The following is a 50,474-nucleotide window of genomic DNA, read 5'->3' as shown; positions in this document are numbered from 1 at the left end:
CATTCAACTTCAGTACCCCATTCCTGCTTTCTCACCATACCCCTTGATCCCCCTAGTAGTAAGGACTTCATCTAACTCCTTTTTGAATATATTTAGTGAATTGGCCTCAACAACTTTCTGTGGTAGAGAATTCCACAGGTTCACCACTCTCTGGGTGAAGAAGTTCCTCCGCATCTCGGTCCTAAATGGCTTACCCCTTATCCTTAGACTGTGACCTCTGGTTCTGGACTTCCCCAACATTGGGAACATTCTTCCTGCATCTAACCTGTCTAACCCCGTCAGAATTTTAAACGTTTCTATGAGATCCTCTCTCATTCTTCTGAACTCCAGTGAATACAAGCCCAGTTGATCCAGTCTTTCTTGATATGTCAGTCCCGCCATCCCGGGAATCAGTCTGGTGAACCTTCGCTGCACTCCCTCAATAGCAAGAATGTCCTTCCTCAGGTTAGGAGACCAAAACTGTACACAATACTCCAGGTGTGGCCTCACCAATGCCTTGTACAACTGTAGCAACACCTCCCTGCCCCTGTACTCAAATCCCCTCGCTATGAAGGCCAACATGCCATTTGCTTTCTTAACCGCCTGCTGCACCTGCATGCCAACCTTCAATGACTGATGTACCATGACACCCAGGTCTCTTTGCACCTCCCCTTTTCCTAATCTGTCACCATTCAGATAATAGTCTGTCTCTCTGTTTTTACCACCAAAGTGGATAACCTCACATTTATCCACATTATACTTCATCTGCCATGCATTTGCCCACTCACCTAACCTATCCAAGTCGCTCTGCAGCCTCATAGCATCCTCCTCGCAGCTCACACTGCCACCCAACTTAGTGTCATCCGCAAATTTGGAGATACTACATTTAATCCCCTCATCTAAATCATTAATGTACAGTGTAAACAGCTGGGGCCCCAGCACAGAACCTTGCGGTACCCCACTAGTCACTGCCTGCCATTCTGAAAAGTACCCATTTACTCCTACTCTTTGCTTCCTGTCTGACAACCTGTTCTCAATCCATGTCAGTACACTACCCCCAATCCCATGTGCTCTAACTTTGCACATCAATCTCTTGTGTGGGACCTTGTCGAACGCCTTCTGAAAGTCCAAATATACCACATCAACTGGTTCTCCCTTGTCCACTCTACTGGAAACATCCTCAAAAAATTCCAGAAGATTTGTCAAGCATGATTTCCCTTTCACAAATCCATGCTGACTTGGACCTATCATGTCACCTCTTTCCAAATGCACTGCTATGACATCCTTAATAATTGATTCCATCATTTTACCCACTACCGATGTCAGGCTGACCGGTCTATAATTCCCTGTTTTCTCTCTCCCTCCTTTTTTAAAAAGTGGGGTTACATTGGCTACCCTCCACTCCATAGGAACTGATCCAGAGTCAATGGAATGTTGGAAAATGACTGTCAACGCATCCACTATTTCCAAGGCCACCTCCTTGAGTACTCTGGGATGCAGTCCATCAGGCCCTGGGGATTTATCGGCCTTCAATCCCATCAATTTCCCCAACACAATTTCCCGGCTAATAAGGATTTCCCTCAGTTCCTCCTCCTTACTAGACCCCCCGACCCCTTTTATAACCGGAAGGTTGTTCGTGTCCTCCTTCGTGAATACCGAACCAAAGTACTTGTTCAATTGGTCCGCCATTTCTTTGTTCCCCGTTATGACTTCCCCTGATTCTGACTGCAGGGGACCTACGTTTGTCTTTACTAACCTTTTTCTCTTTACATATCTATAGAAACTTTTGCAATCCGCCTTAATGTTCCCTGCAAGCTTCCTCTCGTACTCTATTTTCCCTGCCCTAATCAAACCCTTTGTCCTCCTCTGCTGAGTTCTAAATTTCTCCCAGTCCCCAGGTTCGCTGCTATTTCTGGCCAATTTGTATGCCACTTCCTTGGCTTTAATACTATCCCTGATTTCCCTTGATAGCCACAGTTGAGCCATCTTCCCTTTTTTATTTTTATGCCAGACAGGAATGTACAATTGTTGTAGTTCATCCATGCGGTCTCTAAATGTCTGCCATTGCCCATCCACAGTCAACCCCTTAAGTATCATTTGCCAATCCATCCCAGCCAATTCACGCCTCATACCTTCAAAGTTAGCCTTCTTTATGTTCTGGACCATGGTCTCTGAATTAACTGCTTCATTCTCCATCCCAATGCAGAATTCCACCATATTATGGTCACTCTTCCCCAAGAGGCCTCGCACAACGAGATTGCTAATTAATCCTCTCTCATTACATAACACCCAGTCTAAGATGGCCTCCCCCCTAGTTGGTTCCTCGACATATTGGTCTAAAAAACCATCCCTTATGCACTCCAGAAAATCCTCCTCCACCGTATTGCTTCCAGTTTGGTTAGCCCAATCTATGTGCATATTAAAGTCACCCATTATAACTGCTGCACCTTTATTGCACGGGTATATAACCAGACTGGGAGGTTATGGGGTATATAACCAGACCGGGGGGGGGGGGGGGTGTTTTGGGGTATATAACCAGACTGGGGGGGGTTATGGGGTATATAACCAGACTGGGGGGGTTATGGGGTATATAACCAGACTGGGGGGAATGGGGTATATAACCAGACTGGGGGGGGGGGTTATGGGGTATATAACCAGACTGGGGGGGTTATGGGGTATATAACCAGACAGGGGGGGTTATGGGGTATATAACCAGACTGGGGGGGTTATGGGGTATATAACCAGACTGGGGGGTTATGGGGTATATAACCAGACGGGGGGTTATGGGGTATATAACCAGACGGGGGGTTATGGGGTATATAACCAGACGGGGGGGGGGGGGTTATGGGGTATATAACCAGACGGGGGGGGGGGGTTATGGGGTATATAACCAGACAGGGGGGAATGGGATATATAACCAGACCGGGGGGGGGGGGTTATGGGGTATATAACCAGACGGGGGGAATGGGGGTGGAGAACGTGACATTAAACATTCTCCTGCTTCTGTTACAGAATACAGATGGAGTGAACTTTTACAACATAATGAAGAAGGAGCCAGTGCATATGATCCCACAGTTCAGCTCAACAATGAGGACCTCCTCACTGGGTCTGTGTCCTTCATGTGTTGGTTTGTATAAAGTACACTCAGTCTCTGGGGAACATGTGGTGCAGTAATGTGGGCTGGGCAGGGTGGTGGTCACAGTTCAATTCCCACTCCGTGACTTTGACACGTAATCCAGACCGACACTCCCAGTTCAGTACTGGGGGAGTGCCGCACTGTCGGAGGGGCAGTACTGAGGGAGTGCCGCACTGTCGGAGGGGCAGTACTGAGGGAGTGCCGTACTGTCGGAGGGGCAGTACTGAGGGAGTGCCGCACTGTCGGAGGGGCAGTACTGAGAGAGCGCCGCACTGTCGGAGGGGCAGTACTGAGGGAGTGCCGTACTGTCGGAGGGGCAGTACTGAGGGAGTGCCGTACTGTCGGAGGGGCAGTACTGAGGGAGTGCCGCACTGTCGGAGGGGCAGTACTGAGGGAGCGCCGCACTGTCGGAGGGGCAGTACTGAGGGAGCGCCGCACTGTCGGAGGGGCAGTACTGAGGGAGCGCCGCACTGTCGGAGGGGCAGTACTGATGGAGCGCCGCACTGTCGGAGGGGCAGTACTGAGGGAGCGCCGCACTGTCGGAGGGGCAGTACTGAGGGAGTGCCGTACTGTCGGAGGGGCAGTACTGAGGGAGTGCCGTACTGTCGGAGGGGCAGTACTGAGGGAGTGCCGCACTGTCGGAGGGGCAGTACTGAGGGAGCGCCGCACTGTCGGAGGGGCAGTACTGAGGGAGCGCCGCACTGTCGGAGGGGCAGTACTGAGGGAGCGCCGCACTGTCGGAGGGGCAGTACTGATGGAGCGCCGCACTGTCGGAGGGGCAGTACTGAGGGAGCGCCGCACTGTCGGAGGGGCAGTACTGAGGGAGCCCCGCACTGTCGGAGGGGCAGTACTGAGGGAGTGCCGCACTGTCGGAGGGGCGGTACTGAGGGAGCGCCGCACTGTCGGAGGGGCAGTACTGAGGGAGCGCCGCACTGTCGGAGGGGCAGTACTGAGGGAGCGCCGCACTGTCGGAGGGGCAGTACTGAGGGAGCCCCGCACTGTCGGAGGGGCAGTACTGAGGGAGTGCCGCACTGTCGGAGGGGCAGTACTGAGGGAGCGCCGCACTGTCGGAGGTTGTGTTTCAAATGAGAAATTCATTTAATCCGCCTGCCTCTTTTGCTGGGTGAAGTGATGGATGAGCCACAGCACCACTTGTAGAGCCGAGAGGGACCCCGGTGTCCTTGGGCTGACCATCCTCCCCCTCCTGGGGGGCCGGCCTTGCTCCCTCAGCCAATACCATCAGAAAGAGTCACGGGCCGTTCATCAGTTTGTGGGATCTTGCTGTGTTCCAAATGGCTGCTGCATTTACCTCCAAAATAACGACTATCACAAGGTACTGTCCAGCTCTTTCAGATGTTTGAGACCAGTCGTGCTTTAAAATCCCATATTTTAATAAGCAGGTTTGTTTAATAAAACCCACTCGGACATTGAGTGGCTGTCTGTCGCTCGCGGTTACTGCAGCCCGCGCGCTGTCTGTGGCTCGCGGTTACTGCAGCCCACGCGCTGTCTGTGGCTCGCGGTTACTGCAGCCCGCGCGCTGTCTGTGGCTCGCGGTTACTGCAGCCCACGCGCTGTCTGTGGCTCGCGGTTACTGCAGCCCGCGCGCTGTCTGTGGCTCGCGGTTACTGCAGCCCACGCGCTGTCTGTGGCTCGCGGTTACTGCAGCCCACGCGCTGTCTGTGGCTCGCGGTTACTGCAGCCCACGCGCTGTCTGTGGCTCGCGGTTACTGCAGCCCGCGCGCTGTCTGTCGCTCGCGGTTACTGCAGCCCACGCGCTGTCTGTGGCTCGCGGTTACTGCAGCCCGCGCGCTGTCTGTGGCTCGCGGTTACTGCAGCCCGCGCGCTGTCTGTGGCTCGCGGTTACTGCAGCCCACGCGCTGTCTGTGGCTCGCGGTTACTGCAGCCCACGCGCTGTCTGTCGCTCGCGGTTACTGCAGCCCACGCGCTGTCTGTCGCTCGCGGTTACTGCAGCCCACGCGCTGTCTGTGGCTCGCGGTTACTGCAGCCCACGCGCTGTCTGTCGCTCGCGGTTACTGCAGCCCGCGCGCTGTCTGTGGCTCGCGGTTACTGCAGCCCGCGCGCTGTCTGTGGCTCGCGGTTACTGCAGCCCGCGCGCTGTCTGTGGCTCGCGGTTACTGCAGCCCGCGCGCTGTCTGTGGCTCGCGGTTACTGCAGCCCACGCGCTGTCTGTCGCTCGCGGTTACTGCAGCCCACGCGCTGTCTGTGGCTCGCGGTTACTGCAGCCCACGCGCTGTCTGTCGCTCGCGGTTACTGCAGCCCACGCGCTGTCTGTGGCTCGCGGTTACTGCAGCCCACGCGCTGTCTGTGGCTCGCGGTTACTGCAGCCCACGCGCTGTCTGTGGCTCGCGGTTACTGCAGCCCACGCGCTGTCTGTGGCTCGCGGTTACTGCAGCCCGCGCGCTGTCTGTGGCTCGCGGTTACTGCAGCCCACGCGCTGTCTGTGGCTCGCGGTTACTGCAGCCCACGCGCTGTCTGTCGCTCGCGGTTACTGCAGCCCACGCGCTGTCTGTCGCTCGCGGTTACTGCAGCCCACGCGCTGTCTGTGGCTCGCGGTTACTGCAGCCCACGCGCTGTCTGTCGCTCGCGGTTACTGCAGCCCGCGCGCTGTCTGTGGCTCGCGGTTACTGCAGCCCGCGCGCTGTCTGTGGCTCGCGGTTACTGCAGCCCGCGCGCTGTCTGTGGCTCGCGGTTACTGCAGCCCGCGCGCTGTCTGTGGCTCGCGGTTACTGCAGCCCGCGCGCTGTCTGTGGCTCGCGGTTACTGCAGCCCACGCGCTGTCTGTCGCTCGCGGTTACTCTCTTGGTTTTGTTTGTGTGGCAGTCAGTCTGTACCAGCGTCACGTCGGCCCCATGCAGAGAACCACCCTGGACATGTTGATGAATGGGCCCATCAGGAAGAAGCTGAAAATCATCCCAGACTTCGTCAAGTGGGGAGGTAACTGTCCGCGAGGGGAGGGGATGAATGTGAAAGCCTGTTAGTGACTTCCCACGCCCCCCCGCCCCCCCCCATGCCCCGCTCCCGGCCCCGCTCCAGCCTGCTCCCTGCACTCCCCCCCCGCCCCCTCCCCTGCTCCCGGCTCCCTTCCCTCGCTCCCAGGAGTTCTCTGTTTGATTTGTTCCTTATTGTGGTTAGAACTAGTTATCATGCTTATCTTGACTTGCCAAGCTTGGAACTAGTTACATTTAACCTGTCTCTGATCTTAAACCACACAGGTCAGTCTAACGATGTGTTTGTAAATATGGAGGGCGACTTCATGAAGCCGGTAACCAACCTCATTGACCAGCTGCTAGCCGCGGGGGTGAACGTCACGGTTTATAATGGGCAGCTGGACCTCATTGTGGACACGTTGGGTAAGGGTCTCCGTGCTCACACTGCCTGGACAGGAAGCTGTCCTGGTCGTGCTCTGGGGGGAGAGGGAGACCCCGGCAGGTGCTCCCTCCACCTGTTGGATCGTGAAGGTTTTAGTTCCATGTCGGGATCTGCAGTGGCAGCTGTGTGCCTCGTGATACTTCTGTGGTTTGTGTTTAAAGGTGGTTTCGGTTCCTGTACCAGTAACTTCAGCTAGTTAGAGGAACTTGCAGTGTCTCTATCACCGAGTGTCAACTGTGGCTCAGTGGGTAGCTCCCATCTCTGAGTCAGAAGGTCGTGGGTTAAAGCCCCACTCCAGAGACTTGAGCACACAATCCAGGGGGAGGCTCCCAATTGTAGAGTGTAATGAACTGTATGGGGAGGAAGTTGGTTGACAAACAACAACTTGCGTCTATATAGCACCTTTAACGATCACAAAAACGTTAACAAACTAAATTTGACATCGAGCCACATGAGATATTAGGATAGATGATCAAAAGCTTGGTCAAAAAGGTAGGTTTGAAGGAGTGTATGAAAGGAGAGGCAAATTGTATGTTGGCATTTATTACAAAAGGAGTTGAGTATGAGAGTAAAGAAGCCTGACTGCAATTAAGGTGAGACCACAGCTGGGTGCACTGTGCACAGTTTTGGTTTCCTTACCTAAGGAAGGATATACTTGTCTTAGCAGAAGTGTAACAAAGGTTTACTAGACTGATGGGATGAGTTTAAATGATAGGTCCTTCCTATCCACTCTATTTCCTTTGGCAGAGGGGTCAACAACCAGGGGTCATAGATTTAAAGTAGTTGGTAGAGGGTTTAGAGGCGATTTGAGGGGAAGAAATTCACCCAGAGGGTGGTGGGGGTCTGGAACTCACGGCCTGAAAGGGTGGTAGAGGCAGAAACCCTCACCACATTTAAAAAGTATTTGGAAATGCACTTGAAGTGCCGTAACCTACAGGGCCACGGACCGAGAGCTGGAAAGTGGGATTAGACTGGATAGCTCTTGGTCGGCCGGCACGGACACGATGAGCCGAATAGCCTCCTGTGCTGTAAATTTCTATGAGAGGATTGACCTATGAGGAGAGATTGAGTAGTCTTGGCCTATATTCCCTCGAGTTGAGAAGAATGAGAGGTGATCTCATTAAATCATCTAAAATTCTTAGGGGGCTTGACAGTTTATGCTGGGAGTTGTTTCCCCCGGGCTGGGGAGTCTGGAACCAGGGGTCATAGTCTCAGAATAAGGGGTCAGCCATTTAGGACTGAGATGAGGAGAAATTTCTTCACTCAAAGGGTTATGAATCTTTGGAATTCTCTGCCCCAGAGTACTGTGGATGCTCAGTCGTTGAGTATAGTCAAGACAGAGACCGATAGATCTTTGGATATTATGGGGATCGGGCGGGAAAGTGGAGTTGAGGTAGAAGATCAATCACACTCTTGAATAGCGAAACAGGCTCAAATGGGCGAATGGCCTCCTGGTTCTCCAAGGCAGCTGAAGTCATGGCCGCCAATGGTGGAGTGATAGAAATCAGGATGCACAAAAGGCCAGAAACAGAGGAGTGCAGAGATCTCAGAAGGTTGTAGAGCTGGAGGAAGTTCGAGATAGGGAGGGACGAGGCCATGAAGGGATTTGAAAACGGGAACAAAGATTTTGGCAGGGCCAGATTAGCGGGTGGACAGACATGGCAGATACAATTTAATGTGGTGAAGTGAGAGGTTAATAGGTTCTGGTGGAAAAATAAGATGCAAGTTGGAGTGACCACTTAATGGAAAGACACTGTAGGGTGTGGGTGAAGAGGGAAATTTAGGGAATCAAATACAGATGAAGCCAAGAAAAGACCAATAGAATTTAGGGGTTCAAGAGTCAAGAACTAATACATTTGGGGCATTGGGATTAGTTTGGGTATTGATACAGGGCTGTGGGGAGAGAGCGGGGCAGTGGGATTAGTTTGGGTATTGATACAGGGCTATGGGGAGAGAGCGGGATTAGTTTGGGTATTGATACAGGGCTATGGGGAGAGAGCGGGATTAGTTTGGGTATTGATACAGGGCTATGGGGAGAGACTGGGGCAGTGGGAGTAGTTTGGGATTAATACAGGGTTATGGGGAGAGAGCGGGGCAGTGGGATTAGTTTGGGGATTGATACAGGGCTGTGGGGAGAGAGCGGGGCAGTGGGGTTAGTGTGGACTTGATGCAGGGCTGTATAAACATAGGTTCTCTCTCTCCCCACTCGCCGATCCAGGGCAGGAAGCCTGGGTGAAGAAGCTGAAATGGCCAGGCCTGTCTGCGTTCTCCAGCCTGCGATGGAAACCAGTGTACACTTCGTCCAGACCTGGAGACACTGCTGCCTTCTACAAACAGTACCACAACTTCGCCTTCTTCTGGATCCTGAAGGCTGGGCACATGGTGAGTTGTTCCTCAGCCAGCCCCCCCACCGTCTGAGACCGCTCAACATTTCACGACCCGTTGGGCGGGGGGTGGAGGGATTTGGGAACAGAGCGGGGACATGGGATTAGGATACTGCTCGTGAAGGGTAAACACCAGCAGTGACTGAATGGCCTGATTCAGTGCTTTAATTTCTGTACAAGTCTCTCTCCTCTCCCATGCTATCACTATCACTAGAGAAAACGTACTCGGCAAACTAATGGGACTAAAGGCGGACAAGTCCCCTGGATCTAATGGCTTACATCCTAGAGTCTTAAAAGAAGTGGCTGCAGAGATAGTGGATACATTGGTTGTAATCTACCAAAATTCCCTGAATTCTGGGGAGGTCCCAGCAGATTGGAAAACTGCAAATGTAACATCCCTATTTAAAAAAAAAAAAAGGAGGCAGACAGAAAGCAGGAAACTATAGCCCAGTTAGCCTAACATCTGTCGTTGGGAAAATGCTGGAGTCCATTATTAAGGAAGCAGTAGTGGGACATTTAGAAATGATAATGCAGTCAAACAGAGTCAGCATGGTTTTATGAAAGGGAAACCATGTTTGACAAATTTGCTGGAGTTCTTTGAGGATGTAACGAGCAGGGTGGATAAGGGGGAACCAGGGTATGTGGTGTATTTGGATTTGCACCATAAAAGGTTACTGCACAAGATAAAAGTTCACGGGGTTGGGGGTAATATATTAGCATGGACAGAGAATTGGTTAACTAACAGAGAACAGTAGAGTCAGGATAAATGGATCATTTTCAGATTGGCAAACAGTAACTAGTGGGGTACCACAGGGATCAGTGCTGGGTTCTCAACTATTTACAATCTATATTAATGACTTGGATGAAGGGACTGAGTGTAATGCAGCCAGGTTTGCTGATGATACAAAGATGGGTGGGAAAGCAAATTGTGAGGAGGACACAAAAAATCTGCAAAGGGATATAGACAGGCTAAGTGAGTGGTCAAACATTGGCAGATGGAGTATGTGGGAAAATGTGAGGTTATCCGCTTTGGCAGAAAAAATAAAAAAAGCAAATTATAATTTAAATGGAGAGAGATTACAAAATGCTGAGGTACAGAGAGACCTGGGGGTCCTTGTGCATGAAACACAAAAATTTAGTATGCATTTTCAGCAAGTAATCAGGAAGGCAAATGGAATGTTGGCCTTTATTGCAAGGGGGATAGAGTATAAAAGCAGAGAAGTCCTGCTACAACTGTACAGGGTATTGGTGAGGCCACACCTGGAGTACTGCGTACAGTTTTGGTCTCTGTATTTAAGGAAGGATATACTTGCATTGGAGGCTGTTCGGAGAAGGTTCACTAGGTCGATTCCTGAGATGAGGGAGTTGACTTATGAAGAAAGTTTGAGCAGGTTGGGTCTATACTCATTGGAGTTTAGAAAAATAAGAGGTGATCTTATTGAAACATCTAAGATTCTGAGGAGGCTTGACAAGGTGGATACAGAGAGGATGTTTCCCCTTGTGGGGGAATCTAGTCTCAGAATAAGGAAGGGGTCGCCCATTTAAAACTGAGATGAGGAGGAATTTCTTCTCTGAGGTTCGTGAATCTTTGGAATTCTCTGCCCGAGAGAGCTGTGAAGGCTGGGTCATTGAATATATTTAAGGTGGAGATAGACAGATTTTTGCAAGGGTTGTGGGGAACAGGCGGGGAAGTGGAGTTGAAGCCAGGATCAGATCAGCCATGATCTTATTTAATGGCGGAGCAGGCTCGAGGGGCCGAATGGCCAACTCCTCCTATTTCTTATGTTCTTATGCCCCTACATATTATAATTCTGTAAAAGTCCCCTTAATAAAGCTGACGGTTTTGGTCAGTTTTAAAGTATTCTTTAGTGCGATGAATAATTATTACACTCTGCAGCCTCGAGACATCCATTAGTGCTGTGAGCGTATGAACCACAGACGTACCACATTGCCCAGTGAGTAGCAGGCAAGGCCCAGGCTCCATCCCCGGCCTGTGCCGAGTTGGGCAGGTCCTGGTGCCAGGATTGGATTGCACGCTGTGTTGGGGAGGGAAGCGATCAGCCAGGGTTGCTGCTGTTGACCTCGCTGTAGTGAACCCTCTGTGTTGGTTGTCCTGTGTGTATGGTGTTTGGGTGAGATGGTACTGGCTCTGCTCTGCTTCCATGTTTCAATGTCCTGTTAATCTCACGGTCTAGATTGTGAGAGTGGGTGGCGAATGAGGAGTCAGTATCAGCAGCATTGCACGGTGTGAGGGGCTGTGCTGAACACGGAGGTGCTCCGTTGCCCGGTCTCAGGTCTGTTGTGTTCTTCCAGGTTCCAGCTGACCAGGGAGAGATGGCGATGAAGCTGTTACGGATGGTGACGGGTCAGGATTAGTTCTGTGACTCTGGCCAGCAGGAATGGCCCAGAGCAGGGATCGCTTTGTGGAATCACCCCTTCAATATCAGGAGTTGGAGTTACTCCCAGAGCAAAGGCCTCTCGGAGTGGGGAACGACCTCGCGAACAGCACTGTCCAGAGCCAGCTTCTGCTGCTCCCAGTGCTCGGAGCAGGACAGCCAGCTGCCTCCCCTCCTTTCTTGATTAAAATCTACTCTGCTTTTCTCCCTGTGTCCGTCTGATTGTTCCGTGGCTGTGCAATGCATGGGTTCCATGCTGAATCCCGGGGGTGTGCCCACCTCCCCCGTACCCCGGGGAAAGTTGTTTTTTCCCCTACACTGAGTGCCACTTGGTGTCTGAAGGCTCTGGGGAGTGGGCGTGGCTCTGGAGGCGGGCTGTGTGAGGCCGCGCCCTGGGGAGTGGGTGGGGCTCTGGAGGTGGGCCCCGGGGGGTGGGTGGGTCTGTGGCCACGCCCTGGGAAGTGGGTGTGGCCACAACTGAAGGCCGAGGTCCAACAAAAAACTCGTGACCTAAAGAACAGATGGTAGGTGGACAAAGCACAGGAGATCCAGCAACTAGCCGACAATCACGATGTGCGTGGATTTTTTTAGCGCAGGTACGGCCCAAGCACCCAAGGTCCTACCCCACTGAGAGCCAAGAATGGAGAGATACTCATCAAGGACAGAGAGGCAGTCAGTGCCCGTTGGAAGGAGCACTTTGAAGATTTCCTCAACCAAGACTCTGATGTGAGTGTCCTTGTTACCATCCCGCAGCATGCTACCCACCACCATCTCAGCACAATCACAGCCCGGAATGAGGTTGTGAAGGCCATCCAACAACTGAAGGAACAACAAAGCCTCGGGAGCAGATGGAATCCCCGCCGAGTACTTCTTCGCCATGATCTCATCTCTCTGATCTGGAAGGAAGAGCATGCCAGGGGATTTCAGAGAGGCCATAATCGTAACCATCTTCAAGAAAGGTGACCAGTCTGATTGCGATAATTACAGAGGAGTTTCTCTGCTGTCTGCCACAGGGAAAATCAGCGCAAGAATCCTCCTCAATCGTCTCCTCCCTGTGGCTGAAGAGCTCCTCCCAGAGTCGCAATGCGGATTCCGCCCACTAAGGGGCGCAATGGATATGATCGTCACCGCGCGGCAAATCCAAGGAAATGTAGGGAGCAGCACCAACCTCTACATGGCCTTTGACCTCACAAAGGCCTTCGACTTGGAACATTTGTCACCATCCTCCGCCTGCTTCACGCTAACACGCCGGCCGTGATTCTTACTAATGCATCCACCACAAACCCAACACAAGTGCAGACCGGGGTCAAGCAAGGCTGTGATCGCACCAACGCTCTTCTCAATCTTACTCGCTGCAAAGCTTCATCTCACCTTTAACAAGCTCCCCACTGGAGTGGAGTTAATCTGCAGGACGTGGGAAATCATTCAACCTGAGTCGCCTCAGTCCAGATCCAAGGTTGTCCCAACCTCTGTCAGTGAATTACAATGTGCAGACGATGCCTGCGTTTGTGCACAATCAGAGGCCGAACTCCAAACCATCGTTGACACCTTCACTGAGAATCTGGGCCTTGCATTAAACATCAGTAAGACAAAGGTTCTCTACCAACCTGGCCCCGCCACACAGTACTGCCCCCCCACCCACCCCCGGGTTATCGAGATCCACGACAAGACCTTGGGACAGCGTGGACCACTTTCCATACCTTGAAAGCCTCCTGTCAATGAGGGCAGACATCGACGACCAAGTCCAACACCGAGTGCAGCCTTCGGTCGCCTGAGGAAGACAATGTTCGAAGACCAGGATCTCGACAGCAAACTCATGGTCTACAGAGCAGTAGTGATACCCGCCCTATATGCTTCAGAAACATGGACTACGTACAGTAGGCACCTCAAAGCACTGGGGATCATCATACAAAATTTACAGCATGGAAGGAGACCTTTTTGACCCATCGTGTCCGCGCCGGCCAAACAAGAGCTATCCAGCCTAATCCCACTTCCCAGCTCTTGGTCCGTAGCCCTGTAGGTTACGGCACTTTAAATGCACATCTAAGTATTTTTTTTAATGTGGTGAGGGTTTCTGCCTCTACTCCCCTTTCAGGCAGAGAGTTCCAGACCCCCATCACCCTCTGGATGAAGAAATTTCCCCTAATATCCCCTCTAAACTACCCCCCCCCCCCACAATTACTTTAAATCTATGCCCCCTGATTGTTGACCCTGCTGCCAAGGGAAACAGGTCCTTCCTATCAACTCTATCCGGGCCCCTCATAATTTTATACACCTCAATAAGGTCTCCCCTCAGCCTCCTCTGTTCCAAAGAAAACAGACCCAGCATCTCCAATCTTTCCTCATGGCCAAAATTCTCCAGTCCAGGCACCATTCTTGTAAATCTCCTCTGCACCCTTTCTAGTGCAATCACATCTTTCCTGTAATGTGGTGACCAGATCAGAACTGCACGCAGTCCTCCAGCTCTGGTCTAACTCGTGTTTTATACAGTTCAAGCATAACCTCCCTGCTCTTGTATTCCATGCCTCGGCCAATAAAGGCAAGTATTGCATATGCCTTCTTAACCACCTTATCTACCTGGCCTGCTACCTTCAAGGAGCTGTGGACCTGCACTCCAAGATCCCTTTGTTCCTCTACACTTCTCAGCGTCCTACCATTTATTGTGTATTCTCTTGCCTTGTTAGCCCTCCCCTAATGCATTAACTCACACTTCTCCGGATTGAATTCCATTTGCCACTGTTCTGCCCACCTGACCAGTACAGTGATATTCACCTGCAGTCCGCAGCTTTCTTCTTCATTATCAACCACACGGCCTATTTTAGTGTCATCTGCAAACTTCTTAATCATATCCCCAACATTCAAGTCCAAGTCATTGATATATACCACAAAAGGCAACGGAGCCAGCACTGAGCCCCGAGGAACTCCACTAACGCTGCCTCAGCAAAATTCTGCAAATTCAATGGTGGGCAGAAATACTGAAGCTGAAAGCTCATTAGGTGCTCCGCTGCAGCAAGATCCAGCCCAACATCTCTCTCTAATATACGTGTACAGTCGGCACCTCAAAGCATGGAGAAGTACCACCAATACTGCCAAAATCCTGCACCAACGTCAGCGTTCTCTCTCAGGCCAACATCCCCAGCATCGAGGCACTGACCACACTCGATCAGCTCCGATGGACAGGCCACGTTTGCCACATGCCTGAAGCAAGCATTCTACTCCGAGCTCCATCATGGCAAGCGAGTCCCAGGAGGGCAGAGAAAACGCTTCCAGGACACCCTCAAAGCCCCCTTGAAAAAATGTAACATCCCTGGCCCAAGATCGCTCAAAGTGGAGGAGAAGCAGCCGAGAATGGCCGGAACACTTCGAGTCTCTTCGGCGGGAGCATGTGGAAGCCAAGTACAAACAGCGGAAGGAGCGTACGACAAATCAAGCACCCCACACACCCGTCCCTCCAGCCACTGTCTGCACCACCCGCGACAGAGACTGTAGATCCCGCATTGGTCTCATCAGTCACCTGACAACTCATTTCAGTGTGGAAGCAAGTCATCCTCCACTCTGAGGGACTGCCCAAGGGCACATGGCCGGGCAGTGGGCGGGGCTCTGTGTGTGGGGGCGGGCAGTGGGCGGGGCTCTGTGTGTGGGGGCGGGCAGTGGGCGGGGCTCTGTGTGTGGGGGCGGGCAGTGGGCGGGGCTCTGTGTGTGGGGGCGGGCAGTGGGCGGGGCTCTGTGTGTGGGGGCGGGCAGTGGGCGGGGCTCTGTGTGTGGGGGCAGGCAGTGGGCGGGGCTCTGTGTGTGGGGGCGGGCAGTGGGCGGGGCTCTGTGTGTGGGGGCGGGCAGTGGGCGGGGCTCTGTGTGTGGGGGCGGGCAGTGGGCGGGGCTCTGTGTGTGGGGGCGGGCAGTGGGCGGGGCTCTGTGTGTGGAGGCGGGCAGTGGGCGGGGCTCTGACTGGGCGGGCCGGGGCCGGGCTGTGAGGCAGTGAGCTGGCGGGAATGGCCGAGGCGGCGACGCTCCCCGGGCTGGAGGCCGAGCTGTGGGCGGGGCCCTGTGTGGGCGGGGCCGGGCAGTGGGCGGGGCTCTGACTGGGCGGGGCCGGGCAGTGGGCGGGGCTCTGACTGGGCGGGCGGGGGCCGGGCTGTGAGGCAGTGAGCTGGCGGGAATGGCCGAGGCGGCGACGCTCCCCGGGCTGGAGGCCGAGCTGTGGGCGGGGCCCTGTGTGGGCGGGGCCGGGCAGTGGGCGGGGCTCTGACTGGGCGGGGCCGGGCAGTGGGCGGGGCTCTGACTGGGCGGGCGGGGGCCGGGCTGTGAGGCAGTGAGCTGGCGGGAATGGCCGAGGCGGCGACGCTCCCCGGGCTGGAGGCCGAGCTGTGGGCGGGGCCGGGCAGTGGGCGGGGCTCTGACTGGGCGGGGCCGGGCAGTGGGCGGGGCTCTGACTGGGCGGGCCGGGGCCGGGGCCGGGCTGTGAGGCAGTGAGCTGGCGGGAATGGCCGAGGCGGCGGCACTCCCCGGGCTGGAGGCCGAGCTGTGGGCGGGGCCGGGCAGTGGGCGGGCCGGGGCCGGGGCCGGGGCCGGGCTGCGAGGCAGTGAGCTGGCGGGAATGGCCGAGGCGGCGGCACTCCCCGGGCTGGAGGCCGAGCTGTGGGCGGGGCCGGGCAGTGGGCGGGGCTCTGACTGGGCGGGGCCGGGCAGTGGGCGGGGCTCTGACTGGGCGGGGCCGGGCAGTGGGCGGGGCTCTGACTGGGCGGGGCCGGGCAGTGGGCGGGCCGGGGCCGGGGCCGGGCTGTGAGGCAGTGAGCTGGCGGGAATGGCCGAGGCGGCGACGCTCCCCGGGCTGGAGGCCGGGCAGTGGGCGGGGCTCTGACTGGGCGGGGCCGGGCAGTGGGCGGGGCTCTGACTGGGCGGGGCGGGGCTCTGACTGGGCGGGCCGGGGCCGGGGCAGTGAGCTGGCGGGAATGGCCGAGGCGGCGACGCTCCCCGGGCTGGAGGCCGAGCTGACGTGCGCCATTTGCCTGGAGCTGTTCCAGGAGCCGGTGACCGCGCCGTGCGGACACAACTTCTGCCGCAGCTGCCTGGAGCGCTTCTGGGCCGTGGACCGGCGGCTGCTGCTCGGCTTCACCTGCCCGCAGTGCCGGGCCCACTTCCCCGAGCGGCCCGAGCTCCACCCCAACCGGGTGCTGTGTGCCGTGGTGCTTGGCTTCGAGCAGGGCCGCCCCCAGCCCGAGCCCGAGGACCCGGCCCCCGAGCTCCGCGTGCCCTGTGACGCCTGCCCGCCCGGCGGGGCCTGGGCCTCGCGGACCTGCCTCACCTGCCTGGCCTCCTACTGCCCCGAGCACCTGCAGCCGCACCACCAGGCCCCGGCCTTCCGCTCGCACAGCCTGGGCCCCCCGCTCGCCGACCTCGCCGAGCGCCGCTGTCCCCAGCACGGCAAGCTGCTTGAGTTCCACTGCCGCCCGCACCGCGCCTGCATCTGTGCCGTCTGCCTACTCGAGCACCGGGCGTGTCCCACTCTCACCATCGAGAAGGCCCGGGATCAGCAGGAGGTGAGTGAGGGCCCGGGGCGGGGCAGGGCGGGGCGGGGCGGACTCCGACCCACGGGCCAGAGCCACGTCTGCCCCTCTGGGTCATTGCTGAACGCTCCCTGTTACTGACTCTGGGCTGGTGACGGTGTTTGAAGGAGAGCTGCTACCGGCACCGTGACCGCTTGTGTTCTCAATGTGGTGGTGACCAACACATCAGGTGCCCCTGTTGTGTGTCCGGGGGGAGAGGGGGTTGTGTCCGGGGGGAGAGGGGGTTGTGTCCGGGGGGAGAGGGGGTTGTGTCTGGGGGGAGAGGGGGGAGAGGGGGGGTTGTGTCTGGGGGGAGAGGGGGGGTTGTGTCTGGGGGGAGAGGGGGGGTTGTGTCTGGGGGGAGAGGGGGGTTGTGTCTGGGGGGAGAGAGGGGGGAGAGGGGGTTGTGTCTGGGGGGAGAGGGGGGGTTGTGTCTGGGGGGAGAGGGGGGGTTGTGTCTGGGGGGAGAGGGGGGGTTGTGTCTGGGGGGAGAGGGGGGGTTGTGTCTGGGGGGAGAGGGGGGGTTGTGTCTGGGGGGAGAGGGGGGGTTGTGTCTGGGGGGAGAGGGGGTTGTGTCTGGGGGGAGGGGGGGGAGAGGGGGTTGTGTCTGGGGAGAGAGGGGGTTGTGTCTGGGGGGAGAGAGGGGGGAGAGGGGGGGTTGTGTCTGGGGAGAGGGGGGGTTGTGTCTGGGGGGAGGGGGGGTTGTGTCTGGGGGGAGAGGGGGGGTTGTGTCTGGGGGGAGAGGGGGGGTTGTGTCTGGGGGGAGAGGGGGGGTTGTGTCTGGGGGGAGAGAGGGGGGAGAGGGGGTTGTGTCTGGGGGGAGAGGGGGGGTTGTGTCTGGGGGGAGAGGGGGGGTTGTGTCTGGGGGGAGAGGGGGGGTTGTGTCTGGGGGGAGTGTGGGGGTTGTGTCTGGGGGGAGAGGGGGTTGTGTCTGGGGGGAGGGGGGGAGAGAGGGGGTTGTGTCTGGGGGGAGGGGGGGGAGAGGGGGGGTTGTGTCTGGGGGGAGAGGGGGGGTTGTGTCTGGGGAGAGGGGGGGGGGAGAGAGGGGGTTGTGTCTGGGGGGAGAGGGGGGGTTGTGTCTGGGGGGAGAGGGGGTTGTGTCTGGGGAGAGGGGGGGGAGAGGGGGGGTTGTGTCTGGGGGGAGAGGGGGGGTTGTGTCTGGGGGGAGAGGGGGGGTTGTGTCTGGGGGGAGAGGGGGGGTTGTGTCTGGGGGGAGAGTGGGGGTTGTGTCTGGGGGGAGAGGGGGGGTTGTGTCTGGGGGGAGAGGGGGGGTTGTGTCCGTGGGGAGAGGGGTGTGCCGGGGGGAGAGGGGTGTGCCGGGGAGAGAGGGGGGAGAGGGATGTGTCCGGGGGGAGAGGGATGTGTCCGGGGAGAGGGGTGGTGTGTCCGGGAGGGGAAAAGAGAGGGGTGTGTCTGGGGAGGGGAGGGGGGGGGGGGTGTGTCCGGGGGGGGAAGAGGAGGGGAGGAGGGGCAGTGTGTCCGGGGGAGAGGGGTGTGTCGGGAGGGGGGTGTGTCCGGGGGGGAAGAGAGTGGTGGGGTGTGTCCGGGGAGAGGGGCCTGCTCTGCCCCTGTTGTGAGCCCGGCCTTGCACCAGATTCTGCTGCTGTTTTGGGCGGTTGCTTGGCAGTGATTGCAATATCCAGCCTCTGATTCACTGATCGACAGTCACCAAATCAGTTCAGCAGGGACCAGTGGACTGAGCAACTGACTGAACCTAACGCTTAGCCCACACCGCTCAGGCTGGCAGTAGTACTGTTCAGGGAGGGTCAGTATTAATGTTACGGGGCGGTGTCAGGAGTGATGTTATAGAAACACAGAAAATAGGTGCAGGTTTAGGCCATTCGAGCCTGCACCGCCATTCAATGAGTTCATGGCTGAACATGCAACTTCAGTACCCCATTCCTGCTTTCTTGCCATACCCCTTGATCCCCCTAGTAGTAAGGACTACATCTAACTCCTTTTTGAATATATTTAGTGAATTGGCCTCAACAACTTTCTGTGGTAGAGAATTCTACAGGTTCACCACTCTCTGGGTGAAGAAGTTTCTCCTCATCTCGGTCCTAAATGGCATACCCCTTATCCTTAGACTGTGACCCCTGGTTCTGGACTTCCCCAACATTGGGAACATTCTTCCTGCATCTAACCTGTCCAAACCCGTCAGAATTTTAAACGTTTCTATGAGATCCCCTCATTCTTCTGAACTCCAGTGAATGCAAGCCCAGTTGATCCAGTCTTTCTTGATATGTCAGTCCCGCCATCCCGGGAATCAGCCTGGTGAACCTTCGCTGCACTCCCTCAATAGCAAGAATGTCCTTCCTCAATTAGGAGACCGAAACTGAACACAATACTCCAGGTGTGGCCTCACCAAGGCCCTGTACAACTGTAGTAACACCTCCCTGCCCCTGTACTCAAATCCCCTCGCTATGAAGGCCAACATGCCATTTGCTTTCTTAACCGCCTGCTGTACCTGCATGCCAACCTTCAATGACTGATGTACCATGACACCCAGGTCTCGTTGCACCTCCCCTTTTCCTAATCTGTCACCATTCAGATAATAGTCTGTCTCTCTGTTTTTACCACCAAAGTGGATAACCTCACATTTATCCACATTATACTTCATCTGCCATGCATTTGCCCACTCACCTAACCTATCCAAGTCACTCTGCAGCCTCAGAGCATCCTCCTCGCAGCTCACACTACCACCCAACTTAGTGTCATCCACAAATTTGGAGATTCTACATTTAATCCCCTCGTCTAAATCATTAATGTACAATGTAAACAGCTGGGGCCCCAGCACAGAACCTTGCAGTACCCCACTAGTCACTGCCTGCCATTCTGAAAAGTACCTATTTGCTCCTACTCTTTGCTTCCTGTCTGCCAACAAGGTCTCAATCCCATGTGCTTTAACTTTGCACATTAATCTCTTGTGTGGGACCTTGTCGAAAGCCTTCTGAAAGTCCAAATATACCACATCAACTGGTTCTCCCTTGTCCACTCGACTGGAACCATCCTCAAAAAATTCCAGAAGATTTGTCAAGCATGATTTCCCTTTCACAAATCCATGCTGACTTGGACCTATCATGTCACCTCTTTCCAAATGCGCTGCTATGACATCCTTAATAATTGATTCCATCATTTTACCCACTACCGATATCAGGCTGACCGGTCTATAATTCCCTGTTTTCTCTCCCATTTTTTTTTAAAAAGTGGGGTTACATCGGCTACCCTCCATTCCATAGGAACTGATCCAGAGTCAATGGAATGTTGGAAAATGACTGTCAATGCATCCGCTATTTCCAAGGCCACCTCCTTAAGTACTCTGGGATGCAGTCCATCAGGCCCTGGGGATTTATCGGCATCAATCCCATCAACTTCCCCAACACAATTTCCCGATTAATAAGGATTTCCCTCAGTTCCTCCTTCTTACTAGACCCTCTGACCCCTTTTATATCTGAATATCGAACCAAAGTACTTGTTCAATTGGTCTGCCATTTCTTTGTTCCCTGCTATGACTTCCCCTGATTCTGACTGCAGGGGACCTACGTTTGTCTTTACTAACCTTTTTCTCTTTACATATCTATAGAAGCTTTTGCAGTCCGTCTTAATGTTCCCTGCAAACTTCCTCTCGTACTCTATTTTCCCTGCCCTAATCAAACCCGTTGTCCTTCTCTGCTGAGTTCTAAATTTCTCCCAGCCCCCGGGTTCGCTGCTATTTCTGGCCAATTTGTCTGCCACTTCCTTGGCTTTAATACTATCCCTTGATAGCCATGGTTGAGCCACCTTCCCTATTTTATTTTTATGCCAGACAGGGATGTACAATTGTTGTAGTTCATCCATGCGGTCTCTAAATGTCTGCCATTGCCCATCCACAGTCAACCCCTCAAGTATCATTCGTCAATCTATCCTAGCCAATTCACGCCTCATACCTTCAAAGTTACCCTTCTTTAAGTTCTGGACCATGGTCTCTGAATTAACTGTTTCATTCTCCATCCTAATGTAGAATTCCACCATATTATGGTCACTCTTCCCCAAGGGGCCTCGCACAACGAGATTGCTAATTAATCCTCTCTCATTACACAACATCCAGTCTAAGATGGCCTCCCCCCTAGTTGGTTCCTCGACATATTGGTCTAGAAAATTATCCCTTATGCACTTCAGGAAATCCTCCTCCACCGTATTGCTTCCAGTTTGGTTAGCCCAATCTATATGCATATTAAAGTCACCCATTATAACTGCTGCACCCTTATTGCATGCACCCCTAATTTCCTGTTTGATGCCCTCCCCAACATCACTACTATTATTTGGAGGTCTGTACATAACTCCCACTAACATTTTTTGCCCTTTGGTGTTCTGCAGCTCTACCCATATAGATTCCACATCATCCAATCTAATGTCCTTCCTAACTATTGCATTAATCTCCTCTTTAACCAGCAATGCTACCCCACCTCCTTTTCCTTTTATTCTATCCTTCCTGAATGTTGAATACCCTTGGATGTTGAGTTTCCAGCCCTGATCATCCTGGAGCCACGTCTCTGTAATCCCAATCACATCATATCTGTTAGCATCTATTTGCACGTTTAATTCATCCAACTTATTACGGATACTCCTTGCATTAAGACACAAAGCCTTCAGGCTTGTTTTTTTAACACCCTTTGTCCTTTTTAGAATTATGATGTAGTGTGGCCCTTTTTGTTTCTTGCCTTTGTTTACTCGGCCTTCCAGTATTGCTTTTTACCTTTCTACCATCTGTTTCTAACTCCATATTACTTCGCCCTGTCTCGCTGCATAGGTTCCCATCCCCCTGCCATATTAGTTTAAACACTCCCGAACTGCATTATGGGGGCAGGTTCCAGTATAACCGCGGCATAAAAACTATAGAGCGAGCGAGGCAGAGAAATTCCCTCCGATTAAGGAGCGACATCCCATAATAAGGAGCATCACCAGTGCATAAACTGGCCTCTTTCCCTCTGAGGGGTGATAGAATCACAGAATGATATAGCACACCTCTGTGACAGAGCGATCCAATCAGTCCCACTCCCCTGCTCTTTCCCCACAGCCCTGCCAAGTATTTGTTAAATGTTGCAGTTGGACAGAGGAGTGCAGAGTGACTGCTATTTGCTCATTGCCTGATGAGCTGTGTTTGATCAACATGTTCATGTTATGGTAAACAGAGGGCATATGGCACAGCCTCGACAGACTGTCCATAGGTCGATCAATAATCACGTCACATTTGATCCAACATCCACAAGACCCTCAACATTCCGAACTGCGTGAAATAAGTTTACCAAAATAATGGAGTTTGGGGCCTGTTGCTGGCAGTGGCTCACCAGGGCTGTGTGTTGGCTGAGTGCTGCGCTCGGGGGTTATTTTTCTTTATTGGGTTCATTCGTAGGAATAGGAGGAGGTCACTCAGCCCGTCGTGCCTGATCCGACATTCAATTTCGAACTGGTTGATCTGTACCTTAATCCAGCTACCTGCTTTGGCTCCATTTCTCTTCATACCCTTGGCTAGCTAAAATATATCAATCTTATAGCCTCATTAAAATGTCATGAACAGGTACAAGGCTAATGGAATACTGGCCGTTATATCTAGGGAACTAGAATACAAGGGGGCAGAAGTTTTACTACAGCTGTACAAAGCCCTGGTTAGACCACACCTGGAGCACTGTGTACAGCTCTGGGCACCTGACCTTAGACCACACCTGGAGCACTGTGTACAGCTCTGGGCACCTGACCTTAGACCACACCTGGAGCACTGTACAGCTCTGGGCACCTGACCTTAGACCACACCTGGAGCACTGTGTACAGCTCTGGGCACCTGACCTTAGACCACACCTGGAGCACTGTGTACAGCTCTGGGCACCTGACCTTAGACCACACCTGGAGCACTGTGTACAGCTCTGGGCACCTGACCTTAGACCACACCTGGAGCACTGTGTACAGCTCTGGGCACCTGATCTTAGACCACACCTGGAGCACTGTGCACAGCTCTGGGCACCTGACCTTAGACCACACCTGGAGCACTGTGTACAGCTCTGGGCACCTGATCTTAGACCACACCTGGAGCACTGTGTACGGCTCCGGGCACCTGACCTTAGGGAGGATATACTGGCCTTAGAGGGAGTGCAGTGTAGGTTTACAGAATGATACCTGGACTCCAAAGGTTAAATTTCAAGGAATGATTACACAAACTAGGGTTGTATTCCCTGGAATTTAGAAGGTTAAGGGGCGATTTGGTCAAAGTTTTAAAGATAAGAACATAAGAAATTGGAGCAGGAGTCGGCCATACGGCCCCTCGAGCCTGCTCCGCCATTTAGTACGATCATGGCTGATCCGATCATGGACTCCGGTCCACTTCCCTGCCTGCCCCCTTATTCCCTTATCGGTTAAGAATCTGTCTATCTCTGTCTTAAATTTATTCAATATCCCAGCTTCTACAGCTCTCAGGCAGCGAATACCACAGATTTACAACCCTCAGAGAAGAAATTTCTCCTCATAGTTTTAAATGTTCAGCCCCTCTAGTTCTAGTCTCCCCCATCAGTAGAAACATCCTCTCTGCATCCACCTTGTCAAGCCCCCTCATAATCTTATACGTTTCGATAAGATCACCTCTCATTCTTCGTAATTCCAATGAGTAGAAAGGCCCAACCTACTCGACCTTTCCTCATAAATCAACCCCCTCATCCCCGGAATCAACCCAGTGAACCTTTTCTGAACTGCCTCCAAAACAAGTATAGCCTTTCGTCAATATGGAAACCAAAACTGCACGCAGTATTCTAGGTGTGGCCTCACCAATACCCTGTATAACTTGCTGTACCTGCATACTATCCTTTTGTGTTTCATGCACAAGTACCCCCAGGTCCCCCTGTACTGCAGCACTTTGCAATCTTTCTCCATTTAAATAATAACTTGCTCTTTGATTTTTTTCTGCCAAAGTGCATAACCTCAAATGGTATGTTGGCCTTCATAGCTAGGGGATTTGAGTATAGGAGCAGGGAGGTCTTACTGCAGTTGTACAGGGCCTTGGTGAGGCATCACCTGGAATATTGTGTTCAATTTTGGTCGTCTAATCTGAGGAAGGGCGTTCTTGCTTTTGAGGGAGTGCAGCGAAGATTCACCAGATTGATTCTCGGGATGGCAGGCCTGACATATGAGAGACTGGATCAACTGGGCCTGTATCCACTGGAGTTTAGAAGAATGAGAGGGGATCTCAGAAATATATAAAATTCTGATGGGATTGGACAGGTTAGATGGAGGAAGAATGTTCCCGTTGTTGGGGAAGTCCAGAACCAGGGGACACAGTCTAAGGATAAGGGGTAAACCATTTAGGACCGAGATGAGAAGAAGCTTCTTCACTGAGTTGTTAACCTGTTGAATTCCCTGCCGCAGAGAGTTGATGCCAGTTCATTGGATATATTCAAGAGGGAGTTAGATATGGCCCTTACGGCTAAAGGGATCAAGGAGTATGGAGAGAAAGCAGGAAAGGGGTACTGAGGTGAATGATCAGCCATGATCTTATTGAATGGTGGTGCAGGCTCGAAGGGCCGAATGGCCTACTCCTGCACCTATTTTCTATGTTTCTATTTCTCTCACTTTCCAACATTATACTCTGCCAAATTTTTGCCCACTCGTTTGGCCGTCTATGTCCTTTTGCAGGTTTTTTGTGTCCTCCTCACACATTGCTTTTCCTTCCATTTTTGTATCGTAAGCAAACTTGGCTACGTTACACTCAGTCCCTTCTTCCAAGTCGTTAATATAGATTGTAAATAGTTGGGGTCCCAGCACTGATCCCTGAGGCACCCCACTACTTGCTGTTTGCCAACCTGAGAATGAACCATTTATCCCGACTCTCTGTTAGTTCGCCAATCCTCTATCCATGCTAATATATTACCCCCAACCCTGTGAACTTTTATCTTGTGCCTTTTATGTGGCACCTTGTCAAATGCCTTCTGGAAATCCAAATACACCACATCCACATCTTGGTATTAAGGGGAACAGATAGGGTAGATAGAGAGAGACTATTTCTGCTGGTTGGGTATTCTAGGACTAGGGATCATAGCCGAAATATTAGAGCCAGACCTTTCAGGAGTGAAATTAGGAATCCCTTCTACACCGTGTGGTAGAAGTTTGGAACTCTTCCGCAAACGGTAATTGACGCTAGATTAATTGTTAATTTTAAATCTGAGACAATATATTTTTGTTAACAGAAGGTATTAAGGGATATGGAGTTTGGTCGCAGATCATGACCATGATCTCATTGAATGGCGGAACAGGCTCGAGGGGCTGAATGGGCCTCCTCCTGTTCCTGTGTAACAGGCTCGAGGGGCTGAATGGGCCTCCTATTCCTGTGTATCAGGCTCGAGGGGCTGAATGGCCTTCTGTTCCTGTGTAAGGCTCGAGGGGCTGAATTGCCTTCTCCTGTTCCTATCTTCTGGTGAATCTAGGCTGACCACCCTCCATGGCCGATATATCCTTCCTTGAGTGCAGGGCGCAGATTGGAGAGCAGTACTCCAGATGGGGTCTGACAAAGGGTTTGTACAGCTGAAACATAACTTCTAGCCCTTTGTGTTCAGGTTTAAGTTAAAGCTGCACTGGGTACAGCACTGGATCGCCACAACAGGTTGGTCAGCAAATGTGGAGCCCGGCACCTCCCCCTGTAGCTGCTGACTGACCCGCCCAGTCTATCTAGCAGCTCCCCACTTCTGATTTAGATTTCCAGCATTTGCAGTTATTTATTTCCTTGCTAACTATAGTAGAATACATCCTTCTTTCCTCAACACTAGAATCTTGCTGTGAGTGTAGGATTGATCACTGCAGGGCCTGACCCTATCGCTGCCCCATGTCCAAACACACACTTTCCAGCAGGAACACTGGCCATCATTCCCTTCCCTAACTCGGTGGGGGGGTCACTGGACTAATTATACCCCCTGTGCCTGCCCTGACTGACTGGTAACTCTGCCCGGGCCCAGGGTAATGGTTCCTGCTCCTGATCACTGTCCTTGCGGGAAGGTCTGTGTTGGTGGAGGATGCGATTAGGAGCAGCAACTTGGGGCGAGACACCAGCTCGAACCCAAGGAACAGGTCGGCCCCCCAGCACAGTGCCCAGCGCAGCCTGGCCCCCTGCAGGGGGTGGGAGGTGGAGTTGAGGATCTTGTGTTTTAGTGTTTAAGTAGCTGGTAACTGATCCCAGTGATGGAGCGGCTCTGACCCTGATATCCTTCTCCTAGGAGGAACTGAAGGCCCAACGGAAGAATGTGGGATTTCAGATCATCCAACTGCAGCACAGCCTGGAACTGGTGCAGTATCAGAAACAGCACGTGACGGTAGGTGTGGTGGTACACGGGCTAATAGGGCCAGTGTAAGGGGGTGCACGGTATCAGTGGATTTGTGCGGTTTTAGGGTTTTTTTATCGGGACGGGTGTTTACGGTAATTCTCAACAGCAACAACCTGTATTTATATAGCGCCTTTAACGTAGTGAAACGTCCCACGGCGCTCCACAGGAGTATTATCAGACACACAATTTTGACGCCTAACCACATAAGGAGAAATTAGGGCAGCTTGGTCAAAGAGGTCCGTTTTAAGGAGTGTCTTGAAGGAGGGAGAGGGAGAGAGAGGCGGAGAGGTTTAGGGAGGGAGTTCCAGAGCTTGGGGCCCAGGCAACAGAAGGCACGGCCACCGATGGTGGAGCGATTATAATCAGGGATGCTCAAGAGGACAGAATTGGAGAAGCGCAGAGATCTCTGGGTGGGGGGTGGGCTGGGGTGGGGGGTGGGCTGGGGTGGGGTGGGGCTGGAGGAGATTAGAGATAGGGAGGGATGAGGCCATGGAGCGATTTGAAAACAAGGATGGGAGTTTTGAAATCGAGGCGTTGCTTAACCGGAAGCCAATGTAGAGCACAGAGGTGATGGGTGAGCGGGACTTGGTGCAGGTTAGGACACAGGCAGCAGAGTTTTGGATGACCTCCAGTTTACTTGGATAGAATGTGGGAGGCCAGCCAGGAGTGCGATGGAATAGTCAAGTCTAGAGGTAACAAAGGCATGGATGAGGGTTTTGGCAGTGGATGAGTTGAGGCAGGGGCGGAGACGGGCGATGTTACGGAGGTGGAAATAGGCGGTCTTAGTTATGCTGTGGATATGTGGTCGAAAGCTAATTTCAGGGTCAAATATGACACCCAGGTTACGAACAATGTGGTTCAGCTTCAGACAGAAGTTGGGGAGAGGGATGGAGTCAGTGGCTCGGGAACAGAGTTTGTGGCGGGGACTGAAAACAATGGCTTCGGTCTTCCCAATATTTAATTGGAGAAAGTTTCTGCTCATCCTGAACTGGATGTGGGACAAGCAGTCTGACAATTTAGAGAGCGAGGAGGGGTTGAGAGAAGTGGGGGTGAGGTAGAGCTGGGTGTTATCAGTGTACATGTGGAAAGTGACGCTGTGTTTTCGATGATGTCACCAAGGGGCAACATGTAGATGAGAAATAGGAGGGGCCAAGGATAGATCCTGGGGGACACCAGGGGTAACAATGTGGTGGTGGGGGGGGGGAAAGAGAAGCTGTTGCAGGTGATTCTCTGACTACGATGAGAGGGATAAGAATGGAACCAGGCGAGTGCAGTCCCACCCAGCTGGACCATGGTGGAGAGGTGTTGGAGGAGGATAGAGTGGTCACTGTGTCAATGGCTGCAGACAGGTCGAGGAGGACGAGGAGGGGTAGTTTACCTTTGTCACAGTCACAAAGGATGTCATTTGTGACTTTGATGAGAGCCGTTTGGGTAATGTGGCAGGGGCGAGAACCGGATTGAAACATGGAGTTCCGGGAAAGATGGGCATGGACTTGGGAGGCGACGACACATTCAAGGACTTTGGAGAGGAAAGGGAGTTTCCAGATGGGGCGGTCGAGGGGTGGTTTATTGAGGAGAGGGGTGATGACGGCAGATCTTGGTGTGCGGCAGGATTGGCTGGTTTTGGTTCTGAGAGAATTGCCTCGCCTCTGCCAATTACAAGTTTAACTTTGAGACTATTTCTGAAATTTACTGTCGATCTCCTTCTCCTGCCTCAGGATTCCTCAGTGAAGCAGAAATCTTCAATTTGCTGTGATTTCAATGATATGAAAACTATGATTGAGGAAGAGGAGAAAATTGCAGCCCAGCTGATTGAAGCTGAAGAGAGCAAAGCCAGCGGTGAGCTCCTGGGTGTGCTCGATCAGATCACTGCACAGCTTGAGCAGCTCAAGCAATACAAGGAACAGCTCGACACGGTGCTGACCCACAGCGGGGGCATGGCCTTCTGGAAGGTACGGCTTGCTTTATAACGCAACATTGATCCAGTTTCTAACATGTTTGACAAATCTACTAGAATTTTTTGAGGATGTAACAAGTAGAGTGGACAAGGGAGAACCAGTGCATGTGGTGTATTTGGACTTTCAAAAAGCTTTTGACAAGGTCCCACACAAGAGATTGGTGTGCAAAATCAAAGCACATGGTATTGGGGGTAATGTACTGACGTGGATAGAGAACTGGTTGGCAGACAGGAAGCAGAGAGTAGGAATAAACGGGTCCTTTTCAGAATGGCAGGCAGTGACTAGTGGGGTGCCGCAGGGCTCAGTGCTGGGACCCCAGCTATTTACAATATACATTAATGATTTGGATGAAGGAATTGAATGTAATATCTCCAAGTTTGCGGATGACACTAAGCTGGGTGGTGGTGTGAGCCTTGAGGAGGACGCTAAGAGGCTGCAGGGTGACTTGGACAGGTTAGGTGAGTGGGCAAATGCATGGCAGATGCAGTATAATGTGGATAAATGTGAGGTTATCCACTTTGGGGGCAAAAACTCGAAGGTAGAATATTATTTGAATGGTGGCAGATTAGGAAAAGGGGAGGTGCAACGAGACCTGGGTGTCATGGTACATCAGTCATTGAAAGTTGGCATGCAGGTACAGCAGGTGGTGAAGAAAGCAAATGGCATGTTCGCCTTCATAGCTAGAGGATTTGAGTACAGGAGCAGGGAGGTCTTACTGCAGTTGTACAGGGCCTTGGTGAGGACTCATCTGGAATATTGTGTTCAGTTTTGGTCTCCTAATCTGAGGAAGGACGTTGTTGCTATTGAGGGAGTGCAGCGAAGGTTCACCAGACTGATTCCCGGGATGGCAGGACTGACATATGAGGAGAGACTGAATCAACTGGGCCTTTATACACTGGAGTTTAGAAGGATGAGAGAGGATCTCATAGAAACAGATAAAATTCTGACGGGATTGGACAGGTTAGAGGCGGGAAGAATGTTCCCGTTGCTGGGGAGTTCCAGAACCAAGGGTCACAGTCTAAGGATAAGGGGTAAGCCATTTAGGACCGAGATGAGGAGAAACTTCTTCACTCAGAGTTGTTAACCTGTGGAATTCCCTGCCGCAGAGAGTTGTTGAGGCCAGTTCATTAGATATATTCAAAAGGGAGTTAGATATGGCCCTTACGGCCAAAGGCATTAAGGGGTATGGAGAGAAAGCAGGAAAGGGGTACTGAGGTTGAATGATCAGTCAAGATCTTATTGAATGGTGGTGCAGGCTCGAAGGGCTGAATGGCCTGCTCCTGCACCTAATTTCTATGTTGCATCTCCTGCAAGGCATTGTGACAGTGGGTCAGTGATCACGGTGTCCCGAGGGGCGGGGGCTGGGTAGGGAAGTGGGGACGAGACACACAGTTCCACTGAAAGGACTTTGAAAAAAGTTAATCAGCAATCTCTGGGGTGCTGCGGGAAATGACACTGACTGGCTTCCTGGATAATAAATGGTGTTTTCCTTACTCACTAAATAAATGAGGAAATAAATGCCACATATTGCACAGTACATCAACCTCTCAGGATATACACAACCGATAGTGTCGTCCTGCGTGGCTATTGGGCATCGACTGTGAACTCCCTCAGCAAACAGTTTAACAATTAATTGACGGTATTTTGCAAATTGTTTGAACTAATTGCAGCTTGGTTTCCAGTGGGAGATGCTGACCAATCATGTACCAGAGAACCTTCCAGTGGTGAATTCTGCTTTAAGGGACACTTCTGATGATTTGCTTTCAGAACATTGATGAGCTTCCTGAAATCTCGCTGGACACTCACACCTCGCCCAAACAAATCGAAGTGGATGCCAGGAAGGTGGAGCTTGTTGGGAAAGTGGTTTCTGCTCTGAAACAGATCCTGGTGCGGAAGCTGAAGCCCCCACTGGAGCAACGAGTGCAGCAACTGAAGAACGCGGGTGAGTGAGACACTCCTGGATCAAACCAGGAGCTCCAGAGCCACAGTCTGGCCAACCTCTGCAAACTTGAGCTCATCCGCGGCGGGGGAGGCAGAAGAGGGCGGAGGTCGGACTGCCGGAGGTCAGGTCGAGGCGAGGGAAGAGGTCGGACTGCTGGAGGTCAGGTCGAGGCGAGGGAAGAGGTCAGGCTGCCGGAGGTGGGGGGGTAAGGTCAGGCTGCCGGAGGTCGGGTCGGCTCGAGGTGAGGGAAGAGGTCAGGCTGCCGGAGGTAGGGGGTGAGGTCCAGTGTCCAGTCCAGACCAGAGCGCGAGCCTGCGTAAGTGATAAACCCCTCACTGTAACACTGATATACCCCATATCCATCACTGATATACCGCTCACTATAACACTGAATAACCCCACACCCCTCACTGTAACACTGATATACACCACACCCCACACCCCTCACTGTAACACTGATATACCCCACACCCCTCACCCCTCACTGTAACACTGATATACCCCACACCCCTCACTGTAACACTGAATAACCCCACACCCCTCACTGTAACACTGAATAACCCCACACCCCTCAATGTAACACTGATATACCCCACACCCCTCACTGTAACACTGAATAACCCCACACCCCTCACTGTAACACTGAATAACCCCACACCCCTCACTGTAACACTGAATAACCCCACACCCCTCACTGTAACATTGATATACCCCACACCCCTCACCCCTCACTGTAACACTGATATACCCCACACCCCTCACTAACACTGAATAACCCCACACCCCTCAATGTAACACTGATATACCCCACACCGCTCACTGTAACACTCTGATATATACAACATACTTCATTGTAACACTGATAAGCTGAAACCCTCATCCATGCTATTGTTATCACTAGACTTGACTATTTCAACATTCCTGGGAAGCCTCTCACATTCTACTCTCCGTAAACTTCAGCTCATCCAAAACTTGGCAGCTGTGTCCTAACTCGCACCGAGTCCCGCTCACCCATCACCCCCTGTGCCCCGTGTCCTAACTCGCACCGAGTCCGGCTCACCCATCACCCCGTGTGCCCCGTGTCCTAACTCTCACCGAGTCCCGCTCACCCATCACCCCCTGTGCCCCGTGCCCCGCTCACCCATCACCCCCTGTGCCCCGTGTCCCGCTCACCCATCACCCCCTGTGCCCCGTGTCCTAACTCTCACCGAGTCCCGCTCACCCATCACCCCCTGTGCTCGCTGACCTACATTGGCTTCCGGTTAAGCAACGATTTGATTTTAAAATTCTCATCCTTGTCTGCAAATCCCTCCATGGTCGCGCCCCTCCCTATCTCTCTAACCTCCTCCAGTCCCACCACCCTCCGAGATATCTGCACTCCTCTAATTCTGTCCTCTTGCACATCCTCAAATGTAATCGTTTCACCATTGGTGGCCGTGCCTTCAGCTACCGAGATCCCAAGCTCTTGGATTCCCTCCCTAAACCCCTCCACCTCGTTACCCCTTTCTCCAAGCGGCTCCTTAAAACCTTCCTCTTTGGCCAAGCTTTTGGTTAGCTGTCTAAATATCTCCTCCTGTGCCTTGGTGTGAGGATTGTTTTTTATTGCTAGCACTCTTGTTAAGCACCGTGGGACATTTTACTCTGTTAAATGCACCGTATAAAACAAGTTGTTCGAATGCCTGCCGTGTGGTCTCACTGTCTGTAAACTAATCTTTCCTCTCATTTTTGCTTAAGTTCGCACTCCCTTTAAATTTGCTGCTTATCTTTCCCAGCGGCAGCGGCTGGTGAGCGGGCTGTGCCGGACTTGGGGAACGTCTGTAACGTGTCTGTAAAACATTCCACAGGACCCCCGCCTGGTCCAACTGAACCAACTTCTGCCAATGACTCGGAATCATCCCAAACAAGCAACCCTGTGGAGGGCAAACAAGTCAAGAAGAGTGAGTGAGGCGAAGGGTCGCTGGGAGAGTCACAATCAGCATCAGTGCCTCCCGTACTCCCCGCCCCGTATGGTACTGAGCCCCCAGAGGCAGAGGTTCTGATGCTCCACACTCTGTCAGTGGTTAGAGAGAGGGGGAAATCAACCAGGATTCCTGTTCCTGATCACTGCCCAGTGACCCCGGGTTAGGGAGAGGGGAAATCAACCAGGATTCCTGTTCCTGATCACTGCCCAGTGACCCCGGGTTAGAGAGAGGGGGAAATCAACCAGGATTCCTGTTCCTGATCACTGCCCAGTGACCCCGGGTTAGAGAGAGGGGGAAATCAACCAGGATTCCTGTTCCTGATCACTGCCCAGTGACCCCGGGTTAGTGAGAGGGGAAATCAGCCAGGGTTCCTGCTCCTGATCACTGCCAAGTGACCCCGGGTTAGGGAGAGGGGAAATCAGCCAGGGTTCCTGCTCCTGATCACTGCCCATTGACCCCTGGGTTAGAGAGAGGGGAAATCAGCCAGGGTTCCTGCTCCTGATCACTGCCCAGTGACCCCTGGGTTAGAGAGAAGGGAAATCAGCCAGGGTTCCTGCTCCTGCTCCTGATCACTACCCAGTGACCCCTGGGTTAGAGAGAGAGGGGGAAATCAGCCAGGTTTCCTGCTCCTGATCACTGTCCAGTGACCCCTGGGTTAGAGAGCGAGGGGGAAATCAGCCAGGTTTCCTGCTCCTGATCACTGTCCAGTGACCCCTGGGTAAGAGAGAGGGCAAATCAGCCAGGGTTCCTGCTCCTGATCACTATCCACTGACCCCTGAGGGAGAGTGAGACACGGAGTGAGAGTCTGAAGGGGGAGGGAGAGGCAGACAGGGTGAGAGTGCACGATGGAGCAAGGGCTGGAGTAGCACTATCCGTCTCGCACTGTGGCACTGTTTAATGCTCTCTCTTCCACAGGGAAAGCCAAGTCCAAGCCATCGGCCGATCAACGGCAAGTATCCTGTCCAGACCAGAGCGCGAGCCTGCGTAAGTGATAAACCCCTCACTGTAACACTCTGATATACCCCACCCCCCTCACTGTGAGACTGATATACCCCATATCCATCACTGATATACCGCTCACTATAACACTGAATAACCCCACACTGCTCACTGTAACACTGAATAACCCCACACCCCTCAATGTAACACTGATATACCCCACACCCCTCAGTGTAACACTCTGATATATACAACATACTTCATTGTAACACTGATAAGCTGAAACCCTCATCCATGCTATTGTTATCACTCGACTTGACTATTTCAACATTCCTGGCAGGCCTCCCACATTCTACTCTCCGTAAACTTCAGCTCATCCAAAACTTGGCAGCTGTGTCCTAACTCTCACCAAGTCCCGCTCACCCATCACCCCGTGTGCCCCGTGTCCTAACTCTCACCGAGTCCCGCTCACCCATCACCCCCTGTGCCCCGTGTCCTAACTCGCACCGAGTCCCGCTCACCCATCACCCCCTGTGCCCCGTGTCCTAACTCGCACCGAGTCCGGCTCACCCATCGCCCCCTGTGCCCCGTGTCCTAACTCGCACCGAGTCCCGCTCACCCATCACCCCCTGTGTCCCGTGTCCTAACTCGCACCGAGTCCCGCTCACCCATCACCCCGTGTGCCCCGTGCCCCGCTCACCCATCACCCCCTGTGCCCCGTGTCCTAACTCTCTCCGAGTCCCGCTCACCCATCACCCCCTGTGTCCCGTGTCCTAACTCGCACCGAGTCCCGCTCACCCATCCCCCCCTGTGTCCCGTGTCCTAACTCGCACCGAGTCCCGCTCACCCATCACCCCGTGTGCCCCGTGCCCCGCTCACCCATCACCCCCTGTGCCCCGTGTCCCGCTCACCCATCACCCCCTGTGCCCCGTGTCCCGCTCACCCATCACCCCCTGTGCCCCGTGTCCTAACTCTCACCGAGTCCCGCTCACCCATCACCCCCTGTGCCCCGTGTCCCGCTCACCCATCACCCCCTGTGCCCCATGTCCTAACTCTCACCGAGTCCCGCTCACCCATCACCCCCTGTGCTCGCTGACCTACATTGGCTTCCGGTTAAGCAACGATTTGATTTTAAAATTCTCATCCTTGTCTGCAAATCCCTCCATGGTCGCGCCCCTCCCTATCTCTCTAACCTCCTCCAGTCCCACCACCCTCCGAGATATCTGCACTCCTCTAATTCTGTCCTCTTGCACATCCTCAAATGTAATCGTTTCACCATTGGTGGCCGTGCCTTCAGCTACCGAGATCCCAAGCTCTTGGATTCCCTCCCTAAACCCCTCCACCTCGTTACCCCTTTCTCCAAGCGGCTCCTTAAAACCTTCCTCTTTGGCCAAGCTTTTGGTTAGCTGTCTAAATATCTCCTCCTGTGCCTTGGTGTGAGGATTGTTTTTTATTGCTAGCACTCTTGTTAAGCACCGTGGGACATTTTACTCTGTTAAATGCACCGTATAAAACAAGTTGTTCGAATGCCTGCCGTGTGGTCTCACTGTCTGTAAACTAATCTTTCCTCTCATTTTTGCTTAAGTTCGCACTCCCTTTAAATTTGCTGCTTATCTTTCCAAGTGGCAGCAGCTGGTGAGCGGGCTGTGCCGGACTTGGGGAACGTCTGTAACGTGTCTGTAAAACATTCCACAGGACCCCCGCCTGGTCCAACTGAACCAACTTCTGCCAATGACTCGGAATCATCCCAAACAAGCAACCCTGTGGAGGGCAAACAAGTCAAGAAGAGTGAGTGAGGCGAAGGGTCGCTGGGAGAGTCACAATCAGCATCAGTGCCTCCCGTACTCCCCGCCCCGTATGGTACTGAGCCCCCAGAGGCAGAGGTTCTGATGCTCCACACTCTGTCAGTGGTTAGAGAGAGGGGGAAATCAACCAGGATTCCTGTTCCTGATCACTGCCCAGTGACCCCGGGTTAGGGAGAGGGGAAATCAACCAGGATTCCTGTTCCTGATCACTGCCCAGTGACCCCGGGTTAGGGAGAGGGGAAATCAGCCAGGGTTCCTGTTCCTGATCACTGCCCAGTGACCCCGGGTTAGTGAGAGGGGAAATCAGCCAGGGTTCCTGCTCCTGATCACTGCCCAGTGACCCCTGGGTTAGAGAGAGGGGAAATCAGCCAGGGTTCCTGCTCCTGATCACTGCCCAGTGACCCCTGGGTTAGAGAGAGGGGAAATCAGCCAGCGTTTCTGCTCCTGATCACTGCCCAGTGACCCGTGAGGGAGAGTGAGACACGGAGTGAGAGTCTGAGGGGGGGAGGGAGAGGCAGACAGGGTGAGAGTGCACGATGGAGCAAGGGCTAGAGTAGCACGATACGTCTCGCACTGTGGCACTGTTTAATGCTCTCTCTTCCACAGACAAAGCCAAGTCCAAGCCATCGGCCGATCAACGGCAAGTATCAAGTCCAGACCAGAGCGCGAGTCTGCGTAAGTGATAAACCCCTCACTGTAACACTCTGATATACCCCACCCCCCTCACTGTGAGACTGATATACCCCACAACCCTCACTGTAACTGATATAGCCCACACCCCTCCCTGTAACACTGATATACCCCACACCCCTCCCTGTAACACTGATATACCCCACGCCCCTCCCTGTAACACTGATATACCCCACGCCCCTCCCTGTAACACTGATATACCCCACGCCCCTCCCTGTAACACTGATATACCCCACACCCCTCACTGTAACACTGATATAGCCCACGACCTCTCACTGTAACACTGATATAGCCCACATCCCTCACTGTAACACTGATATAGCCCACATCCCTCACTGTAACACTGATATACACCACACTGTAACACTGATATACACCACACTGTAACACTGATATACACCACACTGTAACACTGATATACACCACACTGTAACACTGATATACACCACACTGTAACACTGATATACACCACACTGTAACACTGATATACACCACACTGTAACACTGATATACACCACACTGTAACACTGATATACACCACACTGTAACACTGATATACACCACACTGTAACACTGATATACACCACACTGTAACACTGATATACACCACACTGTAACACTGATATACACCACACTGTAACACTGATATACACCACACTGTAACACTGATATACACCACACTGTAACACTGATGTACCCCACACCCCTCACTGTAACACTGATGTACCCCACACCCCTCACTGTAACACTGATGTACCCCTCACTGTAACACTGATATACCCCTCACTGTAACACTGATATAGCCCACGACCCCTCACTGTAACACTGATATAGCCCACGACCCCTCACTGTAACACTGATATAGCCCACGACCCCTCACTGTAACACTGATATAGCCCACGACCCCTCACTGTAACACTGATATACCCCACACTGTAACACTGATATACCCCACACCCCTCTGTAACACTGATATACACCACACTGTAACACTGATATACACCACACTGTAACACTGATATACACCACACCCCTCACTGTAACACAGATATACCACACACCCCTCACTGTAACACTGATATACACCACACCCCTGAGGTAACATTCTAAGATACCCCGAATTATCAAAAAACTGAAATAAATAATGCTGTGATACTTACTGTTACAACTCTTGTGTTCTTTGTGCAGTGAAGCTTCTGGACCTTGGTCTGCCTCTTCCCAGACAAGGTAACCGCCCCTGTCTATTGCATCTCTTGTTCCAGATTCTTCTTTTTCCTAAGCATGAATAAAAGACACTGACCACCTATCCCTCAGCACATTCCCATCTGGGTCACATGCTCCTGCGTTGAAGACCCACTCTAGAGACTTGAGCACATAATCCAGGCTGACACTCCTAGTGTAGTACTGAGGGAGTGCCGCACTGTCGGAGGGGCAGTACTGAGGGAGTGCCGCACTGTCGGAGGGGCAGTACTGAGGGAGTGCCGCACTGTCGGAGGGGCAGTACTGAGGGAGTGCCGCACTGTCGGAGGGGCAGTACTGAGGGAGTGCCGCACTGTCGGAGGGGCAGTACTGAGGGAGCGCCGCACTGTCGGAGGGGGCAGTACTGAGGGAGCGCCGCACTGTTGGAGGGGCAGTACTGAGGGAGCGCCGCACTGTCGGAGCGGCAGTACTGAGGGAGCGCTGCACTGTTGGAGTTGCTGTCTTTTTTGGATAAGACATTAAGCCAGGGCCCTGTCTGCCCTCGGGTGGATGTACATAATTCCACGACCCTTGGCGAACTGGGAGTTCTCCCAGTGTCCTGAGCCAATATTCCTCCCTCCACAACAGCGCAGTCAGGTGTGGTTCCGGAGTCGCTGTCAAAATGGCTCCTCCGTCACCCACACGGCACGCACTGCCGATGGAGCCCTTTGGGGTGTTCGCAAATCACAATAAAGCATCAAATGGATGAATGTTCCTTTCCACAAATGGGAAGAGCTCTGTGTCCGGTTAAACCAGTCCAGTGATTTGTCTTTGTCTTCCTCACAGTAAAACCGCTCTTCATTCAGGCAGCCCCCCCACGGATCAGGCAGGACTTCATGCAATGTGAGTATCGCAGGCAGCAATCCCGATCTCTCTCATCCCCTGGCACCCCCCCCTCCCCCCAGCAGCCTTGTCTTCCCTCAAATCAGGCCAATGCCTGTTTAATGTGATTTAAAGCCGTTGAACTTGTCCAAATTCCTTATTCAGTGGATTATGTTAAATTCTAAGAGGATAATGTGTTCAGGGAACCAGTAAAAGCAACAGGGCAGATACAGTACGGGTTAGATACAGAGTAAAGCTCCCCCTACACTGTCCCATCAAACCCTCCCAGGGCAGATACAGCACAGGGTTAGATACAGAGTAAAGCTCCCTCTACACTGTCCCATCAAACACTCCCAGGGCAGGTACAGGGGGTTAGATACAGAATAAAGCTCCCTCTCATCATAGGCAGTCCCTCGGAATCGAGGAAGACTTGCTTCCACTCCTGAAGTGAGTTCTTTGGTGGCTGAACAGTCCAATACGAGAACCACAGACTCTGTCACAGGTGGGGACAGATAGTCGTTGAGGGAAGGGGTGGGTGGGACTGGTTTGCCGCACGCTCCTTCCGCTGCCTGTGCTTGGTTTCTGCATGCTCTCGCCGTTGAGACTCGAGGTGCTCAGCGCCCTCCCGGATGCACTTCCTCCACTTAGGGCGGTCTTGGGCCAGAGACTCCCAGGTATCAGTGGTGATGTTGCACTTTATCAGGGAGGGTGTCCTTGTAACGCTTCTGCTGCCCACCTTTGGCTCATTTGCCATGAAGGAGCTCCGCGTAGAGCAATTGCTTAGAGAGTCTTGTATCTGGCATGCAAACTATGTGGCCTGCCCAGCGAAGCTGATCAAGTGTGGTCAGTGCTTCAATACTGGGGATGTTAGCCTGGGCGAGGACATTGATGTTAGTGCGTCTGTCCTCCTAGGGGATTTGCAGGATCTTGTGGAGACATAGTTGGTGATATATCTTCAGCTACTTGAGGTGGCTTCTGTACATCATCCATGTCTCTGATCCATACAGGAGGGCGGGTATTACTACAGCCCTGTAGACCATGAACTTGGTGGTAGGTTTGAGGGCCTGGTCTTCGAACACACTTTTCTTCAGGCGGCCGAAGGCTACACTGGTGCACTGGAGGCGATGTTGAATCTCTGCATCAATGTCTGCCTTTGTTGACGAGAGGCTCCCGAGGTATGGGAAATGGTCCACGGTGTCGAAGGCCGCACCGTGGATCTTGATGATTGGAGGACAGGCTGGTGGAGGACCTTTGTGTTACGGATGTTACGCATGCCTCGGTGAATACATCGACTATATCCTGGAGTTCAGCCTCAGAATGTGCACAGACGCAGGCATTGTCCGCGTACTGCAGCTCAACGACAGGTTGGGGTGATCTTGGACCTGGCCTGGAGGTGACGTAGGTTAAACAGCTTCCCACTGGTTCTGTAGTTTAGTTCCACTCCAGCAGGGAGCTTGTTGACTGTGAGGTGGAGCATGGCAGTGAGGAAGATTGAGGAGGGTTGTAGCGATGACGCAGCCCTGTTTGACCCCGGTCCGGACGTGGATTGGTCTGTAATGGATCCGTTGGTAAGGATCACGGGCTGCATGTCGTCGTGGAGCAGGTGAAGGATGTTGACAAACTTTTGGGGGCATCCAAAACGGAGGAGGACGCTCCATAAGCCCTCACGGTTGACAGTGTCAAAGGTTGAAGAAGGCCATGTATAAGGGCTGGCGCTGCTCCCTGCATTTTTCCTGCAGCTGTCACGCTGCAAAGATCATGTCCGTTGTGCCCCGTATGGGATGAAATCCGCACTGTGATTCCGGGAGGAGCTCCGCGGCCAAAGGGAGAAGACGATTGAGGAGAACTCTAGCGACAACCTTCCCAGTGGATGATAGGGAGATTTCCCTGTAGGTGCTGCAGTCGGACTTGTCCCCCTTTTTAAAGATGGTGTTAGATCTCTTAATTTCCAATGAAATACGAACTCCGATTGTAGTTTTAACTTTTTAACCTTGGCAGAGAGCAATAACAAGTTCTTGGCTTTAAGCCAGGTCTTTGTTCTTCTGGGGCCACGTGGTCAAAATGGCTGTATTTATACCGGGTTCAATTTACAGAAAAGAACTCGCCTTCTTTGACCTTATTGGCTCAATTGAAAGTCTTTTAACGTTTTAATTGGCTCGCTACCCAAGGTCTGAAAATGTCAAGTTGATTGATGACTTAATGCAATGTGGCCTGTGTTTTTTCACAGCCTGTCTAAATACAACTGCAGTAAGACCTCCCTGCTCCTATACTCAAATCCCCTAGCTATGAAAGCCAAAATGCCATTTGCTGCCTTCACCACCTGCTGTACCTGCATGCCAACTTTCAATGACTGATGAGCCAAGACACCCAGGTCTCGTTGCACCTCCCCTTTTCCTAATCTGCCGCTATTCAGATAATGTTCTGTCTTCGCGTTTTTGCCCCCAAAGTGGATAACCTCACATTTATCCACATTATACTGCATCTGCCATGCATTTGCCCACTCACCAAACCTGCCCAAGTCACCCTGCAGCCTCTTAGCATCCTCCTCACAGCTCACACCGCCAGCCAGCTTAGTGTCATCTGCAAACTTGGAGATATTGTACTCAATTCCTTCATCTAAATCATTGATGTATATTGTAAATAGCTGGGGTCCCAGCACTGAGCCCTGCGGCACTCCACTAGTCACTGCCTGCCATTCTGAAAAGGACCCGTTTATCCCGACTCTCTGCTTCCTGTCTGCCAACTAATTCTCTATCCACGTCAGTACATTGCCCCCAATACCATGTGTTTTGATTTTGCACACCAATCTCTTATGTGGGACCTTGTCAAAAGCCTTTTGAAAGTCCAAATACACCACATCCACTGGTTCTCCCTTGTCCACTCTACTAGTTACATCAAAATTCCAGAAGATTTGTCAAGCATGATTTCCCCTTCATAAATCCATGCTGACTTGGACCGATCCTGTCACTGCTTTCCAAATGCTCTGCTATTTCATCCTTAATAATTGATTCCAACATTTTCCCCACTACTGATGTCAGGCTAACCGGTCTATAATTACCCGCTTTTTCTCTCCCTCCTTTTTTAAAAAGTGGTGTTACATTAGCTACCCTCCAGTCCGTAGGAACTGATCCAGAGTCGATAGACTGTTGGAAAATGATCACCAATGCATCCACTATTTCTAGGGCCACTTCCTTAAGTACTCTGGGATGCAGACTATCAGGCCCCGGGAATTTATCGGCCTTCAATCCCATCAATTTCCCTAACACAATTTCCTGACTAATAAGGATATCCTTCAGTTCCTCCGTCTCACTAGACCCTCGGTCCCCTGGTACTTCCGGAAGGTTATTTGTGTCTTCCTTCGTGAAGACAGAACCAAACTATTTGTTCAATTGGTCTGCCATTTCATTGTTCCCCCATTATAAATTCACCTGAATCTGACTGCAAGGGACCTACATTTGTCTTCACTAATCTTTTTCTCTTCACATCTCTATAGAAGCTTTTGCAGTCAGTTTTTATGTGCCCGGCAAGCTTCCTCTCATACTCTATTTTCCCCCTCTTAATTAAACCCTTTGTCCTTTTACGAAGGAATTATAAAATTCTCCCACTCCTCAAGTTTGCTGCTTTGTGATGCACTTACTCACCAGTAACCTGCTCACCGATGCCCAGTTTGGGTTCTGCCACGACCACTCGGCTCCAGATCTCATTACAGCCTTGGTCCGAACATGGACAAAGAGCTGAATTCCAGAGGTGAGGTGAGAGTGACTGCCCTCGACATCAAGGAGCCCGAGTAAAACTGAAGTCAATGGGAATCGGGGAGAAATTCTCCACTGGCTGAAGTCATACCCAGCACAAAGGAACTTGCTTGGTGGAGGTCAATCATCACCGCCCCTGGACATAGCTGCAGGAGTTCCTCGGGGCAGTGTCCTAGGACCAACCATAATAATAACTTATTTATATAGCGCCTTTAACGTAGTAAAACTTCCCAAGGTGCTTCACAACAATCTTACAACATGTTAGATGTTGACCAGGGAGGGAAAGAGAGATCAATGACCTTCCCTCCAGCATAAGGTCAGAAGTGGGGATGTTCGCTGATGATTGCACAGTGTTCAGTTCCATTCACAACTCCTCGGATAATGAAGCAGTCTGTGCCCGCGTGCAGCAAGACTTGCACTGATAAGTTGCGAGTTTTCCACAGAGAGTGTTGAGAATGTGGAACTCGCTGCCACAGGGAGTGATTGAGGCGAATAGCATCGATGCATTTAAAGGAAGCTGGATAAACACGAGGGAGAAGGCAATAGTGGTGTTCGATGAGGAAAGATGGGAGGAGGTTCGAGTGGTGTAGACTGGTTGTATATTCTGTGTTAAATGTGCCTGGCAATGACCATCTCCAACAAGAGAGTCTAACAATCTCCCCATGGTATCCCCTTCCCCCATCCACACCCTGGGGGTCACCAATGACCAGCAACTTAACTGGACCAACCATATAAATACTGTGGCTACAAGAGCGGGTCAGAGGCTGGGTATTCTGCGGCAAGTGTCTCACCCCCTGACTCCCCAAAGCCTTTCCACCAACTTGACACAAGTCAGGAGTGTGATGGAACACTCTCCACTTGCCTGGATGGTGCAGCTCCAATAACACTCGAAGCTCGACACCATCCAGGACAAAGCAGCCACTCGATTGGCTCCCCATCCACCACCTTCAACATTCGCTCCCTCCACCACCGGCGCCCCCTGGCTGCAGGGGAAGACTGAACAAATGCAGTAAGGCCACATCCCGTGAATAAAGGTGTGTGGGCTGGATTTGAGGTGTGATGACTAGGTGTCTCGCCCAGTGCCAGGTTGCTGTCGGTGTGACCTAGGCATGGAGGTGGCCCAGTGCTAGGTGCCCTGGCCTTGACTAATGGTGCTGTGTTGTGTATTGTGCAGATAACTGCAGGGTGACCTTCAACCAGCGAACTGCCCACAAGAAGCTGGCCCTGTCTGAGCGATACAGCAGCCTGAGTATGAGCGAGCAGCCACAGGTCTACGCTGACCTCCCCGAGAGGTTCTTCAACTGTTCGCAGGTGCTGGGCCTGCAGAGCTTTGGCAATGGCCGTCGGTACTGGGAGGTGACCACCAACGGGAGCAGTTTCTGGGCCGTTGGGCTGGCGGGCCCAGGGCTGGAGCGGTGCGGTTCACGGAGCCGGCTGGGCAGGAACACGCTGAGCTGGTGTGTGGAGAGTTTCGGCCAGAAGCTGTCGGCCTGGCACGCAGAGCGGGAGGTGCCTATCAATGCGCCGCAGCCCCGAGTGATTGGGGTGTACCTGGACTGGGAGGCAGGGTTCGTGGCCTTCTACTCTGTCGGGTCGTTAATGCTGCTCCTGCACAGCTTCCGGGCACAGTTCCAGGGCCAGCTCTTCCCTGCCTTCTGGTTGGGCTCGAGTACCACCAAGCTCAACCTGGCTCAGTGAGCCGTTTACACCTCAACTCCTGCACTTATTTTGCTCTTTCAAAAATTAATTTTTTAGGAAATCTTACCAAATTTAGCTTTAATGATGTCCGGGCCAGTGAAAACCTGGGCTGGAGTAATTGGTGCCGGGAACGGGGAAAACCTGGGCTGGAGTAATGGTGCCGGGAACGGGGAAAACCTGGGCTGGCGTAATGGTGCCGGGAACGGGGAAAACCTGGGCTGGAGTAATGGTGCCGGGAACGGTGAAAACCTGGGCTGGAGTATTGGTGCCGGGAACGGGGAAAACCTGGGCTGGAGTAATGGTGCCGGGAACGGGGAAAACCTGGGCTGGAGTAATGGTGCCGGGGACGGGGAAAACATGGGCTGGAGTAATGGTGCCGGGAATGGGGAAAACCTGGGCTGGAGTAATGGTGTCGGGAACGGGGAAAACCTGGGCTGGAGTAATGGTGCCGGGAATGGGGAAAACCTGGGCTGGAGTAATGGTGTTGGGAACGGGGAAAACCTGGGCTGGAGTAATGGTGCCGGGAACGGGGAAAACCTGGGCTGGAGTAATGGTGTCGGGAACGGGGAAAACCTGGGCTGGAGTACATAAGAACATAAGAATTAGGAACAGGAGTAGGCCATCTAGCCCCTCGAGCCGGCTCCGCCATTCAACAAGATCATGGCTGATCTGGCCGTGGACTCAGCTCCACTTACCTGCCTGCTCCCCGTAACCCTTAATTCCCTTATTGGTTAAAAATCTATCTATCTGTGATTTGAATACATTCAATGAGCTAGCCTCAACTTCTTTGGGCAGAGAATTCCACAGATTCACAACCCTCTGGGAGAAGAAATTCCTTCTCAACTCAGTTTTAAATTGGCTCCCCCGTATTTCGAGTCTGTGCCCCCGAGTTCTAGTCTCCCCGACCAGTGGAAACAACCTCTCTGCCTCTATCTTGTCTATCCCTTTTATTATTTTAAATGTTTCTAAAAGATCTCCCCTCATCCTTCTGAACTCCAACGAGTAAAGACCCAGTCTACTCAATCTATCATCATAAGGTAACCCCCTCATCTCCGGAATCAGCCTAGTGAATCGTCTCTGTACCCCTTCCAAAGCTAGTATATCCTTCCTTAAGTAAGGTGACCAAAACTGCACGCAGTACTCCAGGTCCGGCCTCACCAATACCCTATACAGTTGCAGCAGGACCTCCCTGCTTTTGTACTCCATCCCTCTCGCAATGAAGGCCAACATTCCATTCGCCTTCCTGATTACCTGCTGCACCTGCAAACTAACTTTTTGGGATTCATGCACAAGGACCCCCAGGTCCCTCTGTACCGCAGCATGTTGTAATTTCTCCCCATCCAAATAATATTCCCTTTTACTGTTTTTTTTTCCCAAGGTGGATGACCTCACATTTTATGACATTGTATTCCATCTGCCAAACTTAGCCCATTCGCTTAACCTATCTAAATCTCTTTGCAGCCTCTCTGTGTCCTTTACACAACCCGCTTTCCCACTAATCTTTGTGTCATCTGCAAATTTTGTTACACTACACTCTGTCCCCTCTTCCAGGTCATCTATGTATATTGTAAACAGTTGTGGTCCCAGCACCGATCCCTGTGGCACACCACTAACCACCTATTTCCAACCCGAAAAGGACCCATTTATCCCGACTCTCTGCTTTCTGTTCGCCAGTCAATTCTCTATCCATGCTAATACATTTCCTTTGACTCCGCGTACCTTTATCTTCTGCAGTAATCTTTTGTGTGGCACCTTATCGAATGCCTTTTGGAAATCTAAATACACCACATCCATCGGTACACCTCTATCTACCATGCTCGTTATATCAAAGAATTCCAGTAAATTAGTTAAACATGATTTCCCCTTCATGAATCCATGCTGCGTCTGCTTGATTGCACTATTCCTATCTAGATGTCCCGCTATTTCTTCCTTAATGATAGCTTCAAGCATTTTCCCCACTACTAAACTAACCGGCCTATAGTTACCTGCCTTTTGTCTGCCCCCTTTTTTAAACAGAGGCGTTACATTAGCTGCTTTCCAATCCGCTGGTACCTCCCCAGAGTCCAGAGAATTTTGGTAGATTATAACGAATGCATCTGTTATAACTTCCGCCATCTCTTTTAATACCCTGGGATGCATTTCATCAGGACCAGGGGACTTGTCTACTTTCAGTCCCATTAGCCTGTCCAGCACTATCCCCCCTAGTGATAGTGATTGTCTCAAGGTCCTCCCTTCCCACATTCCAGTGACCAGCAATTTTTGGCATGGTTTTTGTGTCTTCCACTGTGAAGACCGAAGCAAAATAATTGTTTAAGGTCTCAGCCATTTCCACATTTCCCATTATTAAATCCCCCTTCTCATCTTCTAAGGGACCAACATTTACTTTAGTCACACTTTTCCGTTTTATATATCGGTAAAAACTTTTACTATCTTTTTATGTTTTGCACAAGTTTACTTTCGTAATCTATCTTTCCTTTCTTTATTGCTTTCTTAGTCATTCTTTGCTGTCGTTTAAAATGTTCCCAATCTGCTAGTTTCCCACTAACCTTAGCCACCTTATATGCATTGGTTTTTAATTTGATACTCTCCTTTATTTCCTTGGTTATCCACGGCTGGTTATCCCTTCTCTTACCACCCTTCTTTTTCACTGGAATATAGTTTTGTTGAGCACTATGAAAGAGCTCCTTAAAAGTCCTCCACTGTTCCTCAATTGTGCCCCCGTTTAGTCTGTGTTTCCAGTCTACTTTAGCCAACTCTGCCCTCATCCCACTGTAGTCCCCTTTAAGCATAGTACGCTCGTTTGAGACACTACTTCCTCACCCTCAATCTGTATTACAAATTCAACCATACTGTGATCACTCATTCCGAGAGGATCTTTTACGAGGAGATCGTTTATTATTCCTGTCTCATTACACAGGACCAGATCTAAGGTAGCTTGCTCCCTTGTAGGTTCTGTAACATACTGTTCTAAGAAACAATCCCGTATGCATTCTATGAATTCCTCCTCCAGGCTACCCCGTGCGATTTGATTTGACCAATCGATATGGTGTCGGGAAAGGGGTCGGGAACGGGGAAAACCTGGGCTGGAGTAATGGTGTCGGGAACGGGGAAAACCCAGCATTGGCAAATTGGCAATATATCGACAGCCGGTCTGAAGAAAGGTTGCATGGAGATCAGGGCTCGTGGGTTTGAGCTGTAACATCCAGTGTTACAGTAGAACTGCTGGTGCTTCCCCCTGCCCTGCCCAGAATATCTGTGCTGGGCAGGAGGTCTGGGTGCGAGGTGCTGGGTGGGGATTCTAGGCATGGGGCAGGGTCTGGGTGTGGGACAGGTCCCCAGAAAGGTGGATGCAGAGAGGATGTTTCCACTGATAGGGGAGACTAGAACTAGGGGGCATAATCTCAGAATAAGGGGTCGCCCATTTAAAACTGAGATGAGGACGTGTGAATTTGTGGAATTCGCTGCCTCAGAGAGCTGTGGAGGCTGGGTTATTGAATAAACTTAACACAGAGATAGACAGTTTCTTAACCGATAAGGAGTTATGGAGAGCGGGCAGGGAAGTGTTGCTGAGTCCATGATCAGATCAGCCATGATCTTATTAAATGGCGGAGCAGACTCGAGGGGCCGAATGGTCTACTCCTCCTATTTCTTATGTTCTTAAACACTCGATTGTCAGCAGGCACTGAGGTGATGGGCTGGGAGCCAGGAGTAGCACTTCACCAAACTACCAGAGAATAGCAGGAGCCCTGGAGGAGTGACTGTGCTATTGAAGCAATTGCTCCCTTTAACTGGCTGTGAGTCAGTGCAGGAAATGGTTCATGTATTTCATGTCGATAAGGGAGGGCTATCTGGAGCGATTTACTCCTCCAGCCCAGCCCTGCCTGCAATTTACCAGCCGTCTCAGGCACTGTTCATTTGCACAGTATCCAGGCATCTGCCCATTGCCGATTCTGTGCACTGCACAACGGCCCCCGGGTCACTGCCCCCCCCCCCCCCCGGGTACTGTGCACCTCCCCCCCCCCCCGGGTACTGTGCACCTCCTCCCCCCCCCCCCCCCCGGGTACTGTGCACCTCCCCCCCCCCCCCCCCTCACTGCCCCCCCCCCCCCCCCTCCCCTGGTCACTGCCCCTCCCCCGGTCACTGCGCCCCTCTCCCCCCCTCCCCCGGTCACTGCCCCCCCCCTCCCCCGGTCACTGCCCCCCCCCCCCTCCCCCGGTCACTGCCCCTCCCCCGGTCACTGCGCGTCTCCTTCCCCCCTCCCCCGGTCACTGCCCCCCCCCCTCCCCCGGTCACTGCCCCCCCCCCCCCCCCCGGTCACTGCCCCCCTCTCCCCCGCCCCCCCCCTCCCCCGGTCACTGCGCCCCTCTCCCCCCCTCCCCCGGTCACTGCGCCCCTCTTTCCCCCCCCCCCCCTCCCCTGGTCACTGCCCCTCCCCCGGTCACTGCGCGTCTCCTTCCCCCTCCCCCGGTCACTGCCCCCCCCTCCCCCGGTCACTGCCCCCCCCCCTCCCCCGGTCACTGCCCCCCCCCCCCTCCCCCGGTCACTGCCCCTCCCCCGGTCACTGCGCGTCTCCTTCCCCCCTCCCCCGGTCACTGCCCCCCCTCCCCCGGTCACTGCCCCCCTCTCCCCCGCCCCCCCCTCCCCCCGGTCACTGCCCCCCCCCCCCCTCCCCCGGTCACTGCCCCCCTCTCCCCTGCCCCCCCCCTCCCCCGGTCACTGCCCCCCCTCCCCCCCCTCCCCCGGTCACTGCCCCCCTCTCCCCTGCCCCCCCCCTCCCCCGGTCACTGCCCCCCCCTCCCCCGGTCACTGCGCCCCTCTTCCCCCCCCCCCCCCCTCCCCTGGTCACTGCCCCTCCCCCGGTCACTGCGCGTCTCCTTCCCCCCTCCCCCGGTCACTGCGCCCCTCTCCCCCCTCCCCCGGTCACTGCGCCCCTCTTTCCCCCCCCCCCCCCCCTCCCCTGGTCACTGCCCCTCCCCCGGTCACTGCGCGTCTCCTTCCCCCCTCCCCCGGTCACTGCCCCCCCCCTCCCCCGGTCACTGCGCCCCTCTTTCCCCCCCCCTCCCCCGGTCACTGCCCCTCCCCCAGTCACTGCGCGTCTCCTTCCCCCCTCCCCCGGTCACTGCCCCCCCCCTCCCCCGGTCACTGCGCCCCTCTTCCCCCCCCCCCCCCCTCCCCTGGTCACTGCCCCTCCCCCGGTCACTGCGCGTCTCCTTCCCCCCTCCCCCGGTCACTGCCCCCCCCCTCCCCCGGTCACTGCGCCCCTCTTCCCCCCCCCCCCCCTCCCCTGGTCACTGCCCCTCCCCCGGTCACTGCGCGTCTCCTTCCCCCCTCCCCCGGTCACTGCCCCCCCCTCCCCGGTCACTGCGCGTCTCCTTCCCCCCTCCCCCGGTCACTGCCCCCCCCCTCCCCCGGTCACTGCGCCCCTCTTCCCCCCCCCCCCTCCCCCGGTCACTGCCCCTCCCCCGGTCACTGCGCGTCTCCTTCCCCCCTCCCCCGGTCACTGCCCCCCCCCCCTCCCCGGTCACTGCCCCCCCCCTCCCCCGGTCACTGCCCCCCCCCCCTCCCCCGGTCACTGCCCCCCCCTCCCCCGGTCACTGCCCCCCCCCCCTCCCCCGGTCACTGCCCCCCCCCCCCTCCCCCGGTCACTGCCCCCCCCCCCCTCCCCCGGTCACTGCCCCCCCCCTCCCCCGGTCACTGCCCCCCCCCCCCTCCCCCGGTCACTGCCCCCCCCCCCTCCCCCGGTCACTGCCCCCTCTCCCCCGCCCCGCCAGCCAGTAATATCGAGGGTCCTCATTTTAAAACAAAATATTTGATTATTCTCCTGTTTTCTGTTCTTACTGCGATTGAAATTGTTTTATATTTTTTAGCTGGAAAATGGTGGGACTAAATGGGAGGGTTGAAATATTCCACTTTCCGTTGCGTTACTCAGTTATTCTGACTGTAACCTGACCAATGAAAGAATTAGTGTTTATATCGCAGCTTCCATTACCTCAGGGTGTCCGAGTGCTTTACAACCAGTGATGGACTTTGAGTAGTTGCTGTTGTAATGTGGGAGACGCAGCAGCCAATTTGTGCACAGCAAGCTCCCACACACAGCAATGTGAAAATGAGCAGATCATCTGTTTTAGTGATGCTGATTGAGGATAAATATTGGCCAGGACACTCCTTTCCCCTACCCAGAGTGCCCAGCTGTACTGCAGCATGTAGGGCAGGGCTGCAGAAAGCCCACACTTCGTGTCTCGAGGCGCTGGGAATATTTGCGGCTGGGGTAAGGAGTGGTTGGTTGGTCGGGTGCAGTTTTGCCAAGGTGGGCTGTGTCAGGTACGTGGGGGAGGGTTAACTCTCTGATTAACGATAATCTGTGATTACTGTTGGAGACTGGGAGTCTGATCACTCAACTTATTGCATTCATTTACTTGTATCTCATCATATCTATCAATAAACCTTCCTTGCCAGGCTGTGTGCTGCTCTTTTCCGTTGTGGGGGTGGGGAGGGGCGGGGCGGTCCATGCTGGGGGGGCAGGGACAGGGGGATTGGGACAGAGGGAAGGTCTGTTTGGGGAGGGGGTGGGGTCCGTGCTGGGGGGGGGGGGGGGGGGCGGGGTCCGTGCCGGGGGGGGGGGCAGTCAGAACCCATCCATTACATGATCATTGCTACTTTCTGCTTGTTTCACACACGCAGCAATTTGTGAGCGTGGCAGAGTGGGGAAAGTTGTTAAAAAGTTAATCGTGTGCTGTCAGGGAACAAGACACAGGCCAGTAACAGCCCCACATCTGTCACTCATTCAATCATCAATGGCTGTTTCTGTCTGCTTCCTCTGTTCATTGCGGAGGATTCCACCACAGACATAGGCAACACCTACACCCCCCACATTCCCTTCATTTGTTCCCACACACACTGACTCTCACTGGGGTTCGGGTCTCACACACACTGACTCTCACTGGGGTACAGTCCCACACACACTGACTCTCACTGGGGTACGGGTCCCACACACACTGACTCTCACTGGGGTACAGTCCCACACACACTGACTCTCACTGGGGTTCGGGTCCCACACACACTGACTCTCACTGGGGTACAGTCCCACACACACTGACTCTCACTGGGGTACGGGTCCCACACACACTGACTCTCACTGGGGTACAGTCCCACACACACTGACTCTCACTGGGGTACGGGTCCCACACACACTGACTCTCACTGGGGTACAGTTCCACACACACTGACTCTCACTGGGGTTCGGGTCCCACACACACTGACTCTCACTGGGGTACAGTCCCACACACACTGACTCTCACTGGGGTACGGGTCCCACACACACTGACTCTCACTGGGGTACAGTCCCACACACACTGACTCACTGGGGTACGGGTCCCACACACACTGACTCTCACTGGGGTACAGTCCCACACACACTGACTCTCACTGGGGTACAGTCCCACACACACTGACTCTCACTGGGGTACAGTCCCACACACACTGACTCACTGGGGTACGGGTCCCAC

General features: G+C 53.3%; 3 protein-coding genes across 5 annotated transcripts; all 3 read left to right on the top strand.

Annotated features, from left to right (window-relative positions):
* Positions 1 to 2,991: 2,991 nt before the first annotated feature.
* Positions 2,992 to 11,490, top strand: LOC139242558 (retinoid-inducible serine carboxypeptidase-like; the record flags this gene model as incomplete). The annotated part of the gene is made up of 5 exons (XM_070870416.1): positions 2,992 to 3,106; positions 5,957 to 6,070; positions 6,349 to 6,486; positions 8,724 to 8,887; positions 11,203 to 11,490. Coding segments are annotated over 5 exons (594 nt in total), but the record flags the coding sequence as incomplete, so codon positions are not given.
* Positions 11,491 to 16,217: 4,727 nt separating this feature from the next.
* LOC139242560 (E3 ubiquitin/ISG15 ligase TRIM25-like) lies at positions 16,218 to 47,011 on the top strand. 3 transcript variants are annotated; one of them, XM_070870417.1, is made up of 11 exons: positions 16,218 to 16,822; positions 26,056 to 26,151; positions 27,882 to 28,115; positions 29,889 to 30,063; positions 31,908 to 32,000; positions 32,940 to 33,008; positions 34,659 to 34,751; positions 35,375 to 35,443; positions 36,647 to 36,685; positions 37,484 to 37,540; positions 42,446 to 47,011. In XM_070870417.1, the coding sequence occupies exons 1-11, from the start codon at positions 16,235 to 16,237 to the stop codon at positions 42,967 to 42,969; spliced, it is 2,037 nt and encodes a 678-aa protein (XP_070726518.1). In that variant the 5' UTR covers positions 16,218 to 16,234; the 3' UTR covers positions 42,970 to 47,011. The 3 variants fall into 3 exon arrangements, with proteins under 3 accessions (XP_070726518.1, XP_070726521.1, XP_070726519.1); XM_070870420.1 differs by lacking the exon at positions 31,908 to 32,000; XM_070870418.1 differs by lacking the exon at positions 34,659 to 34,751.
* LOC139242556 (uncharacterized) lies at positions 43,054 to 43,560 on the top strand. Its single transcript, XM_070870415.1, has one exon. It carries the CDS (start codon positions 43,054 to 43,056, stop codon positions 43,558 to 43,560), a length of 507 nt encoding a protein of 168 aa, XP_070726516.1.
* Positions 47,012 to 50,474: the final 3,463 nt, after the last annotated feature.

Source organism: Pristiophorus japonicus, unplaced genomic scaffold (assembly GCF_044704955.1).
Source record: "Pristiophorus japonicus isolate sPriJap1 unplaced genomic scaffold, sPriJap1.hap1 HAP1_SCAFFOLD_1374, whole genome shotgun sequence".
In the NCBI taxonomy this organism is placed as follows: Eukaryota; Metazoa; Chordata; class Chondrichthyes; family Pristiophoridae; genus Pristiophorus; species Pristiophorus japonicus.
Note: the sequence above shows the minus strand (reverse complement) of the source record. Positions and strands in the feature narration are given on the sequence as shown.

Coding starts and splice junctions, on each gene's coding strand:
- LOC139242560 (XM_070870417.1), top strand. CDS start 16,235: ATGGCCGAGGCGGCGACGCTCCCCGGGCTGGAGGCCGAGCTGACGTGC. Junction 32,001..32,939: donor GGGCAAACAAGTCAAGAAGA/GTGAGTGAGGCG, acceptor TCTCTTCCACAG/GGAAAGCCAAGTCCAAGCCA. Junction 33,009..34,658: donor AGACCAGAGCGCGAGCCTGC/GTAAGTGATAAA, acceptor AACATTCCACAG/GACCCCCGCCTGGTCCAACT.
- LOC139242556 (XM_070870415.1), top strand. CDS start 43,054: ATGTCCGGGCCAGTGAAAACCTGGGCTGGAGTAATTGGTGCCGGGAAC.